The sequence below is a fragment of the Ochotona princeps genome, chromosome 5 (genome assembly GCF_030435755.1).
Source record: "Ochotona princeps isolate mOchPri1 chromosome 5, mOchPri1.hap1, whole genome shotgun sequence".
NCBI lineage: Eukaryota > Metazoa > Chordata > Mammalia > Lagomorpha > Ochotonidae > Ochotona > Ochotona princeps.
In genome coordinates, this window is record NC_080836.1 from 12723825 (window position 1) to 12795434 (window position 71610).

The 71610-nt window shown below is 47.5% G+C and overlaps 1 protein-coding gene across 1 annotated transcript; it reads right to left on the minus strand.

Annotated features, from left to right (window-relative positions):
- Positions 1 to 27690: 27690 nt before the first annotated feature.
- On the minus strand, positions 27691 to 60463 carry MARCO (macrophage receptor with collagenous structure). The gene is made up of 17 exons (XM_058664402.1): positions 60290 to 60463; positions 50207 to 50308; positions 49038 to 49265; positions 47952 to 47987; positions 44976 to 45065; positions 44849 to 44893; positions 42473 to 42517; positions 42097 to 42204; positions 38096 to 38194; positions 37965 to 38000; positions 37613 to 37711; positions 37474 to 37527; positions 31979 to 32023; positions 30668 to 30766; positions 30154 to 30195; positions 29395 to 29571; positions 27691 to 27962 (listed from the first exon to the last, which is right to left on the minus strand). Exons 1-17 carry the CDS (start codon positions 60321 to 60323, stop codon positions 27832 to 27834), a joined length of 1470 nt encoding a protein of 489 aa, XP_058520385.1. The 5' UTR covers positions 60324 to 60463; the 3' UTR covers positions 27691 to 27831.
- Between the last annotated feature and the right edge of the window lie 11147 nt (positions 60464 to 71610).

Here is a 71610-nt window from a genome sequence, read left to right on the forward strand (position 1 = left end):
CACACACACACACACACACACACACACACACACACACAGTAGTGTTCTTTTTCTGTGGAATAAATTCTGAGCAATGAGAATTTATCTAAATTTCCTGCTTCTAATAGATGCTGCCTTATCACCTTCCCAAATAGGAATAGTGTTCAGACTTCCACACCTAAGCCTGCAGTGGCATTTCCAGACTTTTAAAGTTGGCATTTCTGATGGATGTGAAGTGACTTCTCATTTCCTGACTATTTAGACATAGCTTCTTCTTTTAGGTGCCTGATGTCTGTGCTCCTGTGGGTTTATCTTCTAACTGCTCTATGGATGCAAGGAAGAGGCAAGTGTTGTAAGAAAGACAATGCATTCAGGAAGGGGAAGGTTGGAGATGAGGCACTTGTCAGCATTCAGGTATAGATCTGTCATAGGCAGTCACAACATGGGTTTGGGATTCAAGAGAAAAAAATTGTAACTAGGTTTGAAAATTCCTAGGTTTCATTACGTTTTTACTTTTTTTTTTTACATGGTAAGTCTTTAAGCCATTCAAAGTTTATTTTATTTTTCAGGATGTATTAATTTATTGCAAAGGCAGAGTTACAGAACGAGAAAGAGAGAAGTCTTCATTCTGCTGGCTTACTTCCCAAATAACCTCAGGGGTCAGTACTGGGCTAGGGCAAAACAAGGAGCTGGCAGCTCCAGCCAGGCCTCCCACACGGATGCAGGGGTCCAAGGACCTGGTCAATCTCTTGCTCCTCATGGAGCTGGGTGGGGAGTGGAGCAGGCGGGACTCAACTGGTTTTCATACGGGACAGCAGGTTAACTTGCTGTGCCACAATGCCAGGCTACTAAAAAGTACTTTCATAGATGAATAAACATGTGTTCACTCCAAGTTGAAACGTCATATTTGCTATATTTTAATGATCATGTACTTGGTAATCTATGTGTGGATAGTTTTGTATGTTCTGCAGACCAATTCATTTGTACTCATACAAGCAACATAATTTATTTCTATGGACTTTGGAGCCTGTCAAGGTATTTGATAAGGCAAGTGTTCACTATCTGTGTCTTTTTAAATAATCTTTTATCTAGTCTGAGATTTTTAAAGAAGATAAAGCATCAAATTATTTTATCCAGTTCGAATAATCCTACAGGGATTCAAATTGGAATTGCATTAAATTTATAGATACAAAATTCTAGGAAAATCAAATTGACACGATACTAGGCCTCACCACCTGAAAATGAAAACCTGTTCCCAATTGTTCAGATCTTATTTTATATTCATATTCTCTGATATGATGTTATAATTTGCTTTGTGTAGTTCTTGTGTCTTTCTAGTTAACCTCGATCCTCAGCATTTCCTGATTTGCGTATAGAATGTTTTTTTCCCGTTCTCTTTTGTTGTGTTTATTGTTAGGCTAGAAGAAAGCTATTGATTTGTATTTATTTCTTTATATCCTGTACCCACACAAAGTTCTCTTCTATATTCTAAGAGTGTACTTTTTCAAATTATAGTCTGTTGAGTTTCTAGAATTATAAAATTTCCTCGACAAAAATACAACCATATATGTATATATGTGTGTGTGTGTGTATATATATATAATTTTACCTTTTGTTTTCTAATGTTTTTGACATAGTTTATTTACTTCAGAAAAATGATTGCATAATTATAAAAGAGCAAATAGCCATGTATAGGTTCTCATTCTTATTTAGATTAATTAAGTAATATTTAAAGGCAAAGTGACAGAAATAACGAGAAAAAGAGACTCTACTTCAATCCTCTAGCTCACTCCCCAAACAGCTACAACAGCCAGACCTGGGTCGTGCCTAACCAGGAACCAAGCATTCGACCCAAGTCTCGGACAGGGTGACAGGTGACGGTGGTGACAGGGTCCCAAATGCTTGCCCGTCTTGCCCTGCCCTTCTAGGTGCCTTAACAGGGGGCTGGATTGGCACTGCAGATGGTGATTTAAACTGGCAAGCCACAACACCCGCTTCAGGTCCTGTTCTCTAATTTAAATAATTTTAGGAATTTGACATCTTAAGTAAAATTTGTCATTTTTTTTTTGTTATATTTGTAGAATCTAATATATAGTCATGTTTACTATACTTGCTATTGTACATGTATTTAAATAACTTTTCTTCCACTATTTCCCTTTAATCTTCAGTTAGGAATGACTGTAGACATAAAGCATTCTTGCTTCAGTTATCAATGAGGTTGTATAATTTTTCCTTTAATATTTGGTAGTATGTGGCTAGATTTCCAGATCCTAAGCTTGTTTTGAATAATACAGCATGTTTTTTGCTTGAATAGCACTGAAGTCTACTCACTGATGGTTTAGTTAGAGCTCTTAAAATCTGGAGACAGACTTCAGACAGACATGAAATTGGCATATTCCTTTAAAAAAATAATCTGTTTTTTGCTTTAAAGTTATACCATCTTTACAAAATAAAGGTTGAATGCTTTCCTAGGAGATGCAGTACCTAAGCCTGTGTTCATCTGACTTTTAAATATTAAAAGTAGATATTGGTGAGCATTTTTAAATATATATATTTATTTTATTTTTATTGAAAAGGCAGATCCACAGAGAGGAGATACAGAGATAAGATCTTCCACCCGCAACGGCCAGAGCTGAACCTATCTGAAGCCAGGAACCGGGAGTTTCTTTCAGATCTCCCATGCGGGTGCAGGGTCCTAAGGCTTTGGGCCATTCTCTACTGCTTTCCCAGGCCACAAGCAGGGAGCTGGAAGGGAAGTGGAGCAGCGGGGCATGAACTGACTCCCACATGGAACCCCAACATGTGCAAGGCGAGGATTTAGCCACTGAGCCATTGCGTTGGGCCTGGTGGTGTTTAAGATGCTGGTTGAGACCTCCTCATCCCCTATTGGAGTGCCTGGGTTCCAGTCCTGACTCTGCCCCCAGTTTTGGCTTCCTACTTGATGCGAATGCTGGGAGGCAGGAGTGATGCCTCAGCCAGTTGTGTTTTTGCCACGCAGTTCACTCCTGGCAATGCTTGGCCTTGGGCCAGGCTGTTGTTGGTGTTTACGTAGTAAGCCAGCAATAGGAAAACTTCTCTCTCTCTTTTTTTTAAATAAGCAAATGCATAAGTGTTAGATGAAACCTATCTGTGAATCTATGCAGTCCTGGTAATTGACCAAGTGGTAGCTCTCTAATCATCTTTCTAATTACTCAATGGTAATTGTTGTTCATGCTCAATATTTTATATGATTTACAGATGTAAAATAAAGGCATTCAAAGCAGTTATAGATCATATATGTAGAAAGTCAAAGCTGGTTTTCAAATATTTGTGCATGTCTGCATTTAATTGAATGTGTCTACTGGAGGTGAAATAGCCCCCAAGAATTATCATGCAGTCCTTCCACGTAATTTGGGACATCAGCTTTTCTGAGCTTTTTTCATGTCTTTGGGCTCATGTGTTCTGCTTGCATGCCGTTTGGGACATGCAATTTATGACATACCTTCTCCACATATTGTACCATTGTTGGGATGCAATGTCCCTTTGTAATCCCGCTTATTTTTAACCTTGAATTGTACCTTGTTTAATATTAAATATTGTTGGGCTTGCTTTTCACTTGTCTGTGTTTGCTTGGAATGTCTCTTTCCATCTCTTTAATATGAATCTCTTGCCACTAATTTCTTTTAAATGCATTTATTTCAACAGTGACTGGGGTCTACTGTTGTGGTACAATGGGTTAAGGTGCAGCCTGCAATGCCATCATCTCATATGCACACAGATTCGTGTCCCAGTTGCTTGACTTCTGATACAGCCCCCTGCTAATGGCCTGGGAAAAGAAGGTGAAGATGGTCCCAGTGTTTGGGCCTCTGCCATGTGGGACTAGATCCAGGGATGGAACATCTGCCTCTTTCTCTCTGTCTACTGCTTCCTCTTTGCAATTCTGACTTCTAAAATAAAAAAATAAATGAATAAATAAGTAAATGAATCTTTTGAAAGTAAAGTGTCTAAATGCTTTTGATTTCTAACCCTCTCTGACAAGCTTCATCTTTTAATAAGATGTTACATGGTTCACATGTGGTTTAATAACATGCATGCCTTCTTTGCTCCCCTTATACATTGTTTTACACTTACTGTTTCTTCATGCTGCTTTCCCCTCCCCGCCCCCGTTTTCACAGGTTTGATCCAACAGCTACTGGTCTTATTTTCTCCCCTCTATTAACATGTGGGGTCCAGCAAAGTTGACCCTTTGCATCGGCAGTTTTCCTCCCTTTTCTTGTCCTTACACTCATTCCTTTGCTGCTAGTATTTTCAATAACACAGCAGCTGGTACATCATACAAGATATTGCAACTTCACCTCACTCTCCATCTTCTGCCCCTGAGCAGAATCCACTAGAACCCCAGACAGCTTCCTCCCCACCTCCCTGTTTTTAATTGCCTCCACCCTGGACCCTGCTGACTTAGCATTGCAGAAACAGTTGAGAGCTTTGCTTTTTGGACTAGCATAAGAATTTCCCCTGAAATATCTCTCTTTATTGCCTAGATTCCGTGTTGACTAGCAGCCCTTCACATTTCCAGAGTCTGTGTTTCTAAGTTTTCTGCTGTGATGTAAATGTCTTTTGGCTGTGGATTCCTCTTTCTGTGGGCCCCAGTGCCGGCATGGTAGGGGTCACAGCTTTATGCTCCAACTCTCTTGCTTTCATGACTTCGTCACTTTACATGTTGTGCTGTGCATTGGGGTATACTACCTCCGCCCAGCTTTTTTTAAATGACTGATTTATTTGTATTGGAAAGGCAGATATACAGAGAGAAGAAGATACAGAGAGATCTCTTCCATCTGTTGATTCACTCCCCAAGTGGCCGCAATAGCCGGAGCTGAAGCCAGGAGCTTCATCTGGGTTTCCCATGCAGGTTCAGAGTCCCAAGGGTTTGGACCACCCTCAACTGCTTTCCCAGGCCACAAGCAGGGAGCTGGATGGGAAGTGGAGCAGCCGGGATACGAACCAGGATCTCTGTCCTCCTGCACAGAGATGAGAGTGTGGGGCTCTCATACACTTGCACCTCATGTTCCTGCCCTAGAGATGAAGGCACAATTTGGGAGGTGCTGAGGCAACCGCTGGAGAGGACTAGCCGTTGGGTGCTGTGTGCTGGCAGGTTTCTCAGCAACTGGGGCGGGCACAACCCCTCCTGCCTGGAGGAGAGCTGGTGGCACCTCACACTGCTGTGAGTGCATCAGTAGATGGAAGATCTTTCTCTCTGTCTCTCCTTCTCTCTGTAAATCTAACTTTCTAATAAAAATAAACAAGACACCAGCTTCCCATTTTAAAAGGGTGCTTCCGAAAGCTCATAGAAAATGAAATCAAAAGATGCATTTTGATGTAAAACATTTTGAAATCTATGGCTATAAAAATCTTCAAACAGCTCATAGGATTCACATATTATGATTTTTAAAAAGTTACACGTGGGTTTAAAATATGCTTTAAAAATTATTTGAAAGGCAGAGTGACAGAAAGAGAGAGAGAGACAGAGAGCAAGATCTCCCATTCACCAGTTCAACCCCCCCAATTGGGAGCCTGGAACTCCATCTGGGTCTCTGCGGATGTAGGAAGCCACGCCCCTGGCCCATCTTCCACTGGTTTCCCAGGCTTGTTAGCAGGGATCTGGAATGGAAGCCTGGACTTGAATCCACACCCTGATATGGGATACAGGTATCACAAGTGAAGGCTTAGCCTGCTGTACCATAATGCTGGGCCCAAGACAAATTCATTTTTAATTTCATTTCCATGAACTTTTTAAAGTATCCTTAAGTGAATACATATACATTCACTTATACATATATCATGTACGTATGCATATGTCTGTACACATATAGAATTTATATTATGCACATATAATATTTGATGCATACTTTGAATATAATATATATTTAGTATACATACATATATGCATATTTGCACAATACATGTTTGTGTATATGTATGATTTAGAATGAATGCGTAATTTTGTACCTAGCAATAGATATGATCTTCCATTGTATATATGGGGAAACTGAGCCATACATTAAAGTGAGTTGCTATGTTTTTTATTTTTTGATCATTCACCTGCCAAGTGACTGAGCCAGTATTTAAGTGCTGAAAAATCATTCAAGTCAAAAACTGCTTTCAGCTTTTCTCCCTGGAGTGAATGCAGAGCCTGACCCTCAGAAGCATGCTTGCATACAGCTTGGGAACCAGGTCCTGTGAGAGTCTGGGAGCTGCTTGGTGGAAGTTCAGACCGCCAACCACCAGGCCCAACCTCTTCACAGGAGATTATCTTTCTGGGACCAGACTGCTGCTGAGGAGCCCTCCCTGGCCTAGCTGCTGTCTTCCTTCAGCTTCTTGGCTGGGCATGGAGCTTTCCATAGGAAGGCATGGTCCAGGTCAGCACTGTCCTTCTCTGTTCCCTGGTTGTGTCCTTCTGAGATTCTGGGCGTTGAAGTCTTTCAGGCCCAGGCTGAATGAGGCCCATGGTGCTAACACACAGTGGTAATCCCCAGCTCCCTCTTCTCCCCATTCACCTCCCTTCCCATGTCCTGGCTGCTCCTAAGCACCCCTGACAGGTGCACCTGCTACACATCTGGACAGACACCCACCCACCTGTGGCAGAGAACACCAGCAGCCCCCAAACTGTGGTCCTAGCTGTATTTTCCTGCTTCCAAGTCAAATGGCCCAGTTGTGCAGGACAGAGCAAGCCCTGCTGGAAAGACATTGACTCTTCCCTTCCTTCATGACAGGCATCTGTTTTGGGGCCATGCATCCATGGTGGCCAAGTCTATAGACAATGACCCTTTCTTCCTCCTTTACAAAGAGAGCACCTCTGTATGTCTCCGTCTCATACCTACGTTTGAGCCTATGTTGCAAGCAAGCTCAGTGAGAGGCTGAGCTCATATATAAGATGTAGTCTCTCCTTTTTTGTAAGATTTATTTTTATTATAAAGGTAAGGCTACAGAGAGAAGAGCACACACACACAGAGGTTCTTCCATCCACTGGTTCACTCCCCAAATGGCTGCAACAGCCAGAGCTGAGCTTAATCCAAAGCCAGGAGTCTCGAGCTTCTTCTGGATCTCCCATGGGGGTGCAAGGTCCCAAGCATTTGGGTCATTCTCTGTTGTTTTTGCAGGCCATACACAGGGAGCTGGATTGAAAGTGGAACACCTGGGACATGAACTGGCAACCATATAGGATGTCAGTGCTTGGAAGTGGAGGATTAGCTAGAAGGCCAAGGATGGGAGTCAGAAACTCAATCTAGGTGTCCCATGTGGATAGCAACAACCCATGAACCAAGCCATCACCATTCATACTCCGCCCCTGGGATCTGTGTTAACAGGAAGTCGGAGTCAGGAGCTGACGCATCAAGAAGCCCACAGCAGATACGCTTCCCCATGTTGGGCTTCACAGCCTCCAGAACCGTAAACCCAAATAAACCTCTTTCCTGGATAAACTATCCAACTGCTACAGCAATGGAGGATACATGCGACAGTGGTTCTCATGACCAGGGAGAAAGAGGGGAGGTGAGGATGGGTGGGAGCAGGCAGCCTGTCTTCCCTTCCACTAACAGCTCTAAGCAGCCAAACTCTCCCCAAATAGTTTCTGAGTAGTGGCCTGCTGTGGCCTTGGGTGTCCTGGGGTATGTGGCCCAGTGCCTTCTCCCCCAGGAACCTTTCCAAGGCCTGACGAAAAGCATCTGCCCCTGGAAAGCTAAGGAGGGATCTTCCAGTGCTGAGATGGCCACCCTGGCCCACCGAAAGCAGACTGCTCCACTACTGCCCTCTGCTTTCGGAGCAGCTGCTGCTGCTGCTTGTAGTCCAGCAACAGGGCAGAAACTCGGGGAAGTACACAGGACACCAGCAGCCATAAAGAGCAGAGTGTGGAGGGGTTTGGGTGGAAGTGCAGATGGGAAATCTTAGTGGGGATCCTGGGCAGAGAAGAGAAGCAGATGAACAAAAGCCAGCATCATTGCTTCTTTCATCTGAAGCAATCTGACTGTGAAGCCGTAATGCCCAGATCTGAACCAAGAGCAGACTACAGGGTAAAGTTTCACCTGCATAGGCTGGCAAAGAAGCAGAGGTGTTCACATGGACCACGAGATTAAGTAGGGTTAATGTGTGTGTGTGTGTGTGTGTGTGTGTGTGTGTGTGTGTGTGAATTTCATCGATTTATCTGAAAGTCAAAGTGAGAGGGGCGGTGGAAGCTCTTCCAATTACTGATTCACTCCCCAAATGGCCACAATGGAGCCAGGAACTTCATCCTGATTTCTCCTCTGGCTGGCAGGGACCCAAGGATTTGGACCATCTTCTGCTGCTTTCCCAGGCACATTAGTAGGTAACTGGATTAGAAGTGGAGCAGCTAGCACATGAACTGGCACCCATACAGGGATGCCTGTGTTACAGGCAGTGGTCTTTCTTGTTATGTCACAACACTGCCCTTAAAAATATTCAACTCTCATAAATTGTATGCATTTATGGATTGCATATGATTTTTGGCATATGCATACATCATGTAATGTCCAATCAGAGTGAAATATCTATCTCTTCAAACATTCTTTTTCCTTTTCTTATTTAAAAAAAGGTTTATTTATTTTTATTGGAAAGGTGGATTTACAAAGAGAAGAAGAGACAGAGAAAAAGAAAAGATCTTCTATCTGCTGATTAACTCCCCAAGTGGCCACAATGGCTGGAGCTAAGCCAATCTGAAGCCAGAAGCCAGGTACCTCTCTTAGGTCTCCTACATGGTGAGGGAGCCCAAGGCTTTGAACCATCTTCTACTACCTTCCCAGGCCATAAGCAGGGAGGTGGATGGAAAGTGGAGTAGTTGGGACATGAACTATCACCCATGTGGATGACAGAGCTTGCAGGCAGAGGGTTAACCAAAGCATTCATTTTCTTAAGGTGATAACACTGAACATCCTTCTTTTTGAAGAGATACACTATTCATTATCATTATTAATAATCAGCCTTCTGCACAATAGAACCTGCACGATAGATGTCTGACAATAACCTAGAGCTTGCTGTCTCTCCTTCCTTTTGTTGGTTTACTCTAAAAGTGGTCACACTGGCTGGAACTAAGCTGATCTAAAGCTAGGAGCCAGGAGCTTCCTCCAGGTCTCCCACACAGGTGCAGGTTCCTAAGAACTTGGGCCATCATCTGCTCCTTCCCAAAGCACAAGTAATGAGCTGGATGGGAAGTGGAGCAGCCTGGATATGAACCAGTGCCCATATGGGATCTAGGCACATTGCAGAGTGAGGATTTAGCCACTAGGCTATCACACTGGGCCCAGCACATTTTCTTCATCAGTTTGGTTCTAAATCCTGACTGCTGCTAATAGTGCAATAATAAACATGGAAATTCAGGCATCTCTTTGGCAGACTGATTTCAGTTCTGTCAGATGTGCAGCCCAAAGTGGGATCACTGGATCCCGTGGAAGTCCTTGCCTTAGTTTTCTTAGGTTCCTCCATCCTGTTTTACAGTGGCAGTGCTAATTTACCTTCCTCCCAAAAGTGTGCTAGGGCTCGCTTTTTCTCCACAGGCTCCGCAACACTGTTGTCATCCTTTCAATAGTAACCAGCCCCACTGGAGTGAGATCATATCTCTTTTTAGGTTATATGCTGGTTTGGTATCTTCCCAGAGATGCCAAGCCCGTATCACACACAACAACTTCCCCATCACTGTGGGTGAATGAACGGAGTTTAGAGAACCGCCACACTTTCTTATTCTACCTGTCAAGCCAAGCATTTAGTGAGGAATGAAGAAAGATCTAGAAAAGTCAGGAAAAGACTTAATCAGTGGGTGGAGATTGTTGTCACGATGGCATAGCACAGATGAGGCATGCGGGATGAGTGACAAGGTACTGCTGGGACACACACACACACACACACACACACACACACACACACACACGTCCTAGATCCTGCTTCTGTAACTGATCCATGTCACCAGCAGGACCCACTGATCAGGCCCCACCTGGCTGTGAAGGCAGACAACCTTTGAGCTCTCTGCCCTCTGTCCACCTGCAGCCGACAGCTGGTCATGAGGTGGAAAAGAGGGCTCTTTCTTACAACATATTTTGTTTCCTTTCTGTCTGAGAGAAGCTGGGAGGCAGCAAGCTGGGGAGCAGGGCAGTATGTTTTGACAAAGGCAGGGTGCAAGCCCTGGGTGGCAGCTATCCTATCTTCTCGCTCAGCTCTGCCCCCGATCCTGGCCCTGGATGGCGCTCAGAAAACGCTGACTGACTGCTGTGGCTGAGTGTTCTGATGCTGCAGCTGAACCAGCCAACCTCCCTGTGTCCACCTGGGATCTCCTTAAGCAGCAGCCACCTGCTCCGTCCCAGCTTAGAAGGCTGAAGAACCTGCAGTGATGGACTCCCCCTCCCAGGTGTGGCTTTGGGGGGGCTTCGGTTTGCATTTCAACCCTTGGGTCCTCTGGAGGGAGAAGGAGCTGGTTTTAAATCAACATCCAGTACCGGGTGTCCTTCTGTAAGGACATAGCCCCTTGAGGAGCCCTGGGAGGAGCTGCCTGGCTGCATCCAAGATGCTGAGTTCTGTCTTCACAGCCAGATGTTACCTGGACACACAGCTGTGCGGGGGGCTAGCTACGGGATTTCCGGAGGGATAAGAAGAGGTCTTCCCTGGAGAAACTGGGGCTCCCTCTCTGGAGATTATGTGGGTGTCCATGGAAGCCAGAGCTGCCTGCAACAGCTGGTACTTTATTGAAGCTGCTGGTTTCAGGTAATCTTGGAGCTGCTGAGGATTACAGCGCCCCCCTGGGGCTGTCTGTGCGAAAGCTCCTCCTCACAGAAGTGAGGAAGTTCTACTGGGAGGTGGTGCGGGGGTGGGGGGTTGGGGGGAGGGTGCTGGACTTTGGAGGAATGTAGGAGCTTAAAGAAGACTGTGAACATGTCCCACCTCATCACCCCACACTGTGCCCAGGCTGCTGGTACTGCCGCTCAGGTCCTCAAGTGCTGACATTCAGCTCCACATATAATTTCCAGCCTGTGTTATCCCCTGTGCCAAACCCCCTCCGCTCTTGCAATTCTTAGGAAACCCAGCAAGGGGTTCCCTCCTCTGTGAAGAAGACTGAAACACCTTTCCTGGACTAAGCCCCTCCTACCCTTCCTGCATTCGCAGCCTGCCTTCTTCCCTTATCTGCTCAGAGAGCCAGGCACATCTTACCTGACCATTCCCCCTCCTCTGCGCCAGTACCAGGCATACAATACAACAGATGCTCAAACAATACTGGTTGGGGCAAACTTAGCAGCTGGACAACTCAAGCCTTCCCTCTCAGAATGCGTTCATCCTATGGCATGAGTCTCATCCCCCAGAGGTTCCCCACCCACCTCTCTGCTCCTTGTGAGGATACACAGGACTTTGGACCCAGTTTGAGCTCCTACCACTTGCATGGCGCTGCCTGAGCCACTGGCTCAGTCTTTGCAGGCTCCAGGTCCCCGAATCAGGTGGTTTGTAATATCTCTGCAAGCACAAACTTGCTGTGATGCTTGTGGGGCCCAGTGCCTCCAAGGCCTCCTGTAAACAGCCAGCTCTGGTATGCCTGGCTCCCTTCACTCCACAATCCCCTGTCTTGCTCCCACAGACCCATCTACCCCCCCTTTAGGTTATCTCCTCTCTGCCCAACCCAAGGCCTCCTCCATCTCTGACACCTCCTCCTCCTGGCTGAACTGGACCCTTCCAGGGCCCACCCAGGCTGGTCCAGACAGATAGAGCTTCCTTTCCTGGGGAGTTCTTAGAAAATAGCTGTGGCAGAAGGAGAATGGTGGGGTGCAATGGTGGGGGTGAAGGTTCAGGGTCTTGGGTCCCCAAGGAGAGGAATGGAGGCTTATCAAGCCCCTCACCCTTTTGCTGGTCTTGAACACATTCACTGAGGCTGGATGAAAAGGGTCTGCCCCATTGCAGACACCCTGAACCCGTGTAAAAGAGACTGAGAGAGGAGAAGAAGAAGGTTTGATGGCTTTAGGGGTGCTAGTCCAAGTATTGCTTATTTAACTTCATGACTTGGTCTCTTAGCCTCAGTTGCCCCAGGTCTAGAACAAAGGCAGTGCTACATCCAGCCCCATAGGGGGTGATGAAATGAGACAACGCTGAAGCTGAGGCTGGGACACAGCAGGTGAAGCTGCTGCCTACATCCAGCATCCACTATCAGAGCCCTGATCTGAGTCCCAGCTGCTCTGCTTCAATCCAGCTCCCTGCTAATGCACCTGGGAAAACAGCAGAGGACAGCCCAAGGCGTTGGGCCTCGGCCATTGGCCTGAGAGGTCCAGATGGAGTTCTCAGCCCCTGGCTCCATCCTTTGGAGGAGTGAACCATCTCTCTCTCTCTCTGGGTGTCTCTTCCACTTCCTCTTTGTCACTTTGAATGAATGAATGAATACATAAATGTTTTTTAAAGACTCAGTGCTAGCCATCTGCCTGACATGGTGGAGCCAGCACAGGAAATAGGACATGAACTACATGCTTCAGCAAGCAGGTGCATGTCTGTCTGCTATTTGAACAAACCCAAAGATCAGATGCTCCATTAAGGTCAATATAGGAGAAAGCCCCCAGAATGCCAAAGAACTTTGCAAAATCATTTGTTTTTCTGGTTGTACTATGTTTATGGCTTAGAATCTCGTAGCAGAAATGTAAGCCAGTGCATCCTTCACCCACCTCTTCTCTTGAACTTGTTAGGCTGTAATCACTGCATTTCCCAGGATGTGCTGGCTTTGAACCTGATCTGCATCCCCTGCCCGCTACACAATGCCAACAGTACAGCTTTTCTAGGGGAGTAGAGTGGGGAGAGAAGGCTGGTGCACCTGGGTAAAGGAGTGCCTGTCCCTCCCCCACTCCCATTGAGGTTCTAATGGGTTGTGGGCAGCAGGATGTTATCATACCTAGCAGCTGGACATGTCCCTGGCCTTGACTCCAAAGCGCTTGCAGAAGAGGTGACATGGGCCAGGGTGCTATGATGGGAGGCACAGGATGGGGGACAGACACCTGCTGCTGTCCTTATCATCATGGTGGCACAGACTGAGTTCATAAAGGGGGCCCAGTGGTCAGGATGCTGGATAAGACGCCCACATCCTGTGTCTGAGTACCTGAGTCCCGGCACTCACTCCTGACTAACTCTGCTAATGTAGACTCTGGGAGGCAGCAATGGTGGCTCAAGTTGTTGGGTCCCTTCCACCCATGTGGACTGACCTCGCTCCTGGCTTTTGCCCCATTTAGGGGCCATTGTAGGCTTTGGGAGAGTCAGCCAGTGAATGCAAATATTTCCTCCCTCTCTCAAATAAACAATAGTAATTTTATTTTAATTTTCTTGAAGATTTTTTATTGGAAAGGTAGATTTCTTTCTTTCTTTCTCTTTCTTTCTTTCTTTCTTTCTTTCTTCCTTTCTTTCTTTCTTTCTTTCTTTCTTTTCTTTCTTTCTCTCTCTTTCTTTCTTTCTTTCTTTCTTTCTTTCTTTCTTTCTTTCTTTCTTTCTTTCTTTCTTTCTCTCTGTTTCTTTCTCTCCTTTCCTTCTTTCCAGAGAAAAAGAGAAACATAAATATCATCCATCTATTGGTTCACATCCCAAATGGCCACAACAATCAGAATTGAGCTGATCCAAAGCCAAAAGTGTCTTCTAAGTCTACCAAGCAGGTGCAGGGTCCCAAGGCCTTGGGTCATTCTCCCACTGCTTTCCCAGGCCATAAGCAAGGAGCTGGATAGAAAGGGGAGTAGCTGAGACATAAATTGGCACCCATATGGGATGCTGGCACTTGTAGGTGCCAATTGAACCATTTTGTCAACCCTAACAACACTAATTTTAAAAGGTGGCTCATGCCCCCGGGTCCGTGATGCTCTGTGGGTAGTTCAGGGTCCTCAACTTCACCTGGGCATGAGTGGCAGGTATGTCAAGTCAGCATATCATTCCTGGGGCACAGGCTTGGACAAGCCAGTGCATGAAATAACATGTCAGCCAACAGTTACCATCCACCTGGCAGACCACTCATCTGGAACCATGGTCTGAAATGGTTCTGTGGGATATCACCATAGACATTGAGTCCTGGTGCTCTTTCTGCAGCCTTTGAGGCCCCCACTTGCAGGCAGTGTGTTCTGAGAGCACCTGGGAGGTGAGAAACATGGAGACTCAGGATCATGCAGGTCTGGGCGGCAGATGTTCTGTGTAGTTGATTCTGCCAGCCCCATAAGGTCTCTCCTACCAGGAAGGGCCCTCACTTCAAAAGGGTGCTTCTGACATCTGGGATCTATGTATGACCTCATGAGGGCCATAGATTTGAACCCCCAGCCCTGGCTGGTACCCAAGGAGGACTCAGAATCTCAAGGAAAACACCCTAGGGTAGAAGTCTTGATGCATGAAGTCCATGATGAAAGATTCCCATTTGTGTTTGCAGAGAAAACATTAAGTTATGCATCTGGTCTGCCCTGCCCAGGACTCAGCCTACCTGCTATGGAGCTGGCTGGGTTATCCTTGTCATGATATTGGCCTTGGCTGTGGGACTGTTGACACTTTTCCCCCAGGATTTTGGGGCGTTGCTTGCAGACAAGACCAGTGGGCAGGTGCTTCTGCAGGAACCTTGCTTTGCTAGGCCAGGTTATGGTTTCTCGACGTGGTGGCACATGGCAGTGAACTGGAGACATTAGCAAGTCCGTGCCAGGTCAGCTGAATCAGACCCTCCCCTGCCTCTATGCTCCTCTCTGGGGACTTCTGTGCTTGAAGAAAGGATGAGGAGAGATAATGAAACAGCAAGGACTTTGGGGTCAGTGGCCTGAGTCCAAATCTTCATTTCTGCTCTATGTAAGCTGTGTAACCTTGAACAAGTCCATTAACCTCTCTGAGATTCAGTTTCCTCCTCTGTAAATGGGATGCTTCTGCCTCCCCCCTAGGACTGTCAGGAGGGCAGTGATGGAAACCCCGGACGTGGAATCAGGCAGGTGTCAGCTTCTGCTCCCGACAGGCCGTGGGGACTGACCTTGGACAAGGGACCTGGTCTCTCTCTCTCACTCTCTCTCTCTGAACTTGCACTTGTCCAGTTTTTCAATGGGTAACATGATATGACCTCTCAGGGCAATGAAGGCAGGATTGGAGGAATTAAATCCCTAACCTGGTGCTGGGTCCACTGTCGGGGATTCTTAAAAATGGAACAAATGAAGATTTCTCACTTGCAGGTATGAGTGGGTGATCCAAATCCCCCATCCAGTTTTTCGCTGTCTCCCTGTCACTTGCTCATCCCCTCCCACCGCCCTGACAACACACACCTCATCAATCCTCCTCTCCCCTAACTGTTCCAGTCATATTAATCTTCCTTGTTCTTTCTTATCTCAGAGACTCTGCTCCTGTCAGGTGCGACTGAATGCTCTTCCCTCTCCTCCCTGCCAAACCAGGATGAGCATCTCATTCATGCCTTTGTCAAATTAGAATTTTTTCCATGGGAAGAAAAATACTGTGCAGGAAGCAAAAGGACAAACCAAAGGGAATCAATTTCCACATTCGTACTTGCACAAGCTGAAGAACTCTTACAAATTTGCACAAAAGAAAAATAACTCCAGTTTTTTTTTTTAATGGCAGGAATGGATACAGGTAGCTTACAGAGAAGTGCAAATGACAATAAACATGAAGAGGAGTTCCGACTCACTCATTAAAAATAATATACATCAGGAGCTAGCACTGTGGCTCAACAGACTAATCCTCTACCTGCAAGAGCCAACATCCCGCATGGGCATTGGTTTGTGTCCCAGCTGCTCCACCTCTGGTCCAGCTCCCTGATTATGGCTTGGGAAAGTAGCAGAGGATGGTTCAAGTCATCAGGCCCCTGCACTCACGTGGAAGACCCAGAAGAAGCTCCTGCCTCTTGGCTTCAGCTCCAGGCATTGCAGCCACTGGGGGAGTGAAAGGACAGATGGAAGATCTTTTTGTGTCTGTCCACTCTGTGAAATGCTGTCTTTTAGATAAAAATACATAAATATTTTTAAAAATCAAGCAAATCAACACAAGGAGCAGCCACTTTCACAATGATGGTGGCAACGTAGTGATGACAAGAAACTCTCTGGGCAGAGGAGAGACATGGCCATGCACGACTAACAGGAGTGCAGGTTGCAACGACCTCCTGGATGAAGGCACAGTGACATTTACCGATGTTTTCAGTGCACATCCTCTTAAAGAAGCAGTGCTACTTCTGAGAGCTATATTTCTTAAAGGATTTTATTTATTTGAAAATCAGAGTAACAGAAAGAGAGAAACAGAAAGCTTTTCTACTTGCTAGGTCCTTCCCCAAATGGCCACAACAGCTGAGGCTGAATCAGGGCAGAGTCAGACCCCCAGGCTTGTTAGCAGAGAGCTGAGCTGGTGTTGGGACTGGAACTGTTGATTCGACGTGATTTGTCAGACTCACAGGAAGCAACTAAACCTCCTGAGTCATAACACTGGCCCCAGGAGCTATTTCGTAATGGCAATGTACTTCTGTTTGTTCATCAAACCTGTAGCCAAGTGTTTCGTCCCATGAGCCAGGCACTGTGGTACCTGATGATGCAATGCGCTGGTTTCTTGTGGCCGCTATCCCTGTGGTTTCAAACAGCACACACTGATTAATAGCTTCCACACTTAGAAGTCTTGCCATGGAAAATGCATTCTTTCTGGAGGGGAGAAGTGCCTTCCTTGCCTCTTCTGGTCCCTAAAAAATCCATCTGCACTCCTTGACTCATGTCTCCTTCCCTTCTCTGGCCCTGGCTATCTTATTAGGTCGCTGTGATTTCACATTGATAACCCAGGGACCATCCTCCCACTGAGAGATCTCTAATAACTCCCATCCATTGCCATGCCAGGTCTGGGGATTAGGATATGGGCATGTTTGGGAGCCCAAGACTCTTCCTCTCTCACTGCCTCAAAGCCTTAACTGTTAGAGATAATGATCCACCAACGTGTTCATGACAGTCTGAAGTCTAAATGGTGTTTGAGAGCAGACTGATGGAATGGACTGGTGACACAGGCACTCATGGGAGAGCAAGCAGCCCAGGATGTGGGCCAGAGGGAGGCTGCATAGCCCAGGGGTCTGTGTACTAGATGCTTCACTGAATGGGAAGGCACTGTACAGAGTGGGGGGCAGGGGGGAGCAAAGCGGGCAATCAGATGGGGAAGTGAGCTGGTCTATGGGCTACAGACGGCCTTTCAAAACCGCTGGGTCTGGTCCTGCCAAGGCAGCTGCAGGTGAGACTTGAAATCTAATCCCTCTACGGCATGCTATTTTTTTAAGTTGATGATTTTGTAGGGTGTTGTGAATATCCACCTGGCCCTGAGCAGGACAAAAGTTTCCCCTACCTGTGTGCCATGGATCTCTTTGAAAAGATCAGTAAGTTTATTTTTTTTAAAAAAATATTTATTTTGTTTTTGTTGGGAAGGCAGATTTACAGAGAAGAGTGACAGAGAAAGATTTTCCACCTGCTGGTTCACTCCCCAAATGACTACAACAGCCTGAGCTGAGCCAATCTGAAGCCAGGAGCTTTTTCTGGATCTCTCACATAGGTGCTTGGGCCTGATGACTTAGGCAATCCTCTGCTTCTTACCCAGCCACAAATCAGGGAACTACATTGGAAGTGGAACAGCTGGGACACAAGCCAATGTCCATATGGGATGCTGATTCCTGTAGGTGGAGGATTATCCAGTTGGGCCATCTTGCCAGCTCCAATCCATAAGAAGTCTAACAGAGAACACTTGATCTAGGGGCGTAAGTCTTGCAATAGACCCTGCCATGTTACTTTTATTGCCACTTTTCATGAGAATCACACTTTTAATCAGATAGAAATGTGACTGGATCCTACCCTAGCTGAACTTTCCTCCCAGATGCCCACCTGAAGCAGCAGGTGCCCCTGCTTGGGAGGGCTGCCTGGAGAGCAAGGAGTTCTCAGGTAGAACCCCAGGGCAGCTTAGGGAATGACCAGACCTGCAGGAATAATCTGAGAATGGAGCCCAAGAGACACACTGGTGGCCTGCTCAGGGTTGTGGGATTGAAGGCCCCTGTGGAGCAGCTGGTGGAGGGTGAGGCTGCAATATGGGCTGGGTAGCCTGGGCAGCAGGGTGGCATCCCAGGAAGGACAGAGCAGTGGTGCTGGGAGGGGTTACAGCCTTGCTGTTGGCTGTGTGGGCGTGGGTGGCGCTGTCCTTGCAAAGACGACATCTATAGAAGCAGCAGAGTCTGGGAACAATGTCTCAGTTAAGCTTTACGTAAGAGTGAGACAACACACACGCACACTCCACTTACTGCTTCTCCCCTCTCCTTTGTCGGCTTTCGGGGGAAGAGGCTGAAGTCAGGAGTGTCCACTTCCCCTCCCAGCTATCCCTTGAGGTCACCTCTGCTGAGGAAGGCTTGACGGGGAAGAAAGAAAGAGGAAGGTGAACATCGAATAGTGAAGGGGCAGGCAAAGAGAAAGGAGCGAGGGAGGCAGGCGGAGGGGTGGCGGGGACACAAGCGGGGTGGGAGTCCGAGAGCGGTAGGGATGTTTCAAAAAGCACATGCTGTGTGTGTCTCCTGTGTTTAGAAAACGTGTTTGTGGAAAGCAAGCAATACTCACCACTGTCACTGCTTCATCTATCTGTCTATCTATCTATCTATCTATCTATCTATCTATCCATCCATCCTTTAAGTCATGCCTGCCAAGTACAAGGCATGCAATAGAATCTTCAGGCAGTGTTGTATGAAGCTTATACTTTATTTCAGTGAACACTGAAATGAGCTATAAAATATTTACATAATAGCTTAACCCCTCAGCCACAAAGGAAAAGACTGATATATCTGGTGCTGCAAAAAAAAAAAAAAAATTAAAAACTTTAATACATAGGGAGGGGGGAAGATGCTTCCAGACAAACTGTAGAGGTATTTGTAATGCATGACACATACTAAAGACTAATTTCCTTAATTTAAAATCATCGAGTAAAAGACCCCAGTTGAGCAGATATGACCAGGAACTTCTTACAAATGAAAGTATGAAAATATTCTCACCCAAAGTCACAACGCAAGAAGTGTAACTCAAGACAGTGCTGAGATTTCATTAGTCATAATGTTGCAATACTACTTTTCACCCAGTGTTGTCAAGGACATAGGAACTAGGATCTTCTTATTGCAGGAATACTTGAGCATTTAAAATGCATATATCAGGGTCAGCTTTGTGGCTGTGGGTTAAGCCACTGCTTGCAATATTGGCACCCCTCATCAGAAGGCTGGGTCAAGACCTGGCTTTCTTCCAATCCAGCTTTCTGCTCATGTACCATGAAAGGCTGTAGATGATGACCCAAGTGATTGAGCCCTGACACCCAGGAAGGCTTCCCAGCTTTGGCTTCAATTTGCTGCATTTTGGGGGGAGTGAGCCGGCAGATAGTAATTCATTCTCTTTCTGTCTCCTAAATAATAAATAGATAAATCTTTCTATAAAATACACATAATTCTCTATGAAGAATTTTGCAAACACTCCAATATCCACCAATGAGTTGCGCCGTGTCTGTCTATGGAACTCTTTTGGGCACTAGGAAGGATAAGGTACAAGCAGAACCAGTTTGGTGGAGAGCAACGTGTTAACGTTATGGTATTTAGATAAATGGCACCCGACTAGAAAAGCCCATATATTGTGTTTATAGTATGCTGAGCAAGTTTTAAGGAAGGATTCATGTAAAGTGAGTAACCACTTTTGACTGGAGACTTTGAAAGAATGGAGGTTTCATCAAGAAATAAAAGGCAACCTTCATGCAAATTGTAAGATTAATAACCGTTTCCATGCTGTTTTTACTATAACCCATGGGTTTTGATATTTTTATTTTCATTTCTTCCAAATAGTTTCTTTTCTCTTACCAAATTCTTCACTGACACGTAGATCACTCAGTAGCATCATTTTACCCAAGAAGCTTTTGTGTTTTCTTTTTCATTTCTTCATCAATACATTAGTTATTCAGTAGCATGTTGTTTAACTCCATGGTGCTGTACATTTTTTGTTTTAACTTCATTCTTGTTGTTGACCTTGTTTCATGGCTTCTCATTTAAGGAAATGTATAGTGATGGTGTAACAGAGACTGTCATATCCAGCTATGAAAACACAATGCAGTGTGCATTTCTACCTCCAAATCAAAGATGGACTGCCAATGAAACTGTTGGGTATATCTTGACAATAGGATGCTGGACTGCCGGACATGTCTGTACCTACAATATCAGGACACACTTAAATAACAGACTAATGTATTTATGACCGCTTATGGAGGACTATACTATTGTAATAATATGGGGAAAATCAGTCGGGGGTGGAAATTTGGGGAGGGGGTGGGGAAATCCCAGACCCTATGGAATTGTACCATTACATTCAAAAATTTAAAAAAAAAATTTAAAAAGAAAGAAAGAAAGAAAGAACGCTGGGGCAGATCTTTTGCTGGGAGGAATATGCCTAAGTTTGTCTGCTTAGCTTAAAGTAAGTGCTGGAGTAGAACTGAGAGTGGCTAAGCTTAGAGAGAAGGGCTGGGTTTGTGCATTTTATACTTTCAAGTAGCGTGTGAATTTTATAATCACATGAACAAAGTACTTTTGTAATAAATTTTAGTTACATTTTTAAAAGAGTTCTTTATTTGACAGGGAGCATGAAGTGAGAGAAAGAGAGAGAAGCAGAGGTGTTCTCCATCTGTTGGGTAATAGCCGGGGCTGGACAAGGTCAAAGCCAGGCTCCAGGAACTCCATCTGGGTCTCCCATCTTCATGGCAATAGTCCAAGCACTTGGGCCGTCCTCCACTGCTTTCCCAGGCACATTAGCAGTAACTGGGTCAGAAGCGGAGCAGTCGGAACTCAAACCTGTGCTCTGATCAAGTATACCAGTGTGGCAGAAGGTAGCTTAACCTGTTGCGTCACAATGCTGATCCCCTAAATGCATTCTCCTTTCTTTTTATTCACTTATATGAATGGTAGAGAGATGAAGCTCTTCCATCTGCTGGCTCAACTTTCCAAATGTGTGCAACAGTCAGGGCTGGGCCAGGCTGAAGCTGGGAACTCTACCTGGGTCTTCTTTGTGGGTGGCAAGGCACCAAGTATTGCCAATGTCTCTATGTCCTCACAGGCTGTGGACTCCCTAGGAGCCAAGATCCTCACGTTCACCCCTGAAGGTCCTGGAGCTGGCCCACTGTTTGGCACAGCAAAGCTGCTGCATGTACCTGTTACAGTCTACACACACACACACACACACACACACACACACTTCCTTGCCACAGATGGCTTTGCAAGCCAGCTTCCCTCTGGGCTGAGCTGTCATCCAGCCAACGTGTCTTGGCTCTGATTGAGCTAATCCATCCACCAGGGTATGCCTGGAAGGCTATCCGGGAAGCTCTCTGGGCAAACAGAGGTGAGGCAGTGAGCCCTGGTCACGGCTGTGTGCAATGAGGACTGGGCTGTCAGCTGTCACTCTCCAAGTCCGTTCATCCAGGAGATGAAGAGCCATCAGCTGCCGAGCTGGGCACACCTGGGAAGGCAGCTCACTGGCAGGGGAGGAGGCTCATTTTTAATTAATTATAGCCTCTTTTATCAATGACAGCTAGGGCCACACTCAGCATCACCATAGAACTTGACACATTTGGGGAGTTCTGGGAGGATCCCCCCTGAGCTGGCCCTGGTAGCCCCAGTGGGTCTCTCCTGTTCACATCATTTGCATAATTCTTCTCTGGTCCCTCAAGGAAGACTTCAGCCCCTCTCTCTGCAACCAGCATCCTGTGTTTGGTGAGTAGCACAGCCATGTTCCCAGATCCTGGGGTTCTGTGGAGACACCCCCACTCTCGTTCAAGTTCCCAGCACATCCTCCACCAGCTCCTGCTGCTTCTCTACCCAGCTTGTCTCCCCAGCTGTGCCAAGGAGCTCCTCCTGGAGGGCCAGGGCTACTCTGGCTGCCTTCTTCAGGACTGGTGCTTAGGCTGTGTGGGGTACCGCTTTCGGGGTGACAGTCAATCATGGAGGTGCCCACAGGGGACAGAGACACTTGCTGCAGAAGATAGGGTGAGCTAGCAGAGCTGGGATGGGCAGGGAGGAATATCTCTCTAGAAAGTGTGAGGCCTAAGGGTGGTGCCACCCTTCCCTAAGGCCACAGTGAGCACCTGCTGGAGTGGCCCTTGCTTTCCTGCTCCCTCCCTTCTCAGAACACCTGGTTCACCCTCTCCTCTGCACTCAGGGCAGCCTGCAGCCTGGGGACAGAAGCAGGAGCAATTTCTAGGGGTGCTGGGACTCTGGGGACCACAGATGCACTGCAGCCATGGCACCACGCAAGAGCCTGCTCAGAGGAGGCCCCTCTCTAGGGGAGCCCCCTCCCACCCTCTCCCCTAGGCCTGAACTGCAAGGGGGTGGTGGGGTCTTGAAGTGATTGCATGTATGCAAAGCCTGAGAGGAGGGCCTGGCTCCAGGTCATAACAAGGACTAGAATTTAAGTCCCCTGGTTTGCTGGGTGCCTTTCCACTACTTAATGTCCAGGCCAGTGGAGCTGGGCAACCTTGGGTTTGGACCATCAGTTCTGTGGCTGACCGATTCACTGTGTAGCCCTGAGAAATCTAACCTCTCTGGGCTCAAGTTTTCCTTCTAGCGGCTTTTACAGGTGGGTTCCCAGGAGCTGAGGTTACGGATTCACTGTCCTTGCCTAACAAATGAGAGTTTCCCAACACGGCAATCAGTTGTTCTCTGCCCACCGCCCAGGCCAGCAGCATAGCAGGCATTCGTGAACGAGACACTGGAAGTGTACCTCTTGAGAACTTGCCCTTGACCCGACCCGGGAACCTTCGCGAAGTCCCGCAGCTTCTCTCAGGCTGGACCTTTTAGCAGCCAGGCAAGGAGCAAGCCAAGCCGGCGCGGGCACAGTGCTCTGAACATGGCCTGCAGCGCCCCCGCGTGACCGCAAAGGGAAGCCCATCCCGTACTCTGAGGCTGGATGGACGGTCTGTGGAGCCCCACAGGCCTTCTGCAGGGCTGGCAAGGTGCTCACTACGGGATTCCGTGTGTTGGGGATGGGTGTCTGAGGCCCGCTCTCGCCCAGCTTGTTTTTGGGTCCCCAGCCCTGCCACTACCTGCCACAGCCCACCATTCGTCCAGGTGCTCACCAGTGCCCAGGCTCGTGTCCCACAGTGTACAGGGGTGCACCTGCTTGGGACTACAGAGTGCCTGCAAAAACAGGGTGTACAGGACCTGGCACGGTAGCCTAGCTACTGAAGTTCTTGTCTTGCACGCACCAGGATCCCATATAGGTGCTGGTTCGTGTCCCGGCGGCTCCACTTCCCAGCCAGCTCCCTGCCTGTGGCCTGGGAAAACAGTCATGGATGGCCCTAAGCCTTGGGGTCCTGCATCTGTGTGGTAGACCCTGGAAGAGGCTCCTTCCTGACTTCAGACTGGAGCAGCTCTGGCCATTGCGGCCACTTGGGGAGTGACTCAATGGACAGAAGATCTTCCTCTCTCTCTCCTCCTCTCTGTATGTCTGATTTTCTAATAAAAATAAAATAAATCTTTAAAAAAAAAGTTGGGTGTGCACTGCATTTTAACCAACAGGCCAAGGTCAAGCCTAGCACTGTCAAATCAGAGACTCTCTGCCTCTCCACTCCCCTGGGTCAGCCTGATCCCCTCGCTCACTTTGAGCCCCCAATTGATCATCTGTCCTGGTAGATTCCGTCCAAGCCCTGGCCTCACAGACCAGGGCTGCAGCTCAGCATCCTGCACATAGTAGGGATTCATAAATGCTCAAGTACAGGGTACATGCAAAGTGAGATGTGGGGAGGTTGGGAACAGAGTTTGGCAGGTGGAAAAGAAGACAGAGGCATGACAGGGATTCAGCACAATGAGGAACCCTTGGGTCAGTCAGTGACCACTGACTGAGGTAATAGAGCCCCGCTTTTCCCAGGCTTGACTGGGGAAGGTCAGCAGTGGCCAGGGATGGTGGCCAGTGGGCCAGCAGGGGCGTTATAGCCTCCTGGATCTGAGCTGCCAGGGTTCAAGTCCTACCAAGTGACACCTTGACAGTGCCCCCCATCCCCAATACACACACACACACACACACACACACACACACACACACACACACAATCTGCCTTCTCAGGTTGCCCTGCAGCTCCTAGGAGGATCTGTGCATGTGCCTGGCTCACAGCAGGCTCTCAGCAGTGGGCAGCCTCCTGACCACGGCTGGCATCTCTAAGACCACAGAGCAAGCCCTCGCTGCTGTGGGGCCAGCCCCCTCTCTTCCTCCAGCACCTGTCCTTCCAGCTTGTGCTTACTCATGCAGCTGCTGGCCTTGGTATGTATCCTCTGAGAACACACACACAATCCTGGTGAAACACTCACTTCCCCTTTTCCCCATCATGTGACCTATTGACTCCTGGGTCTTTATCATGTTCGCTCATGCTCCCACCAATGGTTTGAAATTCTTGACCCCCTGCTTCTTAGCAGCACTTGGCCCCCAAAACTATGCCATGTTTCCCGAATGACACATTTCTGCTTAATTGGATCACTTCAGCAAGCAAACAGGAGCTGTCTATTTTGTTATAATGTCAAGTTCTCCACCACCCCCTTCAGCATCTTTTCTTTTCTCACCACACCCAATTTGAGTGGCCCCTGAGTCCTACTCCTTCCATCCTCAGAGGTTCCTGCACACCAGGCATCCACACACAGCCCTGAGGACAACCCTCCCCATGATATTGGACTTGACTCTGAAACTGGCAGCGGGAACAGTGGGCCTCACGAGGAATCCGTGTGCACCTGCTTCACCTGGTCTGTTGGATAGAGCCTCAAAGAGAAAACAAACAGACCATAGTCAGACTTCAGCAAGGAGGAAAACAGAGCAGCCTAACCAAGCCAGCCCTGGTCTTTCTTTTCTCCTTTTCTTTCTTTCTCTCTTTCTTTCTTTCTTTCTTTCTTTCTTTCTTTCTTTCTTTCTTTCTTTCTTTCTTTCTTTCTTTCTTTCTTTCTTTCTTTCTTTCTTTCTTTCTTTCTCCCACATTTATTTGCCTATTTGAAAGGCACAGTTCCAGACAAAGAAGAGGAGAGACTGTGGGGGAGAGGAAATCTTCCACCTGCTGCCATACGCCCCAACTGACAGCAATGAACAGCAGGCCGTACTGGAACCAGGAGCCAAGACCTAGATCTGGGTCTCCCTCATGGGTGTAGAGACCCAAGTACTTGGGACATCTTCTGCTGTTTTCCCAGGCCATTAGCAAGGAGCTAGACTGGAATTGGTGCAGTCGGGACACAAACCTGGTACTCATTTGGGATGTTGGTGTCACAGATGGTATCTTAACTTGCTGTGCCACAATGCCAGCCCCCAGATCATTTTGTCCTTGGTTGACCTACAGGTGCAGAGGCTGTAGAAATTCTCATGGCATTTTCTTGTGCAACAAGGGGTGGCTAGTACAGTAAACATTTCTGATTGATTCCTTTTTCCATATCAAAAAGTTCAGGGAACACTTTGTCAAGAGAACCCTCACCTCCCAGAAAATTCTCTTAAATTTTTGTTGACAGTTGTGCCCATTTTTCTCTGTTAGTAAAAAAACACCAAAGGCGATTTTTGAAAGATTTATTGATTTTTATTGGAAAGTCAGATATACAGAGAAGAGCAGAGGCAGAGAGGAAGATCTTGTCCATTGATTCACTCCCCCAAGTGGCCGCAACAGCTGGAGCTGAGCCGATCTGAAGCCAGGAGTCAGGAACCAGGAACCTCTTCCGGGTCTCCCACGCGGGTGCAGGGTCCCAAGGCTTAGGGCCGTCCTCGACTGCTTTCTCAGGCCACAGGCAGGGAGCTGGCTGGGAAGTGGGGCCACCGGGATGCGAACCAGCACCTATATGGGATCCCGGTGCATGCAAGATGAGGACTTTAGCAGCTAAGCTACTGTGCAGGCCCTAGAGGATATTTTTAAATTGCCAATTTGACATACAAATAAATGTCCTGTCTCATCTTACATGTATTTAGTGTTAAGTGAGGATAAACTTTCAAAATAGCTTTGTGAGTGTGCACTCCGTGTGAATGGACAGTTTATCCCTGGCCTATTCACTTCTGATTACTCTGACAAGAAGGAAGCTGAAGGGTGAACAGCTTCCTTTGAGTTTTGATCACCCACTTAATCCACAGCCTCAAAACAGATCCTCAGTGGACTGCTACTCTTGCATACTTTGAATAATAATGATTTCTGTGTAGTCCTTGATTTTGCCACAGTGTGGTCATCTGAATGCCTTTTGTGGTAACTTCTCAGTTCCTACATGAAAATCCAGCTACTTAGGGTAGGAGCAGAGGTTGGTGTTTGCTCATGGTTTTGAATATTCACAGAATATGATCAGGAAGATCCTGAAGGCTCATGCTCTAGTGAGGTTGGAATGCAAGGCAAAGGGCATATGGTCAACCACAGCAAGTAGAGGCTTGCGATCATGAACCTTATGTCTTACCAACCTGCTTCCCACAAGATAGACACTGTCCTATTCACACATGATTGATAGACACTACCCTATTCCCACATGATACACATTGCCCTATTCCCACATGATGAACATGTCACCTTTGTTTATGGCAGCAACTGCTTGTCCTTGTTTTGTGCAAAAGCTCCTTGAGAGATGAGGAACAAGTAACAAGATTTAATCAGGAATTGTGGTGTGTGGAGCGGTACAAGCCTGCATTGTGGTGTGTGGAGCGGTACAAGCCTGCATTGATAAAGCCACCACTTGCAAAGCCAGCATCACATATCAGAATGCTGGTTCAAGTCCCAATTTTTCTGGTTCTAATCTTTCCCTAATGCCCCTTGGAAAGTAGAGAAGATGGCATGAGGGTTTGAGTCCCTGTCACTCACATGGGAGGGAGTTTCCGACTCCTTGCTTCTGTTTGGCCCAGCCTGGACTGTGGTGGGCAATTAGGGAGTGAACCAGCAGATGGAAGACTCTGTGTGTGTTTCAGTGTGTATGTCTGTCACCCCCTCCCTCTCCAGAGGTGCTGAATGGTGGCCAGAGACCTCAGCCATTCCACTCCTCCACCCTTCCAGATATCTCTCCCAAAGCTCTAAGTGCACTCTGCCCTTAAGCTCCTCCCTAAAGCTGTCAGGGTGAGCTTCTTTGCTGGGCAGCAAGGAGCAAGAAAGATACCATGGAGTCCTGTGGCCTAAGTATATCCCTTATCCTGATTCAATATTCAGTGGAACCACTTACAGTATCCAGCTAGCAAGAGTGAGAGATCATGGGCTTTCATGCAAAGACTGTACATCCCAGGGGAAGCTTGACAAAGGAGAGGGAAGCCAGGCCTCTCAAAGGAGTAGAGTCACTGCACCTGCTTGGTTTAATACTTTCATTCACGTGATTAAGATTCGCTGGGGCCCTTCCAGGGATCCCCAAAGCATGGGGGTGTTCCTGCATCTCTGGAGCTCATGTTCTCACAGGAAGTCAACGTCAGCAGTGTTCACATTCATCACGCAACGTGGAGCCCCTGCCAGCTGCCTCTTCATTGGCCTTCCAGCCAGAGAGGCAAGGAGCAGCCCCTCCCCATCCCTGTGGGGATGCAGGTCTGAGTGATTGAAGGCATGGTCAATGCTAATTCTGAGTATGGCCACCTTTGCCTTCTGCATGTCATTCTTCTTCTGGCTGCTGGCTGAGGCTCTCGTGAGTGTTTGTGTGTTTGTGTGTGTGTGTGTGTGTGTGTGTACACTGTTTGCACTAGCAGCACGGGGAGGAGCGGAGGGGTGGGAATGGGGGACTAAGCCAATGCTGCCCAGCCACAGCCCACAACCTTGGCAGGTAATGCTTTGAGCTTTATTACTCCTCTTTTTTTCTCAGCAGCCACATGTCCACGAGCACGTGTGTGTGTGAGCCCAAGTACATCCTGGAAGCTGAACAGCCGGTCAACTGCAGCTCACACCGGCGTCCTCGCTGTGATTGCAGTTGTGGGAGCCCCATTCCCTTATCATACAGTTTACCAGGCTCCTCTCTGTCCCTCTGCATGAAAGGTCATCCAGCCAGATGGGCCCAGTGCCTGCACAGAGATAGCAGGGTGGGAGGAAGTGGAGTTAGAGAGGAAGCAAAGCGGTAACATGGTCCCTGGGAGCTCCCAGCAGGCTGGCAGGTTCATTTCTTCCCCAGTCCTCTGGCCTCAATGTGTTACTAGTTCTGTGTTTTGTGACAACTTTGATTCCCTTCAATTCCCTACTTTAGATAAAAGCCTCATTGATATATTCAGTCCTTAATTTACATGCTGTTTGAAACATCTTCTCAGCCTTCTATCTTCTTTTCAAATGCCACTTTTTAAAGAAAAGATTTATTCATTTGGAAAGCAGAGCAATTTTCTATCTACTAGTCTATTTCCCAAATGTCCACAATAGTCTAGGTTGGGCCACGGATGCCAGAGCTCCATCCTGGTAGCGCATATGCATGTCAGGAACCCCAGTACTTGTGTCATCCTCTGCTCCTTCCCCAGGCGCATTAGCAGGGAGCTGGATCAGAAGTGGAACAATTGGGACTTGCACTGGCACCTATATGTGATGTGGGGGTCACAGGTGGCAGCTTAACCTGCTGTACTCCAATGCCAGCCCCTCAGATGCCTTTTAACCTTGTCATTCTGCTTCTTCAAGGCATTCACACTTCTCTCAAACAGCCACAGAGGCAGGAGTCTGGTGAACCAGTCAAAATTCAGCCTGAAACACCTTGTCCCACAATAGAATGTCTGATTTGTCGTCTTTCTCTTCTGCTTCCTGCTACACAGCCTGGGAGGCAGCAGGTGCTGGCTCAGGCATTGGGGTTCCTGCCACTCATGTGAAAAACAAAGCAAAATAAAACTGGATTGAGTTCTGGGTTCCTGATTTCAATCTGGTCCAACACCAGTACTTGTGGATATTTGAGGAGAGGGGCCCAGCAGATGGAAGGTTCTCTCTCCTCCTGCCCCATCCTCAAATAAACAGAAAACGCATGGACACCTTTTCCAAAGCTTATCATAGCTGAATCTGCTCTAATCTGCTTTCTCTTTCATTCCTACCTGTTCTTCTAAGAACTGAGGCTGCTGCAGGATTCAGGCTTCTGGTTTCCAGCCTGGCTGTCCACACCTGCCTTTATCTCTCCTACCTCCATCCAGTCTGGTACCCGAGCTGTCCCTTGAAAGACTATTCTTACTTCCAGCAAACAACCTTGTACACATGGCATTTGAACTCCAGGACTAGACAGGCCATGTCCCCCACCACGTCAGTCAGAGTTCTAGTCCAGACAAGCAGTTACTGATGAGGAAAACAGGATGTCTCTTTTGAGGTGGCCAGACTGAAGGCAGAGATGCTCAGAGCCCCGAGTGGCAGAAAATTTCAGCTGCTTGGATCTCCTGCTTTAGTTTTCTTAGAAGAAACCACACTGAGTGCCTTTCAACCCAAGGGCACATCAGGCCTGCTAGGTCTCTGAGAGGCCCTGGCTGGTGCATCACTTACCTCCTCCGTAACTGGAAATGGCCCTTCCAGAAGAGAAACCCAGCATGCGGCAGAACACAGTGGCATCAGCATCTTCCCAGCCATCATCACAAATGGTCCCCCATTGTTGGTTATAGTAAATTTCAGCCCGGCCTCGAGTTCTGCTGCCAACAATTCTGACCAATACGGAGTTTGCACCTGGAGGCGGGGGTGGGGGATATGCCCATGGGGGTGATGAAGAAAGCACCTTGGGAAATGTGTGAATCCAGCCTTTTCCTTCTCATTTTCAGAGCCTACAGTTAGGGAGAAGAACCCCTCTCTCCTCCCCACTGCCCCGTGCCTGCTCCTTGCTTAGCATCACTTGATCCTGCAAGAATCCCACTCCTGACACCAAAGTAGGCCGGAACGCAGCCTCTGTGTTCATGGGTTCCCAAGCAAGCGGATAAAGGTGCCCCCTGTAGCTAGGCTTGTCACTTCTCTGGACAGGAGAAGGGGAAGGGTGAGGAAAGGAGGAGCAGATGCAAAGGAGAAGAGAAGAAGGGAGGGAGGAAAGGTGGGAAGGAGGAAGACAACGGAGAGAGTGAGGGAAGGCTGTCACTCTGTCTTCAGTCCATATCCAAGTTTATTCAAAACAGAACTCCAAGAGCTTTTCCAAAACCAATGAAAACTTTCTTTGATAACCAAGTTATCTGTCCCCAACACACACACACACACACACACACACACACACACACACACACTGACTATAACAAATCAAAGGGAATGGAAAATGGCAATTACCTTGTCCTTTCTCTCCCTTTTCTCCTTGCAGCCCAGTAGATCCTGCAAAAAACCCACACAAAGTTAAAGCTCAGCAAGGGCGCTCTTCTCCACCCTCTACTAGCAGTGACTGGTCTGTCTGTCCATTCCAGCTTCGCCTGTGACCAGTGTAGGGATAATTAAGCAAGAGGACATGGACATGGGTTCTAATGGGAAGGGTATTAGTTAGACTATGGAGGGAAGCTGAGCCCACCAGAGACACGGGGTGGGACAGGAGCATCTCCTTCATGCCAAGATCTGATTGGTTGTGGAAACTGGGGTGGCCATGGGCACAGGTGGGCATGGCAGGGGTGGGAACCTGCCGAGACTACACTTTATTCACTGCTGTGTGCTCTGAGCCCAGGAAAGTTCCCAACATGAAGTGCCCGCTGAATGAACACATCTCTGCCTGCTGAGGTTCTGAAAACCCCCAGGCTCCCAAGAAATGGGGGGAGGTTCTTGCCTCAGGACCCACTAGTCAGAAGCAGAGCCTTACCTTTCTGTCCCGGCTCTCCTTTCTGGCCAACAGGTCCAATGTCTCCTTGGCGGCCTGCCAGTCCGGGGCTCCCCCTTTCTCCCTTCAAACCTGCAGGCCCTGGGGAAAAGCAAGCCACTTCCATCAGATGTCCTGACATCAAAGATTTGTCCCGAACGTGTCCCTGCAAATAGGTAGTTGGAGCCTTTCTATGTATCTTTGATTTGGGGCATAGAAAGGCTGTCTGAAGCATATGAGTGGAAACAGCTGGCAGAATCCCAGCAGTGGTTAGTCCTCAGCCAGTTACACTCCTTGCGCCCAAGTTGTTGTAGCCATCCTGGGAGAATATGCTAGAATGTTTCTAGGCCTCCACACAACCTTTAGTCAATTAAGGTCTTCATAGAATATATAGTTAGTAAAGGAGAAACATGTCAATGGAGGAGCTGGTCTTGGTGCAATGGTTCAGGGCTCGATATCAGAATTCCTGGCTCACGCTGCCGCTCTGCTCCTAGTTCTGCATTCCTGCTAACGTGCACCCTGAGAACAAGCAGGATTGGTCACAGTTGGCTGGATACCTGCAGGGAACTTCTGCCTTTTGACTTTCACCTGGCCTAGTTCTAGCTGTTTTTGGTGATGGGATTTCTCCCTTCCCCCCCCTTCTCTCTCTTTCTCTCTCATCTCCATTTCTATCATCTCCATATCATCTCTATGTCTCTATCTCTGTATCGTCTCTGTCTCTTGCTCTCTGCCTTTTGAAATAACCAAAGAACTTATTTAAAAAAAAAATTAGCGGTGAAATGTGTCTGCAACATTTTGCTTCAGTGGTCATTCAAGCCTGGCTGTTGGGCAGGCCACACACTCTGCTGCGAGGTCCCAGGTCCATCAACAACTCAGAGCAAGGGCTGGGGAGGTGGGGATGATGGTGAGGATGATAATGATGATTTGATGAGAAGCAGCAACAGGAGGAGGTGAGGGGCTGGAGGGGTCCAGAAGTGGTAGGAAACGGTCGGACCAGAGTTCAGGACAGGAGGGAGGTGAACTCACTTCACAGTGGATACACAGCCTGAAGCTGCCCCTTGTACCTGACAAGTGTGACCCTTTGCCATCCCCTATCTCTGCCCCCACAGACTACATGACTCAGGATGCCTGATACCCTCTGGGTTGTCCAGGGAAGGGATTCAGGCTGGGGAAGAGCAAGACCGAGTGCTGGAATCTCAGCCCAATTTGATGGGGAAGGTCACAGTGGTTACTGAGTAGGCAGGGCCCACCTGGCCAGCACGCAACCCGCTCCCGTCATTAGCCCGAGAAATTAAACTGAAGCCACCTCTGTACCTGGGACTCCTGATTCTCCTTTTGTTCCTTTCTGTCCTTGAAGTCCTAAGATCAAAACAAAGAAAAGGAAGGGGGGAGAAGATAATAAAACTTAGATATTAGACACTTTTAATCTTACAGAACCTCTACTTCTTGTCTGATTAATGCAGACGGAAAGATACATCGGTTCGCTTCAATTGCTGAAAACCTCTTTCACGGAGCATAAAGGAGACAGTGTGCCATGCAGATGAATGGGGCTGGGGGTTTCGGGGTGATGCAGCAACATGCTAGATAAAGCTGCTGATCTGGACACATCGCATTTTGCCCACCTGGCTCTGGGGTTTGAATCCCACCCTGTTACTTTGCTATTACTTTTTATTGGAAGTGGCTGGGGAGATATTTTGAACGGGAAGTGGCCTTCTTTTCTAAAACACCATCGAAGGGTCTCAGAGGCCCACAGGAGTTCACCTGTAGCAGGTGGTCGGTGTATTTTGTTGTGGGCCCCATGTGTGGTTAACGATTCTTATTGGCTAAGGGGTCTCATGCCCTTTAATGTTCCTCTTCACAGTTCACATACCCCTTCCTCCCGCCCCTCTCTCCTCCCTTCCTTTCCCCCATTCCTTTATTGAGAGTGGGCTTTGATGGAAGGCCTACTGTCCCCAGAGCCCTGCTGGGGTGCATTTTATGCGCCAATATTGATTTGCTTGCAGAACCATGGGACTCCCCAAGAGAGTTGCCCAAACTTGAGTCAGTGCAAGCCCAGGATTATGAAACAACAGTTTGCAGAGGGGGACTAGAGGAATGTACCACAGCTGGAGCTGAGCCCTTAACCCTGTTCTCTCTTGACACAGCCCAACATTGGCTGAGATTCACCCTCCCATGTTCACTAGAGCCAGCTCCCTTTGCTCCATGACGCTGGCCTGGACACAGTCCTTCTTGAGCTGTGCCCTCCATCTTCTCCTTGATCATCTTAAAACCCCTCCCATGGGCCCGTTAGTGTGGTCTAGCGGCTGAAGTCCTCGCCTTGAACGCCCTGGGATCCCATATGGGTGCCGGTTCTAATCCCGGCAGCTCCACTTCCCATCCAGCTCCCTGCTTGTGACCTGGGAAAGCAGTTGAGGATGGCCCAAAGCTTTGGGATCCTGCACCCATGTGGGAGACCTGGAGGAAATTCCTGGCTCCTGGCTCCGGATTGTCACAACACCGGCCATTGCGCTCACTTAGGGAGTGAATCATCGGATGGAAGATCTTCCTCTCTATCTCTTCTCTCTGTATAAATGACTTTGTAATAATAAATAAATAAATCTTAAAAAGAAACCCTCCTGGGTGCTGGTCAACAGAGGGCAAAGCAAAGGGCCTGGAGGACTCTTCTTGGAATAAGAGCAAGAGATGTTTTGACTGATGTCCGCATCTGCAATGGGTGCTGCTGGGTGAGGTGGAGGGAGGGGGGATGGTCAGAGAGCCAAGAGGAGCAGGAGGCGCTGGAAATCCTGACACTGCAGCCCTCTGGTTTGAGGAATTGGGTCAGAAGAGAGGCTGGGCTGGGTTCTCCTGAGTGCTGCAGGTGCCTCCAAGGTCAGACTGGCCCCGGCTCCCCTCTGCCATTTGCACATGCTCTGCTCCCCATTATTCAGTACATCTTTCTCTAGTCTACCCGCAGTACTGTGGTTTGGTCTGTAAGTCCTGCAGAGAAGTCATATGGAACCTGGAGAAGACTTCCCATGAATGACACACTGTTTCCCAGGGCAGGAAAGAAAAAGTGGTCAGGGCATCAAACGGCTTGAACTTGAGTCCAGCTCAGCCTTGCACTGGCTTTGTGAGCTTGAGCCTCAGATCCCTCCAGGCTCTGCCCTCTGACTCTAGCTTCCTGCTAATGTGTATCCTGGAAGGCAACAGGCAATGGCTCGAAATGTTGGGTAAGTCCAGATTGAATTCCTGGATCCCAGTTTTGTCCAGCCCCTAGCCATGTCAGACATCTGGGGAGTGAATCAGCAGACTGGAGCAGACGCACTGTTCTGTTTCATCCTTCAGCTACTCTGTTTGGGTGTATCGGCTTCCTGCCTTGTGGAGGAGGAAGTTGGCACTCAGTGATGGATGGTGATGTAGCCAAGATCACACTGGCAGGGATGGTGATTCAGGCTGTACCTCAGGCTCAGCCTCCAGCTCTGCCATGCAGCTCACTCCTCCCTGCACCTCCACTCCTGTTGTTTCCTCCATTCTCTCTTGGCTGATCAATTGTCTCCCCTACAAGGGGAGTAATTGATTCAGAGTGTGCATCGTCATCATGAGCCTGGGAGGGCATTTGGCACAGCAGTGAAGATATGCCCGAGAGACCTGCCTCCTACATCAGAACGCCTGGGTTCAAGTACAAGCTCTACTTCTCATACCAGCTTTCTGTTCAGGCATTCCCTGGGAGGCAGCAGGGGATGGCTCAGTTGAGTTCCTACCAACTGTGTGAGAGACCTGGCTTGAGTTTTGAGTTCCTGGCTTCTGCCTGATCAAGTCCTAACTGTTGTGACCATTTCAGCAGCAAATCAGTGGACTCAAAATGTGTGTATCTGTGCACACGTGCATGTCTTTCTAAATCTCTACCTTCCAGCTAGAATGAATTCAATGCACAAAAAACCATCACTTGGATGGAACCTGTTAAAGAAAAACAACTTGTGAGGCTTCCACCCAGAGCTGATGCCTTGGCCATGACTAGGGAGCTCATCTGCATTGCAAATAAGTCCCCAGGAGAAGTTGACAACCGGTCCAGTGCTCATGCTTTGAGTGGCACTGGCCTGAACGAATCTCATTCCTGCTCTAGGGGCCACTCACACCTCACCTCCTCTAAACAGCCCTCAGTTCTCTGCAGGAGCGCATGCCTCCTGCCAAATCTGAGTTCTCCCAGAACCTGGTTCCCAGAGTGGAGAGGCCTCCTGATCCGTGTTTTCTGGGTGTCAGTGTTGTCTTCAGAACTTCTGACTGCAGGAGGAGCAAGCAAGAAGTTTAGTTTTATTTGATTTTCTTCCAAGACCCACTGGACTCTTGAGAAGTCTTTGGCTGAGTGGCTGTGTATTAACTAATTGATCTAGGGACTTGTCATTACTTTGCTGTAAATCAAGGATCAGCTCCTGCACATTAGAGGAAATTAGCTCAAAGCCAGGGCCAAGAAGGCATATTCTGAAATGACACTGGAGAAAGATTGGTCAGGTTAAGCTGTCGTTTGGAGCCCTGGTTCAAATTCTGGGTTTACCCAACATTTTGAGTTGAGTCTATTAAATTAAAAAGTAAACTTTCCTCTTGCTTAGGGCTTAGCTGATGGTCTAGCTAAACTTTAGATTGTTCCAAGTTGAAGGGGAAATGATCTATTTTAAACCCACGATGCTGCTGGGCTCACTGGAGGCTGGTCATTCTTTAGTGGGACTCACATACCAAAGGAGAAGGAACTGAGGCCCTTATAGGTCAAGTCCTTGCCCCTCCATGGTCATCCAGCCAGTCAGTGGCAGGTCTGGGTGGAGGCTCAGGTGTCACGATACGGAGTTACATGTAGATGTCTCTAGAATGTTGATAGCCTCTGAGGTAGGTGTAGTCTGGACATTCAGGATTAATCTTATTAACTGAGTAATTGAGCTGACGGATAAGAACAAGATTGATGGCTAAACCACCCCAAATCAGGAAGTGTGGAGACCTCAGCAGGTACCTTTAAGAAACTAAAAGTGAGGAAGGAAAAGTGACAACTTTGTAATCTGATTCCGTAGCATTTAATGATTTCTTGAATCACCTCTGTACTTAGATATGGAAAATGGAATTAGTTGAGAAATCGTATCCATGATACGGGGCTTAACTTCTCTGTGGATTATCTTTGCTGTTTATCTTTAAAAAGTAAAACATATTAAAATCCAGATGAGAAAATGGATTATCAAGTTATTCTCACCTTGGTTTTGACTACAGGGGGAGGGGGACAGCTTAGAACACCCAGATAGTTATAATTTAAAGACTAGAGAACAACTTTTTGGTTAGAGTGGTGGTTTGCAGCATAAACGTTCTGATTGCTTCCAACATCTGTGATGGAAATGGTAAATCTTGGAGTCCTTGCTTCATTTCCAACTCTACGTTTCAAAGTCACTGAGGGCTGGGATTTGGTTATTCTTGTGCAGTTGTCTCACAGAGAAAAGGAAGAAAGAAAGCTAAATTGGGAGGGGGGAGTTGGAATGAAGCCCGACATTGTCACAGGCTGAAGTTGAGAATGTTTTTGCTGAGTGTCTGTCCTGCTGAATAGGTGTGATACTTATCTTTCTATTTTCTTCCATCTGAGAGGGGTCTTGCCCCGCAAAAGGGACTAACCAGGCTAGCCAGTCCACTTAAGAGAGTCAGGAGACATATTGGTGACTGTTGCTAATGGTAGGAAGCTTTAGGGACTGAACCATGAGTTATTGCTACTGTAAGGGTGGGACTGTATGTGGTCCCGGCGGCTCTAGGGTGATCTTGGATGTTATTTGATACAACACAATGGAATCATTGCTTGTGATTCTCTAGAACAACCTCTGGCTAAGCACAGCTTTGAAATTAGACTTTGAGATCCATTCCTGGATCAACTCCGGACCCTGAGGAGCACAGGGTCTGCCCTTTCTGAGCCTCTATGTCAACATTTGGCAGTTGTGGGTAAGGAAGTGTGAAATTAGCTTGTGGGCGAATAAAGTCCCCAGCCTAGAGCCTGTCCTAGAGGCGCTGCTGGTAATACAGGCACCTCTCCTTTTCACAAGTCATCAATACAAGAGGATGAAATCCAGTTGTCACTCTGGTCAAGCCAGGGGGACTCTCCATCACCATCTAAAGTGGTTAGATAACTCTCTAGAGAGATTAATGATTCTGTTTACCAATTGGGAAACACATCCACTTGAAAACCTAGCTTGTTGTATATCCAAACAAGATAATCACCATGGCAGCTTCAGGTCAGGGGAATACCAAGACCCTGATACTGCTGAGTGTGTGTGATTGATTTCCATGATGGGAAGACCCAACTACTGCCTGCCACCTCCCTCTTTATCCCACTAAAAAAAGTTCCAATCTAATCTCTCCAGGGGTTCATTATCCCATAACTGCAGGACAGTATCCAGACCTGGCTAAGAAAGACCAGGCCCATTATGGCACCATGGGCAGTCTCCTCTGAGATGGTCATGTAGACTGCCAGCAAGATTTTGAACTTGGGTGAGAAACCTGTGCCATCATATATGAGTGGCAATTATCAAATGCTCCCAATCAACAGTGTAGTTCATCATGCTTGCTTGGGCTGCTAGAATTTGCAAGTCACCCCTAAGGCCTAGCCAGGACACTCAAGGCTTCCCAGGAACCCTGATAGCCCCAGGGCCTTGGGCTCAAGGGGTCCTGGCAGAGAAAAGTGCCCAGCTTAACTAGGGAGCCCCACAGGCCTCTGTAGGCTTCAGGAAGGCCTGCCCTCATCCATTTTGGCACCCACAAATACCTTCCCTAAACACACACACATGCACTCACATGCGACCACACTCTGTTACCTGTGTCCCCTTTGCTTCCTTTTGGTCCTGCAGCTCCCGGAGTACCTGGGCTTCCTGGGTCAACACAGAGGGCATAAGAGCCAGGCCAAGTGCCTTTCTCTCTCTCACTCTGTGACCCAATCAGGACCCAGAACCTCACCTGGTAGCCCCTTGGAGCCAGTGATACCGGGCTCACCCTTGGGACCTGAGGGCCCTGCAATGCCAGGGATACCTGGCGCTCCAGGTGCTCCAGAGTGTCCTGAAAGGAAAGGGCAAGGTTGGGGGCTGTTAGCACAGGCACTGCTGTCTGACTTCCCCACTCCAATCCCCCGCAACCCAGCTGACTGAGAAATGTCACATCAGCCTCCAGGGCCTCCCAACAAGGGCCAGGGCTTTCACATACCCCAGATATTATAAGATTAAAACAATAGCAAAATGCAAGGTGATGGATTTAGGTTCTGGACTTGGCTCCACTCTAGGTAGTGGTAGCTGGATTGGCCCATAGTATTTACCCTGATCTCCTTTGGCTCCAGGCATTCCAGCCAAACCTGTAATGAAGAAGAAAGTTCAGGAATTTCTGCCCAGCATTTGGCTTGGCTTGCCAGAGAAATAAGGCAACACTTGCACGCGAAGGGTCTCTTACCTGGTGGTCCTGGCTTCCCAGAGTCACCTTTAGCTCCTGGGGCTCCAGGGGGGCCCATGGCTCCTGGGTCTCCTTTCATGCCTGTTGTCCCTTTGCTTCCTGAAAAAGCAGGGAGTCATTGTCAGGCCTAGGAGGTGTTTCACCTGTATTCCAAGTTCAGAACTCTTCAAACTCCTGCTTCCCTGGTCCCAGGAAATGAAAGGGCAGGCTTGCTTTGCCTCAGAGAAAAGACACAAACTGGCGAGAAACTGGTGGTGAAGCTGGGGAACTGGGCACAGCTGATGGGTCAACAGGAAGGCCACACAGTTGGATTCTCAGGCCATAGCTGAGTCATCTAGCACTGTCCATCTAATGTATTGTACTTCATTTTGTTTTATAAATTTGTGCATTTATTTGATGAGAGAGAGAGAGAGATCTTCTACCTGTTGCTTCACTTTCCAGATGCCTGTAACAGTGAGGGCTGCACCAGGCTGAAGCCAGGAGCTAGGAATTCCATCCAGCTCTCCCATGTGGGTGGCAGGGACTTACGTGCTTGAACCATCATCTGCTGCATCACAGATACATTAACAGGAAACTGGATCAGAAGTGGAGCAGCTGAGACTTGAAGTGGCACTCCCGACATAGGAAGATCAGCATCCCAAACAGAAATTTAACCCACTATACTATGGCGACATGCCCCACACTCTCCCTAGACACTTAGCTCATTCTAGGGGAAGACTTTAAATTGAACTCTGAACATTCTAGAAAGCTGATCCCCGTGCCTAGACTTAGCAGCTCTGAGGCACAGATGGAGAGAAAGCATCGTATCATCTCCTTACTCCTGCCAGCCTGCCCAGTCCCAGGCTTTCCTTGTGCCTAAGATTTCAAATTTTCCACTTGTTATCAGCATGCAAGGCTCATCCAGCCCGTCCTCTCCTGAGTCCTCCCTGGCTCCCTCCTTCTCTCCTATGTGTCTGGTGCATATCAATCAGTGGAGGCTCCTGTTTCACAAACTCTAAGTTGAGTTAGAGAAGGGGCTGTACTGCCCTTGGCAGTCCCACCATAGGAGCTGTCTCTACACAGCAAACAAGCTTGCTGGCATTCAGGAAGTTGTTGATGCCTAAATCCACACCCCTGGGACTCCCTGAGCTGGGTGAGGCACTAAGGAGAAACGGCTTCCCCCTCAGACAGCCTCCCTGGCCTCCAAGGGATGGAATGGTGTTTGAAACAATGACTGCTCCATGCTGCCTTGGGGTAAGACTGGAGCTGGAGAGGGCTCAGCCTTCCCCACAGTGACTTGGAGAAGGGCATTGCTGAATGTGAACTCTGGGTGAATTTGGATACAAGGCTTGGGAATTAGGCTCTCCAGGATGGTTGGATCTTGGAGGATGGAGAGTCCCTTGTTGGAAGCCAGAGTAATCACAAAGACCTCTGTTCCAGCTAAGGTCTCTTAAAAGAGCCCACGGTGCACCTGATGGAAGGGACAGGGAATGTCACGCCTGGAAGAACTGCTCGGTGCCTTTTGCTCCAGGCCACAGAGTGGGTGGTACAGCAGAATGAGATTTTGCAGAGTGGTCTAGCTTGCATTGGTTCTGCTGGAACTCCCAGATCCCCAGTGAGAGGAATAGTTTTGGGGAAAGCAAGGTAAAGTCATAGCAGTGAGAGAACCTGGCTCAGGCCCCAATTCATAGAAGTACAGCTCCTTCTGACCTCAGCACTTTTACAATCACAACCAAGAGATGGAGAGAGGAAGACAGACTTTCCCCAGGAGGTATCCCCATGCTCTGTTCTGGTGACATGGCTGAGTTCCTGGGGCCAAGGGTACGGGGCAAAACAGCTCCCTGGGGTGAGGTCTCTCTTGGCTGTAGTGGCCCCACACACTGGCAATGGATGGGGCAAGCTTCAGGAAGCAGCAATCTCATGGTCTTGAGAGAGGAAATTGGGGAGCAGAAGGGGTTGGCTGGGCCTCTGCTTTCTGAAGAACTGAAACCAGTGTCTTTCCCCTCACCACCACAGGGCCCCCAGGCCTGTGGCTGAGTGTGGATTCCATGTCTTCCTTTAGCTCCAGCGTCAGGAGTGGAAATGGCATGGTGGCATGGACTGTACCAGCTACAGGCTCCAGAGCAAAGGCCCGGCCCTTGGCCCTTCTCTGGGGCTGCTGACACGCCATTGGGGATGTGAAACCTTGCATCCCCATCCACAGACTCGTAGGAGGCTGACTCTGGGACAAGTCTCAGACTCTGGGGAGGTGACATGTGCCTTGAAAACAAGCATTTTCAGTCTCTTATGCTGCACATAATTTCTAAGTGATGTTGCACATCTTATACTCCTGCTAGTGGTATCCCTTATTTCGGCTGGCATTGAGGTGAAGTAGGTTAAACCACACCTGCATCCAGTAAGGATGCTGGTTTGAGTTCTGGCTACTCCACTTGCCATCCATCCAGCTCCTTATTAGGGCTTGGGAAAGCAGCAGAGGATGGTCCAAGCACTGGGGCCCCTGCACCTACATGGAAGATCCAGATAAAGCTCATGGGTCCTGGTGTTGGCCTAGCCCATGCCAGCCCATCTCAGCCAATGGAAAATGAAAGAGCAAGTGGAAGATCCTCTCTCTCTCTCTCTCTCTCTCTCTCTCTGTGTGTGTGTGTAACTCTACCATTTATATAAATAAACCTTAAAGAAAAACACATTTATTGCTCATCAAGGAGCATTGTCTTAAAAGTGACTAAGCTGAAGCTCAGGGAGCTGAAGTCATTGGCTAAAATCTAGAAAACATAGCCTTTCCTAAATACTAAAATGAGATAGACACGAGACAGCTGAATGGTACCTTATAGCCATTTTAAGGTATATAGCAGCCGGTGCTGTATATAAACTAAAATCGAAATGTCAATGAGCTAATCATAGGTTGTGGTTAGGACTTGCTTTTTTTTTTTTTTTAACATACTGGTTACTCAAAACCATGTCAATTCCATAATATTGCAAACTGCTGTTGATGTTATATTGGGACTCTTAATTGACTATGATGATGTTCTACCAGCTCTAACTTCAGACCAGAAATGGTCTCCCCAAGAAACTGTTCAACCCATCTGGACAATAAGTAGCTGGACTCTATGCTTGGTATATGTTTGCAAGGAAAGAATCTTGATTGAATTTGAACTGTAATACTGCATCAAGGTGGAGGAATCCACCAGGGGGGAGGAGAGGGGGAGGGGTGGGGGAATTCCCAGAGCCTATGAAACTGTCACATAATGCAAAATAATTAATAAAAAAAAAAAGAAAACATAACCTTTCTTTTCTACCTCACAGGAAAGCTACCACCACTACTATTACTATCACTGATAACAACTCATATTTATTTGGTATCTGCCATAGGACAGACAGTTTGAAAACAGCCTCCAAACCCAGCAAAATACGTGTGATTTAATTACCATCATGTTAGTTGAGAGACCGTCACCCTTGCACCTGCTCACACAGGTGAACAAGATGTGGAACTGGGATGGAAGCTGAGCCATCCACACATGGTTCCCAACCACTGTACAGGGCAGCTATCATGGCTGGATATCCAGAGGCCAGGATATGAGGGACAGGAGGGAGCTGGGTCAAATCCACAGCCATTGGGGTGGCATTTCTGAGTGGGAGGCCTTAGCTTGGTCAGAGTCCTTTAGGGCATTTAAAACAGATTCTTGGACCCAGTCCCCGCTGGTCCTCACCCATGGCCACATAGTTTAGATCACCAGCTGTCAGTAGGGGATTCAAGCGCTTGAGGTCCCCCTTCTGGTATCAGCCTTCTTACCTTCCTCCTACAGGCATATTCCCAGTCTCTGGTCCTACCTAAGCTCCTCCACCCCCAGTTCACCACGGCAAGGAATAAGTTATGCCAGAAATGGCAGTGTCCTCTTTGGTACAGTGCGTTCTGCCCTCTGCTCACCTGGAGATCACACTTGGTGCCTGGTGCAGGCTGTGCATGGCCCTGCCTTGAATGGGCACTGAGCAGGCCTGGCTGGCACCCCCGATGCAGCCCTTACCTGGGAGGCCGGTGTCTCCTTTGTCACCCTTTGCTCCCGGTTCCCCTTTAGGGCCTATGAGGCCCCCACTGCCCTGGCTGCCTTTCTCCCCCTTTTGTCCTGGGGAACCTGCAAAGAAAGAGGAAGTGAGGAGTGTGTCTCCATGCTCCAGGGAGACAGAAAATGTTATGCAGAGACGGGAAATGGCATCTTTATGGGGGAGTTTGGGGCTCCTATTAGCTCATCTTTTGGGTGGTCATGATGAGGGAGAAGGTTCCAGAGAAGATAACTGGCAAGGGCATGACCCAGTGGGACTGGGGAAGGGCTGTGGAGAGGGAACACGGAAGGGCAGTTGCCGCAGGGATCACTGACTCCAGACAAGGGAAGCTCCCATTACCAGTGGCTCCTGACATCCCTGGTGGACCTTGGGGTCCTTGGAATCCTGTAAAGGAGAAAGAATGGCTCAGTCACTGTGACTTGGACTCAAGCAGCCCATATTCCAGAGCCCCTGAGGTGGTCAAAGCACCCAGCAAGAGAGCTCTCACTCTTTGTCTCCATCTCTCTTTCATAGATATGTGCTACATGTATATGCACACTCACATGCACATACACACCTTATATGCACACACATACATGCATACACGTGTGCCCATGCACACACACACACACACACACACACACACAAGCATGACAGTCTTCAATAGGTCCATGCAGTGTTCACTTTCTTCCTATAACTGAAACAGCCTGGGAATGTGTCCTATGTGGCAAATGCAAGAAGACTTCAGACAAGGCATATCAGTGTGAGTTGCAGCTCTGCATGCCATGGGCTGGACAACTGTGAAAAGCCACCAGAGGAGTACACACACAGATTTCCTCATCTATAAAGTGGACCTGGTAGTGACCACCTAGTCCTGGGCAGGTACCTCATTCATGATCCAGGACAAAAGAGAATTTGAGAGATGATGTGTCCCTCCACTTGGCTCAGACTTCCTAGGCCAGCCTGTGGAGCTCAGACTGGAGATGCTGGGTGTCCTGGAGGATGGGGTGGTGAAAGGCTGGGGTCCCATGGAGGGGAGAGACAGGAGCAGCTCAGGGCTGCTGTGAAGGGAAATTGTGGGGTACAAGAGGGAATATGAGAAAGGAAAGAGAAAGTGAGAGCAGAAGATGAAGGGGCTGGCTTGAGAGAGGCCCAATTGCAAGTTGCTGGGTGCACAGCTTCACTGGCTGGGTGGGTTGGTGGGGTCACAGATGCTCCAGAAGGGGGTGGGAGGCACCGCTTTGCTCTGGGCACCCACATTCCCCATGCAATCCCTGCAGCCTGCATCTTGGTTCTCTGTGTTATGTGAATGATGTCCATGGAGGCCTGGGGCTAAAGGCAGGGTAACGGGTGCCAGTGAGCCTGCACAGCTGTGCTTGGAGCCCTGGGTGACAGCCTGTGCTGCATGCATGCTGGCCAGCATCCTAGAGAGGAGGGAGGCTTCAGGTTCCCTTCACTCTGGAAGGTTGTGCCTGGGCTCCTCAGCTTCCACCTCACCCTTTGGCACAGGTCCTGGCATCTCCCAAGTAGAGAGCTGTGGACCACTATCTGCCTCTCTCCCTCCTATCCCAACAACCCCTAGCCTTTGAGGGAGCCTGCCCTTCTTTGAACTCCCCCAGGCTGTGAGTGAGTTTATGCAGAATGTGTGTGTGTGTGTGTGTGTGTGTGTGTGTGTGTGTGTGTGTGTGTTGGGGTGAGCGTAAGCAAACACTTCTGTGCACACATGTGCACTGGCACATGAGGTTGAGCTTGAGCTTGAGCATGCACTGGTGCACATATGTCCCTCATTTGCTAGAAACCCCCTCCTTCTGGTATTGAACAGCCTCTGGGAAAACTCTGCTAGAGACAGACCAAGTGCTGTCAGTGGTCTATCCTACCAAATTTCTTCCCAACTCAGTTCCTCGAGGGAGATTTTCCCTCCTTGGAAGAGTCTGTTCTGTAACCTCTGCCATTTACTCTCTGCCTCAGCAGGCTGGGAGCTTAAAGGCTGCCAGTCTGTCTTCATCTCCTTCCTTGCAAATCCCTGCCTCACTCTGTCTCTGGCAAGGGTCTTACTGTCTTTGCATCTCAGCAGCCCCAACCCCTCAGGGACTGAAAACACAGGGCCCCAGTGCAGAGCAAAGTGGATTGTAACAGCTGCAGAGCTTGCTGTCCCTGGGGAAACCTGGCTCTGAGAACCTCCCCAGTCCCACCTGCACCTGACAGAGCCATGCAGGTGGTAGCTGTTTATCAAAGGATTGGGTGGGTTTAAGCCATAGCCTAAAACCACAAAAACCGATGCTTTCCCAGTAACCGTGATGGACCTTTGATCAGGATTGTCAATGCCCCAAAAATACTCTTACAGCATTTGCACCCCCTTTTATAGACAGAGAAACTGAGATTCACAAAGGTAGGGGAATGCTGTCAGGGTCCCAGAGACAAGTAGAACAACTGTACCCATCTCTGTTGGACCAAGAAGCTTGACTTCCCATGTCTCACCAGTGATGTGCACACACAGCCTTGGTACCCAGCACACAGAAGGAGACTGGAGTAGCGACTACACTCATCTCTCCCACTTGGGCAGAAGTGCCATCTCCCTTCCAACCAGCTCACAGTTGTTATCATACTGGGCTGCCTCTCCTTGGTGGTGGCATGAGGTTGGGGGATGTCTGGACCCCATTCTGGTTCCCTAGCTGTAGTCTGCTGAGAAAGCCTGCTGGGTGGATAACCCTGTGCACATACCTAGCCACTACTCACCTTTCTCTCCCTTGATGCCAGCTGGGCCATGGGGACCCGGTGGGCCTGAAAAGGAAAGGAAATTTAGAGCACAGCCTGGACATAGTGGAGACAAAGCTTTGTCAGGGGAAGGAGACAGTGGCCATACCTGTGGCTCCGTTGTCTCCAGTGGCACCCTTAACTCCTTTCTGGCCGGGAGACCCAGGTAGGCCAGGTGCACCCTGGTCCCCCTTTGGACCTGGGAGATAGAAGACAGAGGGGCAGAGACACAAGTGAGTCATCCTACAAGAGGGAGTGAAAGTTGAGATTAATCACTCCACAAACTGCAGAAGGAAGAGGATTAGACCCAGCTCCTTCCCGCTACAAGTTCATGGCCTGGAAGGCAAATAAACTTTAAAGAGAGGCTGAGACACACTGGCTGGGGTTCAAGTCTAAGCTGCATCAGTTCTCATTCTGCTGGACCCCAGCTTCCTCACCAGTGAATGAGTTCTATGTGAAAGTTATGCTGGAGAGTGCCAGGTCCTGTGGTGCGACTGAATCCTGCAAAACCACACCATGACCAAGCTGCTCTGTTCCCGACACAGGAAGGTCAATGAGGGTGGGGCTCCTTATGTCTGGATTGCCGGAGCCTACCTCAGTCTCATCCTCACATATATTTCAACACGGACTTGGGGTTGGGGGGAAGAGGAAGAAAAGATGTCTGGGGCAGGGATGGGAAAGGGGAGAGGTTGTTTCTGCCATCCTAAATATGTCCAGGAGGTTTGGCCCAGGTCAGGGAGCCACCTGTTAGCCATGGCTTCTGTCCCAAACTTGTGACACACCCAGCCCTCCACTTCTCCTCTCTTATTTGTCTCCATAGGGTTTTGCCCCAGACTTGGCTTTTGGGTAGGGCTGGGGAGTCTGACCAAGGCAGGGTGAGCTACAGGAAAGAGGAGAGGAAGATACTGGCTCCTGAGGATAAGGGCACATTTGGGTACCTGAAGAGGAGCCTGAGGCTCCTGCAGTTGTGTCTGCCCCAGATCTGGGGTGCAGGATGAGTGAGAAGAGAGACTGATGGACAGGAAGTCAGAGACCGGGAGACACAGGGAAATGGCTGGAGACAACCCATGGCTAGTCTCTGGCTTTACAACAGCTCAACATTGGACTGTTTAACCTTGCAATGTGTTTACACGGTTATGAAGTTCATTTTTGATACATGGTGGGTTGAAAACCCATCATAAATTGAGGATTGTCTGTATGAAGAGAGAAGGGAGTGGATATCAGAAGAGGGAAAATATATGGTAAATTTTTTTTTAAATTACTTGACAGAGAGCAAGCTCTCATTAATTGCTTCACTGTCCCAAGTACAGGTAATGGCTGGGTTAGAACTGGGACAAGCCAAAGCTAGGAGCTAGAAACTCTACCCAGGTCTCCTCCATAGATGTCAGGGACCCAACCACCAGAGCCTTCACTACTGCCACCCAGGGAGTACATTAGTAGGAAGCTAGACCAGAAGCAGAGTTGGAACTTGAACTAGGCACTCCAGTGTGGGATGCAGGCATCCCAACCTGTGTCTTAACTATCAGGCCAAATGTTTGTCCTGAAAGGCGCAGATGGTAAAGCTCAGACTCAGTCCACTGAGGTCAGAAGAGACCCGTGCTTGGATTCTATTGGAACAATTCCTCCAGAGGGAAAAGCCAGTATTCACTAGGGTGGGATTGCTCAAGTGTGAGCTCCTTTGATCTGTCCAACAACGTTGGCAGCAAAGCATAGCAGGAATAACATTATCAGGTATTGATTCCGTACCAAGCACTGCAGTAAGCTTTTCACATCCTCTCACCCATCCCAGAAAAGTCCTGTCGTTATCCCCATTTGAGATGGAGGACATGGAGCTCAGAAATGGGAAGCAACTTGCTCAAGCCACCCAGGCCATGGTGGACACAGCCAGCATTCATCTCAAATCATCTGAGTCCACCCACACTCCTGTCATCCAATGAGGCTACTGCAAAGCTCTCATGGCCAGTGGCATGGTCCAGGATACATTTAAATCATGGATCCAATCATTCTGTCTCAAGAATATCACACTCATATTTGTCTTCAGGGTGGAATCCCTTGCTCTGTGCTGATGGATCAAACAGAGTTGTGGGTAGCATGTGCTGTGTCTGTGTGTGCCTGTGTGTATGCATGTATGTGTGTGAATACATGTGTGCATATGTGCATGTGTGTTTTGTGTACAATCATGTTCCAATGTGTGCCCTTTCTGTGAATGTTCCCTGTATGCATGTGCATGCATGTGTGTTGTGTGTGCATGTATATGTGTGTTTGCTTGTGTGTTGTGTGTATGTGTACGTGTGTGTACATATGTACTTATATGTGCATACCTTGCACAGTAGTGTCTGCATATGTATGCCTTGTGTGTGCATGCATGTATGCATGCCTCTGTGTGTGCATGTATGCCTGTGTGCATGTGCACCTGTGCAGCTGCATGCACCCAAACAGACAGGCACAGGAAGTGAGGAACAATAGAGAGGCAAAGCAGCTATTGGCCCTGTCTCTGTCTGGCATTGTGTGTGCCTCATCCCACTTGAGTCTTTCACTGGCCCTGCAGGATAGGTCAGATGAGCTCCATTATCTTCTACATAGGTGACTCACTGAGGTAGACTTAGGGAACTGGCTCAAGGCCACCCAGTCAATGAGACCTGGGATTTGAACTCGAGTCAGCCTAAAGGCTCAGTCTGCTCCTCTGATGTCACACCGCTTCCCATCATGACAATTGTCAGGGACAGAGGAGCTGGAGACCCACAGGGTGAGCACAAGGCCTGGTGACAAGTGCTAAGCTGCAGGTGGAAGACTTCTGGAAAGAGGGTTTCTGGAGATGAGGGCTGGAGGAGCTTTGCTGGGTGGACTCAGGTCGTGCTGGCAGGGCTGGCATGGGGAGGCATCATTTCAGACAGTGAGGAGGGGTTGGGAGTTAAGGCATGGCTGGGGGTGAGGGTGGGAGAACAGAGAGGAGATCTGGCTTAGGAGGAAGTCCTGGGGACCTGTGCAGGGTGAGCTGGGATAGGATTTGTTCTGGTCCCAGAATCCTCAGAGGGCACTGCCAGGGAAGGGCAGGGTGCCTGCCGGCAAGCAGGACCACACCTACCTGGGGCACCTCGTTCACCTTTGATCCTCAACAGCTCTGCAAGAGAATGAGAGTAGGTTGCAGGTTGAACTTTAAGAGAACCCTCAGCTCCCCCTAACACACTCTAAGGGAGCTACCAAGATCCACTTGTAGAGTCTGGGTCCACCCTCATCATCAGGCAAAAGGTTTCTTCCACGTGTTCTGGTGGGGTGGGACTCCAAGAACTCTAGGTATTTTCAGGGAAAAGTCCTTATGTGGCCTGTGGCCTGAACACCATGCAAGTTAAGGCATTGCCCCCAAACAGGTGCCTTGGGTGAAAGATGGTCCACCACCTGTGCTACTCCTTATTGCAAAGAAGGAAAAGGCACTCTCACAGTGGTGCCAGACCATCTGTTTCAGTGAGGTTCACCTGCCAGCAGCCAGCTACCCCACTGGGCAGTGGCAACCAGAGCCAGGATTTCTGGGGGTGGAGCTCTACATCCCAAGGCTGTACACGAAAAACAGTCAATTCATACCTGGGACAGGGCAGGGAGCTGGTTTACCCCAAACTGGGTAAGCTGTTTTCACTCAGGGGCAGTCATGAAGCCCTGAGGGAGCTAGGGGTCAGGGAGGAGTCCCAGTATTTCCCATCCTGGCTCCAGTTCCTCTTAGCTGCAGCTCCACCCATGAGACAGGCCTGTCTCACTGTCCAAGGTCCTCATATGGCCTGAGTTGTAGCTGCATGCCCTCTACCACTCTCTGATCCCCTGTAGTCCAGGGGTAGCCAGCAGCCTGGGTGGCGTTATGCCATGGGAAGTGCCCCAGGCCCTGTGTCTGACCCTCCCTGTTGATGAGCTGTCTGGGGATGTAGTGACTCAGACATGGCCTTGGTTGTCTGGGGTCTTCAGTTGCTAGGTTCCTGACCAGAAACTGTCTGCCAGGGTGGCTTCCTCAGAGGCGGTACTTCATGCCCATCTTGCATGGCCCTCACCCTCGGCCTGGTGGCCTGAATCTCCACCGCAGGACAGGGCTCTGAAAGCCCTTACCCTCCCCAACCCAGCTTCCTTTTCCCCATTCTCCCTTGGGGGTTCCACCCTAACACACAGGGGCATTATCGGGGAGTCCAACCTGGATTCCGGGAGACGTTGGCCATCCACTGCTGCAGACGTTCTTGGCTGGTGCGGACCTGAGTGAGCTGGGACTGTAAGCCTTGCAGCTGCAGGGCGTTCCCAGCCACTCGGGCTCTGGGGTGCTCGAACTGCAGCAGTGAGAAGGACGAGGTGTCATCTGCTGCCATCAGAGTTCCATTGGGGAAGTACATCTCCAGCGCCCGGAGCCGCTCCTGCAGGCTCAGAACTGGACACCCCGCCCTCCTTGAAGACTGCTGAGGCATTGGAGCAGTCCCCAATGTCCCCAGTGACTTGAGTGGCCACCGAATTCACATGCTGTTGGGCCATGAGCACTTGTACAGTGTCCTCCACACCTGAGCATGGTGTTACACAGCTATGGTGGAGGCAGCCACTTCCATACTCAACCCTTGCTCAGCTAAGACCTTCCCACACACTCCTAGTGTGAACATATGAACATGACCACACTATTTTGGCTAAAACATGTATGAGCTACATGCATGCATGACCTGAATATATGTCTGGCATGCATTTATGGCAATTGTATGTGCAGCACTCTTGAAGGACATCAGTGTCTACTGGCAGAATTACATCATGATGTTGCCATCTTGGCTGAAAATACTTTGGAAACAAAGTCATCTTCAGCGAACATTTCCTTCAGCATGGTCCTCTCTTGCCCAGAGCCCGGAGACCCTTGATGTCACGTGTGCACAGCATAACCTACCGAAGACCATTGTTTATGGGGCTGAAGTTGTGGCATAGCAAGTTACTCCAGCACCCCACATGGGTGCCAAGAATCCCAGCTTCTCAACTTACAATCCAGCTCTCCAGTAATGAGTAGTGAAAGTAGTGGGAGATGGCCCAAGTGTTTGGGCCTTTGCACCTACATGGGAGACCCAGAAGAAGCTCCTGACTCCTGGAGTCAGCCTGGCACATCTCTGGCAGGTGCGACCATTTGGGGAGTGGACCCGTAGTTGGAAGACCTCTCTCTCTTCCACTCTCTCATGATATAACACACTCTACCCCTTTGTTGCTCCTATCTTTGTGGCTGAATGGGGGTCAGGAACTGTCTCCTAGTAAATGGGCAGTGGTGGCCCCAGCACTCTCTGCTTTCTAAGTCCTGTGTCATAGGAGCCCAGGGGAGACCACATGAGGCCAAGACTGCTTTACCTTGCATCACCAGCAGTCCAGTGCCCACAGTGAGCAGGATCAGGTAGATAACCACTATCACCATGAATAAGTTCACGCTGCTTCTCTTCTTGGGTTTGGGATCTGAAACACACATAGGCTGGAGGATGGCAACTGCATAGAACAGGAGTGCTCAGCCTGTGTCAGGAACTCCGCCCACTGTGTGAGTAGTGGGGATCCCCAAAAGTCACATGGGAAAGACACTGAGGATGATGATTCTCAAGTCTTCCCAGTCTTCCTTCCATCACAAGACAACAAGCATCACTCTTGCACACTCATGTGTATGCATGTGCAAGCTGACATCCACACTGTATGTCACCAGTAGAGGGCTGCTCTGTCAGCCTGGCTCACTGTTCAAACTCTACATTTGGGGGGGATGAACAAGCATTTTAAACTTCAAAACTCGGGGAGGAAGCACTTATTCCCATTTTCCCGGCAAAGAGAGAGGCTTGGAGATGCTGAGTAGTTCACTGGGGGATGAGATGCATATCTAGGATACACATTTGGATTTTCCTTTTCTTGCAAGGAATGGATTTCCTGGGCATTCCTCTTATTTCCTTTGTTGTGAGAATGGCAAGTGCACTTTTTTTCAGCTGCCTGATACCCCTCATCTACAAAAGCCCCAGTCCCTGCCTGCATTTCCATTTTGGTTAACTGCTTCCAGACTTGAGTCCTCACCAAAGCAGCTGTGCTAAATTATTCCAGGCTCCATAGACTCCAGTCCTCCATCAGTTGACACTCTGATTGAGGGGGTTGAAGGAGCCACAGCAAGGGGCCCCTCCTGCAGAAAGCCTTGCCATTGCTACCACTCACATGAACTGAACACTGAGTCTACATTGCACACTTCCCAGTGGCATTTTTCTCCGTCACGGAACACTGTAAGGCAGGTGTGATCATCCTCTGCTACAGGGGAGAGGGCTGGGACTCAGGGATGATAAAACAATGGGGTCGATGTCTGGTGTAGCTGTTAAGACCCCACTTGGGTCTTGTTTTGGAGACACAGCTCTATTCCTGATTACAGTTCCTTGTAAAGTGCATTGTGGGAAGCAGCAGGTAATGGCTCAAGTAGCTAAGTCCCAGTCACACACATGGGAGACCTGGATGGAGTTCCAAGCTGTTAGTTTCAGCCTGGTTCAGCCTAGGCTATTGCAGGCATTTGGAGAAGGAAACACCAAATGGGAGATCTCTCTCTCTCTCTCTTTCTCTCTCTCTCTTCTAGAGTGTTCATGTGTCTATCCATCTAACTGCCTACATTTCAAAATAAATACAGTTATTTCCACTTTAAAAAGAGTAGGCTGACACCCCAAGTCCATCCAGTGCAAAGGCCTGAGCTGCCACACTAGCCTACTGTTGCTTGACCACAGCCCCTTGGGAAAGCACAGGTGGAATGGGTCCTACAGGAAGATGTGAAGGGAAAAAGATCACCTATTAGCAGCCCAGGGAGAACATAACAGGGATATGAGCACTGCTTTCCTTCTGTGGTGGGGGAACCTGGGTTTGCAGCCATCTCTTCCTATAGATGTGTGTGCACCTCACTCATTCCTTTCCCCCACCCCACCAATACTCCCTCTGTACCCCCAGGGGTATTGCTATCAATTGCCAACAGAACAGCAGAGTCTGCCTGAACATCTCTGAGGGGGAGTGCTTTGCCTGGTGGGTGGGTGGGTGTCTTGCTGATGGCACTCGAGAATGCTCAGGCTAGCATGGGGTACCCTTCTTTCCCCCACACACAGCTGTAGAGTCTATACCTGTGCAGTCAGCCAAGTGAGCTCTCAACACTCAACCTGGCCTGCCTGCAGCCCTTCGAGGGCTGCTCACTGCTTGCAGGCAACAGCTCTGCATAGCCAGCTCTTGTACAACAGCACCCCCATGCCATCTGCATACAGACCCTGCCCAATAGCCAAGCTCTCCTTTCTTCCTTGCCAGCCTGCTTTTCTGCTCTGGTACCTTTTTCAGCTCCTCTCTGGACTCAGAGCAAGCCTTACTGTTTGTCCACTTCACTCCATGGCTCCCTCTGTCATGGCACATGCCATCATGTGTGTCTCTGTGTGTGTGTGTGTGTGTGTGTGTGTGTGTGTGTGTGTGTGTGTGTTTCTCAGTCTCCCCTCCACGGCCTGGAAGCTTCTTGGGCTATGCTCCAGAACCACTGTGGGATGACCACAGAATGGATGAATACATGAATGTACAAGATTACGGCAGAGATGAGGCCCTTGAAATTGTTCATTTTTGGACACTGCCAGCCCGGAAGCGTTGGGAGAACAACCAGAAATGGGTCAGGAGTCAGACAGCCATACAACCATTACAGGAAGGGTGTGTAGTCACCCAAGGGAGGCCTCATATTGGGCACAAGATACAGCTCAAAGATGGTGCCCACCCTGGGATAAACCTGACACGGAGAGGGTATAGAGAGGCATAAAGATTCAAGTGCTTCAGAGGCAGGAGGTGAGGTGGAAGCAAGCAGGGAAATGCAGCAAGATTAAACAGTAGGGTAAGGGGGAAGTGACAGGGAAACAGAGGTAGCTGTGTTGCAGTGGTTCCTACACATCCACCCTAGCCTATAGTGCTCACCTAAACTCTCACCTCCCACTGGGCAGAAGGAACAAGGAATTTTAGTAGCTGGAAAATTGGGATGGAACACTCCCAACTGGAGGGTATGGGGATATGATTTAAAAAAAAAAAAAGTCTTTATCTGATGGCTTCATCAAGGGTAAAAAAAAAGCTACCAAAAATGCCTTGTGGCTTGGGCTTGGTTCTACTGAGAAGGGCCTCCTCAAGGCGAAAGAGAGAGTGAAAAGGACTTTCAGTACACAGGAGCAGGCTTCCCTGGAGCAAGCCAGGGAGTCTGGCACAGACAGGAGGGAAGTGAGTTTCAGAAATGTGACAGCTCTATTGTCTGATTCAAAATAACAACCTGCTCCAGTGGGAAATAAAAATGAGGCCTCAGCTCAATCAAAGGTTTCCGTGAAGGAAAAAGGCTGCATGCACCAGTCTTCCCAGGCCTGTCCCCTCCCGGCAGAATCTGCTCTCCTGGCAGCAAGAGGTGGTCCTGGAAAGTGCTGTTTTCTCTTGCCATGACACTAGAGACATCGAGTAGGTAGGTGTCGCACCTACCCTGGAAAGGACTACCTGGGGGAGCACAGCCAGAGAAGACAAGTCAACCTTGGGGGCATGGTGCATTCCTAACCTCCACTGGTGTTACAGGGCAGGGTCAGAAAAGCCTTCTATCCTTTCAACAAAGGTGGGAGGTGAACTGAGTACACCAGAGCAGTGTAGGGTTCTGACAACGAAACTGTCGTGGAATCACACCCATGGAAGTAGTGCAGAATCTACGCAATGAACTCAGTGTTGGACCATCTATAAAGATAGAAGACTTGACTAGGGTACAGAACTTGCTAACATCCTACACAGAATGACTCGGATATAATGGAAAACCACCCATCATGAGAAGAACAGAGAAAATCACAACTTTAATAAGAGGGAATCTAGCACTTGGGATTGTGACACAGTGAATTTATCTGCCACCAGCAATGTGGATAATACCCTGTGAGCACTTGTATGAGTCCTGGCTGCTGTACTTCCAACCCAGCTCTCTGCTGATGCAGCTGGAAAAGCAGTACAAGATGATCCAAGTGTTTGGGTCCCTGCCATTCACATAGGAGGTACAGATGAAATTCCAGGATCCTGAGTTCAACCTGGTCAAGCCTGGCACACTGGGGCCATTTGGGAAGTGACCCAGTAGATTAAGAACACACACTCTCTCTCTCTCACTCTGCAGATTTAAACTCTTGTATTTTAACAATTACTTTAAATAGAAGTGCTCTAAATATGAGGGCAAGCCAAAAAATTTGTGGAAAATAATATCAAACGATAAGATTTGAAATCCAAACCTAGTAATTTTTTTCACTGCACGCATTTCCCGTGTGCCGTTTGAAGAGTTCTCATTCATTAATTAGGAATCAGATATTGGGGGCCAGCATAGTGACATAGCAAGCTAGTCCTGTGCCTGCCAGCACCAGCATCCTATATGGACATCAATTCATGTTCCTGCTGCTCGGCTTTTGATCTTGACCCCTGCTTATGACCTGGGAAAGCAACAGAGGATGGCTCAAAGCCTTAGGACCCTGCACCTGCGTGGAAGACCTGAAAGAAGCTCCTGGTTCCTGGCTTCAGATTGGCTCAGCCTCAGCCATTGTGGCCATTTGGGGAATGAGCCAGCAGATGAAGGTATTTCTCTGTATCTTCCTTCCCTGTAATCTGCCTTTCCAATATAAATAAGTAATTTTTTTTAAAGATGAGAAAAATAAAAATACACTGGAAAAGGATAAATAAAGCTATTTCTACTTGTAAGTAGCATGGACTGATATTTTAAAAATTCCAAAAAATCTATAAAACAAGTTCCTAGAATTAGGAAACCCACCAGAGTTATAGAATATAAGATCAACATGCAAAAATAATATCAAACTCTTCTATATGAAGGTACTTCATAGAGTTGTGGGAAATGGAATTAAAGGATTTTTTTAGTTAGAAGAAATTTGAAACTCACATATATTTTTATGACAAGCATTTGCCATGAACTATTTGAAGAAGCTTCATAATCCAAGCACAAATAATAAAAGCAAAATTAAAATCACAAAATTAAAAAATAGAAGAAAAAGGGGAGCTGGCATGATGGTACAGCTAAGTAGCACCTGTGACACCAGCACTATGTATCAGTGCTAGCTCAGGTTCTGGCTGCTCCACTTCTAATCTAGCTTCCTGCTATTGCACCTGGGAAGGCAGCAGAAGACGATCCAAGTACTTGACCACTGCCGCCTGTGTGGAAGACATGGATGGAGTTTTAGGATCCTGACTTCAGTCTGACCTAGTCCCAGCCATTGCAGTCACATGGGGAGCTAAGTTGCAGATGGAAGATCTTTCTATATAAGTATCTCTCCTTTTCTCACTCCAATACTTCATTTTAAATTAATTAATAAATCTTTTTTAAAAAACACACACACCAAAGAAATGACAATTACTAAAAAGAAAATGAAATATTTGTCTCTTAAGCTAAAAATTATAAAATTCTGATTTAAAAAGTAATGAATGACAAGTAAATGGAGAAATACACTATGCTCACAGACACAGCCTAAAGACAGTAAAGACGTCAGTTCTCTCAGTCGGTCTAACACAACTGCTAGCAACATTTCAGCAAGTTTTTTTTTTGTAGATGTAAGCAAGTGTCTATTCAATTTGTGTCAGAAACCACATGATCTGTGTTATAGTTTGAGCAAAATTTGAACTTTTGTAGATGTAGATGCTTAATCTCTAAGGTCACAAACTGCTGGTACTGAAAGAGTAGAAGCTCAATCCAATCAGGTTATTTAGGAGGTAGGCATCATGGGGGCGTCTTGGTTCAGTGGAGGCATGGCCCTGGGAGATAGTTCCTATGAGGAGTTTGATCCTGAAGCCGAGTTGGGCCAGCTGCTCTGTCTGCTTTCTGGCTAGCCATGCGGTTCTTCCTGTGCAGGTCCTGCGCCATCACCATCCTCTGGCCTCACCAGAAGCCTTAGCTAATATGGGACTCCACAACTGTGAGTTGAAATAGACCTCCTTCCTTCATTAAGGTATGTACTGTGGTGACAAAAAGCTAATAGATAACAAAACTTGAAGAATAAAATGGGGGGAATAACTCCATGTTGAGGCTTACAATGTGGCTACAGCCATTGAGACATGGTGATAGTGATGGAGGGATAATCACATATACCAATGGTATACAAAAAAGAACTCAGGACCCGGGCATGGTGGCCTAGCGGCTAATGTCCTTACTTTGAACATACTGGGATCCCATATGGCCACTGGTTCTAATCCCGGCGGCCCTGCTTCCCATCCAACCTTGTGGCCTTGTGGCCTTGTGGCCTGGGAAAGATGTTGAGGATGGCTCAAAGCCTTGGGACCCTGCACTCGTGTGGGAGACCTGGAAGAAGTTCCTGGCTCCTGGCCCCTGGCTTCAGATCAGCTCAGCTCCAGCCATTGCAGTCACTTGGGGAGTGAATCATCAGATGGAAGATATTCCTCTCTGTCTTTCCTCCTCTCTGTATATCTGACTTTCCAATAAAAATAAATAAATCCTTAAAAAAAAAGAAAAAAAAAGGAAGGAGACTACCAATGGCAAATGAGCACGTGAAAAGATACTCAGCACCTGTAGCTGTTAGGAAAATGCAAATTAAAGCTTACAATGAGATATCATTAGACACCAAGGAGAATAGCTGAAATAATGGCAAGCCCTGGCAAGGTTGTGAAATCCAGGATGAGCCACACATTTTTGGCAGAGAGCTGTAGTGAGAGTCATTCTGGGCAGTGTCTGCTTCTTGCAAAACCAAATGCATCTCAGAATGCACAATCACCTTTTTAGGCATTTTATCTCGGAGGAATTAAAACTACATTGCGTGCCCGGCGTGACAGCGTAGTGGTTAAAGTCTTCACCTTGAACGCACTGGGATCCCATATGGGTGCCGGTTCTAATCCCGGCGGCCCCACTTCCCTTCCAGCTCCCTGCTTGTGGCCTGGGAAAGCAGTCGAGGATGGCCCAAAGCCTTGGGACCCTGCACCTGCGTGGGAAACCTAGAAGAAGCTCCTGGTTCCTGGCTTCGGATTGGCTCAACTCCAGCTGTTGCTCTCACTTGGGGAGTGAATAATCAGATGGAAGATCTTCCTCTCTGTCTCTTCTCCTCTCTGTATATCTGACTTTCCAATAAAAATAAATAAATCTTAAAAAAACCTACATAAGTGGGCAAAGCAGCTTTATGTGTAATTGCCAAAGTCCTTTAGTGAGTAAACAAACGCTGATATATTCCTGTCACAGGTGATGTACTTTAATATGAATGAAGTGTTGATATCTAGAATAACTTAAGTAGACCTAAAGAGAATTATGCTGTGTAAAGAATAATTCCAATCTTAAGATAATGGCCTGTATAATTATATTTCTAGAACATTCCTGAAAGAGCAGCATTACAGATATGGGGAAATAATTGGTTGTTGCCAAAGGTGGGTGATGGCTGGTGGGAGAAGCAGTTTGTGTGCCTACAAAGCACGGGTCTGTACTGAGTTCTATTCACACTCGCATGAATGAATGCTTATAAAACTCCTGAGTAAGCTCTATGGACTCAACTTCCTGTTGCGACCTTGAACTAAAGCTATGGAAAGAGTTATCACAGAGGGAAACTAGGGGAAGGGTCACCAAGACCTCCCTGTACATATTTTGCAACTTTCAGGGAACCTATAATTATTTCACAATCAAAAGCTAAATTTTTTTTTGTTCGTTTAAATCTCTTCGGTCAGGCCAAATGTTTAGAAGTTGTTGGGAAAGAGGGACATGACCGTGAATTGAGTGAGAACAAGGTCATGGCACGACAGCAGTCACATGAGCAGGAATGAACCTGAGTGAACTTGAGGGTTAAGCTAGTAGGAGGAACAGCTGCACCTACATACTGGGAGCTGATGGTTAATCTCAATGAAAACACACAACCAAATCCTTAGCTTCTCGATGTGCATTTTGCTGGGGTTTTTCTGTGGAGACATACGCTCTTTAAGCAGAAACTGATGGGAAAAAAGCACAGTGAAGGATACACAGCCTGAAATAGTTGGGAGACGGGGGTGAGAGGTGCACCCAGGCGTCATGCCAGCTGGGGTGGGCTCTGGCACCAGGGCCTGAGCTAGCATCTCCCAGAAGCTGGAACTAGGAACATCCCTGAGAGATACTGTCAACAGGGACGAATGCTGCTTCCTGCGTTCACGCTCCCACGTGCCTTGGCACCGAGGATAGATGGTAGGAAGTGGCACTGGTTCACCGGGAAAGACCCGGGGATTTTGTTGGATCCTAAATGGAACAAGAGCCAGCCGCATGTTGAGTCCCTTCAGAAAAACAAGGCCTTCTTTGTGGGAATCATTCCACAACGGGTGCATGTATGAAATCAGTAAATGTTTGCTGCCAGTATGTGCAAATTTTGTTCATCAAAAAATAAAAAAAAAAGAAGGAAAGACATGATTCCAGTATCCTGACTGTGGTGCTGATAATGCACTGAAGGGGTTGGCTTCTGTGAATGGAACAAAGCGATGAAGGCAGAGTGCCACTCTGTGTGTCAACTATCCTATGACATGTAAAGGCATCCTTTGTATATTCATTTCAGACAAGAATTGTTATATTCTACACGATCCCCTAACCCACTTCCCAATGTTTCTGTAGTGTGTGGTTAAAACAGATACTTTATCCTTAAGTAAAGAATTGATTATTTTATCAAACAGGGAAAGGCAACATTTTATATTTCAGAACTAACAATGACACAGAAAAATATGTGAGAAAATGACTTTGCAAATATTATTCCAGTGGTGCTTTTAGTGAAGAGTATGTGGAAAGCTTAAGACAGTGATTTTTGATTTTTTTTCCAGAAGAAAATGGAATGAACTGTATATGGCACAAGTAAATGAGTGAGCCAAACAACCTCAGGTGACAACGAGAAGTACATAGAGTAGACACTAGGTTTGACAATTTAAATGTCTCTTAGCATCCTATATCCCATAACAGAATGCCTGGGTTTTTAGTACTGGCTGCACTCCAAATTCCAGATGGCTTAAAAACCTGGATTCTTGACACCCCCCCCCCCCCCGCCCGCCCATGTAAAACGCCTCTAGTGAATTCAGGCTCTCTGTTTTGATTTGGCTCCTCCTCAGTCACAGTGGGCATTGGGGATATGAACCACCAAATGAGCTCTCTTTATCCATCTTTCAACTTCTCAAATAAGTCAATTTTAAAATATACCAATAGTTAAGATGCTCAGAGCTGTTCAAGTTCTTTTATTAGGTATAGGATGCCCTGAGAGATGGTCCTCACCAAGGTGGTTCTGTTCTCCTTTGTATTAGAAGGCGGGAAATTGGAAATGAACTTAGAAAAAGGTGCCATCCAAATTGGAGTGGTTTTGTTTTTCTGATGTTGTTGTTAGATTTTAGCTCATGGCACCTACAACCCAAGTCAGAAATCTGGCCCTTGACTCTTGCATCCCCCTGCCCACTAAGTGGGTCTCGCTGTTTCAATCCCATTGATCCAACCTCCAAGACTCCTCCATATCTGGGACAGCTGAGGAAGGTGGCCAAGTACTTGGGCCTTTGCTAGCCACATGGAGACCCATACAGAGTTCCTGGCTTCCACCTGACCCAGCACTGGCTGTTGCAGCTATTTCAGTAATGAATCCGTGGATGGAAGATTTTTCTCATTTGTCACTCTGCCTTTCAAGTAAGCAATTATTTATTAAATAGATGCAAGATTTATTACCTTAAATAACAATTAAGTCATAAGCCCAAAACAACACAATCTGAGAAGTTCTGAATAGCTAACACACATGCCACTCTCTGTTGCCACACCTGTGGGTTTCTAGAAACACAGCCAAAACTTTCAACTTGATACCCACGTTCCTTCCAGCCAGGGACCTTGGGAGATCATTCTAAGAGCAAATTTAGAAAGGGAATTCTGAGCCCATGAATCAAAAGCAACCCACTCACATCTATAATATCACCTAAATAACCTCATGGGAAAATAGAAACAACAGTTTTGGCTAAAGTTTTAAAGCCTGAATTTCATCTATTGCAAACTGACTATGAAGCTAGGGACGCATCCCAATCAATGCCAAATGGACAAAGTCTTCCCCAGTCAGGACATCAGAAGCCTCCTTAAGGAATTTTAAAGGCATTGCATGTAAAACAGTGTTGCACTTGGCATGTTTTATAGATTTTTTTTCATTTCTGCTGTCTCACCTCACGATCTGTGTGTAAGAAACTGACACTCGTAAAAAGGCGAACAGGTAGTAAGCATTATCATTCACCTAAAGGAATTCATTTAAATCTCTTTTAAAGAAATTGTGAAGCTAAAAAGTAATACCTCCAACAAGCTGTACACAAAAGGTGTGGCATCCATTATTCAGCATTCTAGAAATCTCTGATTGCAGCTTTGCAGACAGGCACTAGGACAGCTTTATGCAAAATGCAGCAAGGATGCAAGCCTGGGATGCCACTGCATAACAGGGAGCTATACTTTACCATTGAGTTCGAAGGTCTCCATCTCAGGGCACATAGTTTGTTCAAAGGTTGTCGGTTCTTGGGTGCTACCCAAGAAATCTTCCACTTTGAGGATGCTCTTTGCTGCGCTTTATAGTTGCCCAAAGTCCGATAGCCAGCAGAAACACTCCCGTCAAGAGGAACCACTTGGGGAAGGATTGCTCCTATTTAATCAGTGCAGTGAGTAGGAACCCTCACCACACTTCCCTTTGGCTCTGACTCCTGAGCTTGCAAATTGTTTCCTGCCATGATAAGGGTGGGGCACTTCTTGAAAACCAGCTCTCCACATGTGGAGCTCCTGCCTGACACAGTTGCTTGTTAAGGGGGAAGAGGTGGTCCAGGTGGCTTTCGGACACTTCATTACTCCAGGCTCATTTTCCTCCTCAAGCCCAGCTTTTGTCTCCACCCCAGCTTACCGTCCTGAGACCTGTCCAGTCCTGAGACCTGTCCAGTCTGTACGCCAGATATACCTCTCACCTGCTTCTCCGCTCAGAGCTCACCTTGGCTACTCCATGTGTGATTCCCTGGGAGCTGGTTAGAAATGTGGAATCTTGGTGCCCACCGCACACAGACTGAATCCAGATCTACGATGACTTACATACATGTTTGAAGTTTGGGAGACACTGCACTAGCCCACATATGTAGTTCCTAGGTTATCAGGACACTTTAATAAACTTCTGAGAAATCACATAAGATGAGCTTGGGGCTCAACCTGTACACTAGTGGTTAAGGTGCTTTTTAAGATGCCTTATCCCACACAGCATATGTGGGTTTGAATTCCAGCTCCAGTTCCCAGGAACAGCTTCCTGGTAGATACAACCTGGGAAGCAGTACTGATGGTCCAAGTACTTAGGTTCCTGCCTCACACAGGAGAGACCTGCATTAGGTTCCCAGTTCCTACTCCTCAGACTCAGTCATTGCAGGCATCTGGGGAGTGCTCCAGTAGATAGAAGCATCGTTTCTCTCTCTCTCTCTCTCTCTCTCTCTCTCTCTCTCTCTCTCTCTCTCCTCTCTCTCTCTCTCTCTCTCTCTCTCTCTCTCTCTCTCTCCCTCTCTCTCTCTCTCTCTGAGTGTGTGTGTCTGCCTCTCAAGTAATTTAAATAATTTCAATAGAAGAAGGTAAGTTTCTTGAGGCACAAAGAAACACTCCAACCCATGAATGATTTTCCCCTAATTGTTCATGAAATTTTGGGTATTTCCCAATGTTTTTTTTTTTTGCCATGTTCTGTCTAAATGCGCATGTGTGGTTGCTCTAGCCCAAATTATGCCTGAGCTCCCTGAGCGAAAAGACCTCCTTCCTTCTCTCCCCCATGTTGGATATCCCTGACATACAGGGATGGTGTGTAGTGTGGTGCTGACCAGGACACAGATGCTAACAGACAAGGGGCTTGGGTTCCAATTCCACCTTTATTCATGTAGGAGCCATGTGACAGTGGGCAGATCAGCAAGAGGACCATGACTAGCTGCACCCCCTTGACCGTGAACCACAACCATGAGCCCCTGAAGACCTTTTCCTTTATAACTTTCAGCTGGGAGTGTCTCACTTCCCTTACCTGTGATGGAATGAAAATGTTCATAGTTGCTCTGAATACAAAATGAATGAACTCTTGCAATGGGAGTAGATAGCACCTGTCCTATCCTTAGACGCTTTGGTTATTGCTGTGGTTTGCCTCCTGTGGAAACTCACATAAAAAATCCATCGCATTGGGCCCGGTGGCGTGGCCTAGCGGCTAAAGTCCTCACCTTGAATGCGCCGGGATCCCATATGGGCGCTGGTTCTAATCCCGGCAGCTCCACTTCCCATCCAGCTCCCTGCTTGTGGCCTGGGAAAGCAGACAAGGACGGCCCAAAGCCTTGGAACCCTGCACCCGCGTGGGAGACCCAGAAGAGGTTCCTGGTTCCCGGCATTGGATCGGCACAGCACAGGCCGTTGCGGCTCACTTGGGGAGTGAATCATCAGACAGAAGATCTTCCTCTCTGTCTCTCCTCCTCTCTGTATATCTGACTTTGTAATAAAAGTAAATAAATCTTTAAAAAAAATCCATCGCATTGTGTGATATAAAGAGGGTTGAAACCGAATCTGACTCTGGTGTTTCGGGATGGGATGCCTTAGAGATGCCTCCAGTCTTTCATGCAAGACAGAATGTGACCTTCAGGTAGGCATGGGCAGGGGTGGGCTTTATGCTCTTACCCTCAAGACTGCCAGAGCTGAATTTAAAGGGATGACTAGGGAGTGACCTGAGAATCAAGACGAGGTGAGGGCCTGTGGTGAATGTGGGGGGTACAGGCGATGCTGTGTCTCTTTGGAAAGACAGAAATAAGGAGGAACAAGAGAGCAGGCCCGCCCAGGCAGAGTGAAAGGGGAATGAACCAGGGGACAGTGGTCCCCAGTGCTGCCCCTAATTTCAACATCCAGGAAGTCACTAATGGTAGCAGAAGCAGGGACAGGAAAGGCTAAAGGAGAGAATTGGAAGTGAGGAAGCGGAGGGAGCTGCAGCTAAAGCCCGAGGTTTGGGGGCCAGATAATAGAGGTGGCAGGGGGCTTCCCCCACAGATGGAGAAATGGCCCAAGTAGAGGGAGCTTTCCCATCTACCCTGGCAGGGCCTCCCTGTTCTTTGTCTGCCCACCCACATGGTTCACCCTTGTGGAAGCCTGCAGGTTGCACATTCTAAGATGCCTGTGCCCTGGACTCATTCCTGAGGGCTCCTATTTTTGGAAAGGGAAGATGGTAGAAATCCAGTGTAGTTGTGTATTTCCTTCAGCTTTAGTTACTGGACCAGACACACCTGGGTCTCCCATCAGTTGTTGTGTGCCCTTGGCTGACTCACTTAGCTTCTCTGAACCTTAACATAAAGTCAGAGCCCCTAGGAACGTCAAGTAGTATCCAGAACATATGGTGACACTGGGAAGTGTGCTGAATCGTCCCATGCATGGTGCCACACTCACAGGCGCCTATTCCAGAAGGTTCTGCAGTCTGATTTAATCCAGGGATCCAAATCTAGAGGTTGGCATGAGGGGTGCTTTGGAAAAACACAAACTGCTTGCTTCTCATTCCTAAACTGAGCCTCTGTCTTCAGCAAAGTCACTGTGTGGCTCTAAGCATAGCCTGGAGGAGGGCACTGAGTAGGTAATGAGGCATTGGCATGCAGCGGGCAATGTGTGGGAGCCCTCAAGACTCTAGCCCAGGAGGACCCATCAGGGGAAGCCGTGTGAAGTGACTGATAAGCATCATTTGTTTATGCCTAAATGGCTGCTCCATGTGACTCCTGCTAATCCACCCACCCTGCAGAGCCCTGGACTCACAATGGGACCAGGATTGAGGTCTTGAGGTCGGCTGTCACAAACCTTGAGTGCCAAAGATTTAAACATCAAGACATTCATATTTTAATGCAGTACTTTCTTTTCAAAACCCTGACTTTTTTTTTACTTGTTTCTTTCCTTCCAATCTTTCCAAAGAAAAATCTGTATTTTATGTGAAAGCTGAAGGAACACAAAGCATCAGAGACAGAAATCCAGAGAAGCGTTTCATTTACTGCTTCACATCCTCAAATGCCAGCAAAGCCAGGGTGGGGCTTGGCATGCTGGAACTCAGTCTGGGTCTTCTAAGTGAGCCGATGTTGTGGTCCAGCAGTTCAACATGCTACTTGGAATGCCTGTTTTCTTTCTTTTTTTTTAAAGGACTTTAAAAAAACTTAATGAAAAGTCAAAGTTACAGAGAGAGAGAGAGAGAGAGAAAGAGACCTCCCACCTGCTAGTCCATCCCCACAAATGGTCAACACCAGAAACTTCTTCTTGGTCTCCAAGTGGGTGCAGGAATACAAGCACTTGAGCCATCCTCTGCTGTTTTCCCAGGCACAGTAGTAAAGAACTAGATCAGAAGTGGAGTATCTGGGACTCAAACGGGTGTACCTATGGAATGCTGGCATCACAGGTGGCAGCTTTACCATAAAGCTGCCATAGCTGCACCTGGAACTGGCCCTGGGATACCCATGTTCTCTGTGGTAGGGTCTGGGTCTGAGTCCTACCTCTGCTTCCAACCTAGCTTTTTGACAATGCACATCCTGGGAGACAGCAGACAATGCTCCAAGTACTTGAGTCCCTGCCACCACATGGGAGACATGGATGGAGTCCTGGCTCCTGTTTTCATCCTGCTCCAGTCCCTGGCTGCTGTAGGCATTTTCAATGAACCAGCAGATGGACAAAATCGATCTCTCTCTCTCTCTCTCTCTCCAATTTCCAATGAATAAAGATGAATCAAGAAATGATCATCAATGTGTGAATAAATTGTGCTATATCCACACAATAAAAAACTCATCAGAACTGAGAAGTAAGCCACACCATGGATGAATTTCAAAACCCATTATATCAAATGAAAGAAACTACACCTCGAAGAGAACATATTAGGAGATTTCAAAATGGAAGGAAAAGATGAGTTAATTTTGGCATAAATGATTTTTGGAATCTATGCAGTTTGGTCATAAAACCCTTTCCCATGAGCTTTTAAAAGTCCTTCTTGTATGTATAGATTTTGAAATTTTCGCAGGAAAATAAACAAATCTTTCAAGTCTTTCTGTGGCCCTTGCAAAGTAGCCTTACATCAGGTGATCCTGAGTGAGAGTTCTTCCATCTGCTTGTACACCCCCAAAATGGCCACCACAAAGCCGGAGACAGTCTAATTTGAATCCAGGAACCTGGAGCTTCTTCTAGGTCTCCCATGATGGTACAGAGGCTGAAACACCTGGGCAACACTCGGTTGCTTTCCCAGGCACATTATCAGGTAGCTGGATTGGAAGTAGAGCAGCTGAGACTTGAACCAGTGCCCAAATGGAATGCCATTGTTGCAGGTGAAAGATGAACTTGCTACACCATGGCATGGGCCCCACAGGATTATCTTCTGAGGGTCCAGTAGTGCCAGCCTCCCACCAACAGGTCCATCCACAATCTCTTCTGCCTAGTACCTTCGCCAGTGCATAGGCCTGTAGTGTGAGCCCTGAGAAGAGAAGGCAGGGAAGAGCAGCAAAGTGTCCTAGAGTGGGACTCTCTCACTGACTCAGCACTCCCAGGCAGGGCCCATACTCTGCAAGGGCGGGGAAGGCAGCTGCCTGTTCCAGTGTCAAAGGTACCAAGAGTTCCTGACCCTAGACCTCACTCCCTCCCTCATGACCTCTATGCTCTTTCACAAGGGACCAAGCCTTAGAGTTCTCCTCATCAGAAAAGAGAACTAGAAGATGCATCCACTCCCTGGAGAGGAAACAGACAGGCTGCTGTGTAAGGGAGCAGCTTTATCCCTTTCTTGGAGTAAGTCTTGAAGGGAGGCTGGGAACAGCAGGTGCGCTCTGGCCCTCCAGGTTTTGGCATGAGAAGGTCTTAAACACACCCAGAGAACAAGCAAGAGCTGCTGTTGAGGAACTCTGCAGCTTTTCACAGTTGTGCCTAAGATTCCTAGTGCTGAGCCTCATGGATGTAGAAAGATTTTGCTTTAGGCAGTCCTGGATTTGGAGCAAATGGTCAGGGTGGGGGGTGGATGGAGAACCGAGGAATAATTGAGAACTGTTAGTCCTTCCTTGCTCACTCAACAACAGGTGCATATTGTATGCCGATGATGTTCCAAGCTCTGTGTTAGTAAGACAAGAAAACAGGAACTAGTGTTGAACTAGTGATTACAACTGCTATATTTGTTATTAGACTATCTACCTTCAATACTCTGCTCCAGCTTCCTGCTAATGCAGACCCTGGGGGGCAGCAGTGATGACTCAAATCACTGGGTTCCTGTTATCCAAATGGGAGTCCAGGACTGAGTTTCAGGCTCCTCCTGGCTTAGCTCTGGCTCAATTCTCAGCTGTTGTGGGCATTTGAAGCATGAACCAGAAGATAAATCTCAGATGCTTGCTTTGATTTTGCCTTTCATGTAGATAAAAAATAAACAGTTTTTTTTATTTATTTTATTTTTATTACAAAGTCAGATATACTGAGAGGAGGAGAGATAGAGAGGAAGTGGAGCTGCCGGGATTAGAACCAACAGCCATATGGGATCAAGGCGAGGACCTTAGCAACTAGGCCACGCTGCCGAGCCCAAAATAAACAGTTTTTAAAGAGGTCCAATCCCTCCACTTACATGCTAAATTCCATTCCCTCTTATTGTGCAGGGTCACCTTCCAACTGCAGTTCTATTATCTCTCTTCTCTACAACACCAATTGTACAGTCTCAACTGCAGTATTCTCAACTGCTGGGCATATAAACCAATATTTCTTCCATCCTAAGACACCTATGCTTGACCCACTTCCCTGCAATCTACTATCCAATTTTTCATTCTTTTTTTTTTTTTTATTACAGCCAGATATACAGAGAGGAGGAGAGACAGAGAGGAAGATCTTCCGTCCGATGATTCACTCCCCAAGTGAGCCGCAATGGGCCGATGCGCGCCGATTCGAAGCCCGGGAACCTGGAACCTCCTCCGGGTCTCCCACGCGGGTGCAGGGTCCCAATGCATTGGGCTGTCCTCCACTGCTTTCCCAGGCCACAGTAGGGAGCTGGATGGGAAGTGGAGCTGCCGGGACTAGAACCGGCGCCCATATGGGATCCCGGGGCGTTCAAGGCAAGAACTTTAGCCGCTAGGCCACGCCACCGGGCCCCAATTTTTCACTCTTAACAAACTGTCTCAAAACAGTTGTCTTTACCCGCTGCCTTGAATTCCCCTCTTGCCATGTCCTACAAGGTCAGCTGCAGTGGGGCTTTCATCTCCATCCCTCAACCAAAGTGTCTCTGATTTGAGTCATCAGTAAACGTGGGGCTACTGCTTGGCATGCGAAGCGGCTGAGTGTCTGGCACTGAGTCCTGCCTCTATTTTCAATCCAGGTTCCTGCTAATGTGCCCCCTGGGAGGCAGCAGGTGTTCACCCAAGTACTTGGGTCCCTGCCAACCTGGCTTCTGGATTTGGCTGAGCCCAGCTGTGGTTATTGTGGGTGTTTGGGAAGTGAGTCAGCACATAGAAGATCAATATCTTTCTCTCTCTTTCTTTCTCTTTCCCTTTCAAATAAATAAAAGTGAATAAGTAAGCCTTTTAAAAGCTATCAAACATAAACCTACTTGGGCAAAGCTTATGGTTCAGCTTTGGTCCATATCACTTGTCAGGAGAACTTCACAAGGTTGGCACTCTCTCATATTCTTCCTGCCTTCTGGTTACTCTTCTTCGTGTATTTTACTGACTCCTCTTGGTTATTATCTCTTAAAGTTATTTTCTTTGGGTTTGATTTGAAAAGGAGAAAGAGAAATAGAGATGAAGAGACAACATTTATCCACTAATTAACTCCTCAGGGTACCATCTGCTTCCTCGAAGGGAGCACACTATCAGAGTAGAATTAGAAGTAGAGCCAGGCAGGACTCGAACCCAGGCATTACCATATGGAATATGGGTGTCACAGGCAGTATTTTAATACCGGTGTCTCTCTTCCTTACCTGTTAATGTTGGTGAACCCCATGTTTCTATCCTTTGTCAATTTTCCATGACCACCTACCTTCTTGGGGCATGTTATCTAGTCCCAGGGCTTTAAATTATTCCTGTGTGTCATTCATCCCAAATTTGTATTTCCAGATGTCTCAAACTTCACACTTAACATTTTTGCATAAATTTTTACATATATATGACAAAGTTAAGCTATTACTATTTCCTCCTTTTTGTGTGTGAGGAATGTCCACTTTATTATGCACATGTTACAAGTTTTAAAGGGTAAGGAAGGGGAGGGCAGGAGGGAGCCTTCCGGCAGAACCCACGCCCACCAAAGATGCTGCAATTGGCTGTATTACATGTCTATTTCCCTAGATCTTCCGGTTATGTCAGAGTTCATGTTCCAGATATACTCCCCTTGACCTTGTAGCCATGTTGGAGGTCACACTCCATGTGTAGGCCTGAAGACTGTGCCTCAGGTCAAGGGGAAGGTTAGACTTAAGCCATGCCCTCCAGGCAGCAGCGCAGGGGCCTGGGGTGTTTGCCCACATCTCCCCCTTCTGCTTTTGGAACAAATAATCCCACAAAGACTTCTGCTGTTAGGGCAGTCTTAAGTCCTATGATTCTAGGATGTTGGAACAGACATTTGAGGGCAAAATTTAACATAAGACCAATATATGCTATAGCATCACATTGCAGGCAGAACGTCTATCACAGAAATGTTGAATGTCCTTGATATTAAGTCCAATACACCATAGAAATTAAAAGGTAACTTCACCAGGGACCAGAGACCCTAACTGCCTATTACTCATCTGGCTCCAGGAGAGTGGACCCTAGCTGCTGCCAGGGACATAGGTCGACGACCAATCTGGCTGCTTCGTGCTGAAAGAGGGGCTTTGAAAGGCCAAGGGCAGCAGCAGGGTACTCTCCAGGGGTTCATTTCTAGAAGTCCCTGATAGAAGGTAGAAGTCATCTGGTTTCTGAAGTATTGACTGACTGGAGCTTAGAGGCTTCTCTTGTTGACTTTTTTTTTTTTTGAATCTTTTTTTTTTTAATCTATTTTATTGTGTTGTTGTTGACAATCTTTACATAGTTAATTACAGTTAAAGAAAGAAAAAGAAAAAAAAAAGGTTCAGGGGGATAGGGAAGTGGGTAATACTATTATGTCCATATTGTTTCCATCATGTATCTGAGGTAAAGGGGGATATTGAGGGAGAAGCCCCACCCAGTTTCCCGCCCACCCCGAGTCCTGGATGTGGGGCATGCTCTGCTTGTTGACTTTTGAGTGTTAAGATGCAAAGGCCATTTTGCATCTAGGCAGTAAGCAGGCAAGTGTTAGATCCTCGAAAGCAATTATACTGTCCTAGAACATAGCATACTAATAAAGCGCTTGTTATAAAGACCTATATGAATCATATAGTAGCTGGCAAATATGTACATAATAATATGGCAGAGACAAGCAATTAAATGGTTCTAAGAGAACAAGCCACATATTGACAATTACGGAGCAGAAGAGTCTTAGGTAGACAAGCATAGAAATCCTCAATAAGTTAACAGATTAAGAAGACATGGCCTCTGCATCAGAGCAATAAGGGTATGCAACACCTCCAGTGGTCTAGTAAAAGTCTTAAAGAGAGGCTGGCAAATAGCTCTGTAGGGGCCTGGCCAATGGAACAGCCAACTTTCCTGGATGTTCCAATCTTCTATATTAGTTTCCATGTAAATGAGAACAGAGTATTTCCTTCCTCTTAGTTAATAACTTCAACCTTTAGTTATTTCAATCAAAAGTCTTGAGGTAAACCTTGAACTCGTTTATCTTTTTTTTGTCTTTCACCATTCAATTCATTCAGAAACTCATGGATTTTGCCTTCAGAATATATGTAGAATTTGAAAGCATTTCACTTACATCCTGTTCTCATTCTGAAGAAAGTGACCCTCCTGATTGGTGTCCATACTTCCGTCCTGAATATTACATAGTCCATGTTGGACATTAGCCAAAGTGTTCCTTCTAATATGTGAGTCAAGAGCATTCTCAGCAAGAATCTGTCATTCCACCTGCACAACAAGTATACTTATTCTAGAGTGATGATTTTGAAACTCGGCTGTTTATTTGAATAGCTGCATTTGTCAGGGGACAACTTGACTGGTAAATTGCGACTAATTTTAAGCAAGTTCAGCCATCTGTCACAGTGCTGGCTGTCCATACATAAGCCTTGTGACAGGCAAGTACAGGGAGAGGGATCAGTGTTTCTGCATGGCTCGAAGAAGTCCAAGTGAGCCACAGGGACTTTGTCATCTAAGTATCACAGTTCTGTGTTCTGACTGTGGCTTGCTGCTGTATGCCATCGCTTCAATTCCTCCCAATCTGAGCAGCTTGCTTGAAGGAGCATCACCTGATGTGGACATTTAAAAAACAAGTGTGTATGAAGGCATTTGGAAAGTCACTGTGTCTGCTCAGGGGGGAAAAGTAGGCTCAAAAAAGACCTGAGAAGTTTTCATCTTGGGCTCATCCTCAGCAGAGAAATATGCTGTAACATTAAAAAAAAAATACTCGGGAAAAGGGGAAATACTATGTGTAAGGTTACTACACTAAGAAATTGAAATGTTAACCTTTCAACAAAATAATCACAAACAGGAAAGTATAATCCACTCAAAAGAATAAATTAACTGGACAAAATAGATGAGCCAGAAAATGTGTTTGAAAAAAATGCAATTTTTGGACTTCCTAGACTTGAAACACCTGCTTTAAAAGGACTTTAAAGAGCTATAGGAAGATACAGATAAAAATTTAAAAAAAACAGTGTGTGGGCAAAATGAGAGCAGGAAGATACAAAGAGAGACCAGAAAGAAGTTCTGAAGCTGAAAAGTACAGTAACTAAAGTGAAAAAAACAAATACAAGAGGTGTTGAGAGCAGAATCACAGTAAAACACTTTGTAATGAAATGATTAAAAGACACAGAGGTATTTTCAACAGCAACCAGAGAGATGTGACTCATCACATACAAAGGCCTTCATAGAGATTTCACATGGTATGTGTCATCAGAAACCTTGGTGGGTGGATACAAATGCCAAAGAAAGTCCTTCAGGTTGAAAAAAAAAGGAAGTTGAATGAAGAAAGACCAAGTGCCAGTGAAGACAAGCATAAAGGCTATTATGAAAGTTACTATTGGTGTGACTTTGGACTACAGCTCTACTTTTCTACATGACTGAAAGATGAATTTGTAAGAACTCACTATTTTTGAACACACAATGTGTAAGAGTTAACCTATGACATCAGTCACAGAAACAGGAGATGGGAAGCTATAGGAACAGGACTTTGTACGTTACTGAAGTTAGGCTGATGCAAATTCAAACTAGGTCATTATAACTTAGGGATGTTGGATGTCATCCCCATGGTAACCACAGAGAAAATAGCTATTACAAGGAAAAGATAAGTGAATCAAAATGTGTTCCTACAAAAAAAGGCATCAACTTCACATGAAGAAGGCAGCAAGGGAAGCTCTGAGGAATAAAAACGCTATAAGGTCTGTGAAATACAAGCAGTAACACCGAAGATGCACCCTCTTAGTAATCACTTTAAACATAAATGGATTAAATCCTCTGCTCAGAGGACAACAGTTCAACAAAATGAGTAAGCATATGATCTGAAATATATGCCATCCACGACAGATTCAGTTTACATTGAAAGAAATGAAAGGATATAATAAAACATTGCCCAGTATGTAGTAATCAAAAAGAAGTGGCTTTACTGATAATAGAAAAAAAAAAGAACTAAATTCAAAAAGATTACAGGAAACAGTAGCAGGCATTGCACCCTGCTGCAACATTCAATACAGCAAGAAGATATATCAATTTTA

What these genes read in the sequence shown, in the direction of transcription:
- MARCO (XM_058664402.1), bottom strand. Translation starts at nt 60,323, where the DNA reads ATGTGCCCTGAGATGGAGACCTTCGAACTCAATG. An exon ending in AGGTGAACGAGGTGCCCCAG is followed by an intron (nt 45,066 to 47,951) that starts GTAGGTGTGGTC and finishes TCTATCTCCCAG; the next exon opens with GTCCAAAGGGGGACCAGGGT. An exon ending in TGGCATCAAGGGAGAGAAAG is followed by an intron (nt 42,518 to 44,848) that starts GTGAGTAGTGGC and finishes TCTCCTTTACAG; the next exon opens with GATTCCAAGGACCCCAAGGT.